Raw genomic sequence first — 66,818 nt, forward strand, 5'->3', positions numbered from 1 at the left:
GGAAAGAGGACGAACTCTGCCTCCTTTCAGGATTCTTTGTTTCTTCATTGGTCCTTCAGTGAAATGTATTACTGCAGACTATAACTATAAACATTAAGCAACATATAATTTCTTGCTATACAAAATGTAGAGCACATTTAAAAAACTAAATGGATATGGTAAAATTGTCCATCTGCCCACAGATGTATGTTCTGAGTGTCCACCATGCTCAAGGCACATTGCGAGATAGTGTTGTGATACAAAGAAGTAAAATAGAAAGTTTTCTGCCATTAAGTCGTTTTAAGACCTTTTAGGGAAACTTGTTGCATATATATATTCCAGGTGATAAATAATATATTTTTGTTCCTCAGTTACTAAATCTTTAAAATAAAAATAATAATAGCATACATCTCATAAGATTATAATAAAGATTAGATCAATTAAATATGTATAAAGTGCATAGAAAAATCTACCCTTCCCCCACTTAGTTGGTACTGTCTATTTTTATCTAACATTAAATGTCAGATACCTAGACAGCATAACTTATAGCATTTAGTGTAAACTAAAGAAGAAATATGCAAAAATTAAGGAGAAATTACTAATTTGAAAAAGTAGGCTTATCTGAAAAATCTTTAACAGGAAAGTATTGAGAAAGGAAGATTCACTTCAGGGACAAAAGTCCAGTTTGAATGTTGACCTTTGTCATTAAAGTCGAAGAGAAATTATTTTTGATAAAAGTTTGCATTTTATTCCATAAGCTTCAAACTCTTACTTGGATCTAGAGGGAAAATAACACTTAGTTTTAATTTTTTATTGACATTTAATTGTCATTTTACATTGTTTAAATTATTCTAAACTAACCTCCCTGCATTTGTTGCAGAGTGGGGATGCAGTACTCTAAAAGCTCATTTTGGGTCTTATTGGTGAGTGATGGGCAGTGCTGCAAACAGATTGCAGGAGATGCTGTCTTAAAAGCTGGATCTGAGATGTTTTTTACCTCCTCTTATACTGTCTGCACAACCTTCAGCAAAGTATTTCAACTTTCAGAGTGTCAGGTTCTACATCTGTATAAAAGGAAAATTGTACTAATTCATAGTAGTATTCTGAGAACAACTTTAAATATTTGAAAATTCTATGCAAATGAAAGCAATATATGCTATTGATGGTGGGAAGATTTCAGATAATTTCAGAAAAAAAATACTTATTAAAGACTTTTGTCTATTTATTTGAGTCTCTAAATCTTCAATTATTCTTTTAAGGTAAATGGTGATAGACTTTTCTTATTCGAGTCTCAGTACAAGAATATACCAATTATATGATATAATGGGATTTACCTACATTCTCCCTAGAGTTCTGGAAAGTTTTTAATCCCCCATGTTTACAGTCTTAACTTTAGTTTGTTACAAATACTGGACCCCTCCCTGGCTCATCCCTGAAAAGAATTTAAATTGTCTTGTTGTGCTAATGGCTGGTCTTTTGGAGGATGTTTCTGGAGCTCCAAATGTAAAGAAACACTTAGATAATGACAAAGGCCCCCAAAATCTATGGGTCATCTAACTTTCTTTTCTGAGACTGAACTAGAAACTCTGGGTCTAGAGTCAGAATATTTTAAATAAACTCATCTAACAGTTTTACCTGAGGAATAAAGTACTGGTAAGTCAAAACTTGAAAATAATTAAAGCTCCCTGCTTGCTATTTAAATCTCATTAATATCCCCTCACTTTATCCTGCAAAGGATTACGTAAAATAGGAGCACTTCATGAAGCTATAGAGAAAAAAGCAGCAGTTAAGAAAGAAGACTTGTCTCAAATCAAGGGAAAAAAATTATTCTTCGGGTTCAGAGGTACATTAATGATATTATATTTCATCTTTTTGTAAATATTGTTTTTTCAAATTATGGGTAAGATATCAATTTTATGTGCTTTAACTGGGTATATCTAATTTTCTCATCTGTCAAGTTTTCATCGTTTAGTGTCAAAGCTTTGTATTACATTTTAGACCACTGCTGGGTCATTTTCTCAACAAGTCTCTTAGGTAGAAATTGGCATCATTTAAATAAGAGAAAAAGGAGGTTCCAAATCTTTGATTTTGAACCTAGCTCTAGGTACTTTAAAATTTTTAGATCTGTTTGCCACACCTGCGTCTTTAAAAACATTCACGGTTGACCTTTGAACAGCACAGGGTTTGTATTCTGCCTCTCCTCCCCTCCCCACAGCAGATAGATAGAATGAGAACATTAGATTCTATTTAACACTCATAGACATCATTGCAAAACAGGTGTGTTATCTCTTATTTTCATCAGCAGCCAAGCAATTTGAACACATGATTGGGCCTATAATCTGCTGAAAAATTTTCTGTCCCATATGTGTGGAACTGCAATGCAATTACTTGACCATCTTCAGCAGTTCTTATGACCATCATATTTTTCATTTTTTAAATTTTATTTTATTAGTTTCAAGTATACAGTACATTGGTTAGACATTTATATAGTTTATAAAACGATCCCCTTAATTTCTCTTTCTCTCCTCTGGCTCTCTACCTAGCCAATACATTAATGCTAGCTTCATTCCCTATGCTGTGCTCCCCATCCCAGTGACCATCTATCAACTACTAATTTGGACGTCTTTAACTGTTCACCCCATTTTCCCAGTCCCCCAACCTCCCTCCCCTCTGTCCATCACCAGATTGTCCTCTATATCTGTGAGTATGTTTTTGGTTAGTTTGTTCTTTTTGTTCCTTAGATTCCTCATATAAGTGAAATCATACAGTATTTATCTTTTCCTGTCTGACTTATTTCACTCAGCATAATAACCTCTAGGTCCATCCGTGTCATTGCGAATGGTAGGATTTCATTTTTTTAATGGCTAATATTCCATTGTATATATAAACCATAACTTTGACCATCATATTTTTAAAAGATTTTAAGATTTTAAAAATAACTAATGTATCATATCACCTGTATAATTATATTCAAAATAATTGTTGAATCCAAAATAATTAAGACAAAAAATATGATTCTATATCTAACTCTGTAAGTGTGAATAAACACAAACCACCTCTTCCATTAACCTGTTCTGGAAGCTTGTTGCACCAGAATCACCGTAACCAGTACATTTTTCTCCTATTGCCCCTGAGTTCCAGAGTGAGTTTGACACTGGAGACTTAAATCTAGAATTTATCTCAGGCCCCTTATTTCTGTCTTCTTTAGATTGCTGCTGACCTGGATTAATCTTGGCTAACAGAAATGTTCCAGAAAGATAATCTGTACATCTATTCCATCTATTCCTACATTGTGCTACATGCTTTAATTTGTAGCAGAAATTTGGCTCAAGTGGATCAAATCGGTTGTTGTCATGTTCTCTGTCATTCTGCTTAGATTCCAAGTTTACTTAATTTAGCTTCTCTCCAATGGTCACTACCAACAGATCTCACTACATAGCAATACTACTGTTGTTTTTAACCAAGGTCCATACCACATTCTGTTCCTTAGCCCCACAGACTAAAAAAAAATGATTTGTTAAACCAAGAAGAGGCTGGATCTCATTCACAGGAGTCAATTCTCACTAGCTCACAAATGCTACCGTGAAGCAGAGCGCCTCGCTTTACAATGAGAAACAGGCCATTGGGGAAGCAGCCACTTAACTCCTTTGCTCAGCCCATTCTTTCTGTGCAAGTGACCTGGATGCCAGCTTCTCATCAGAAGGGGAAAACTGGGTCAAATCAAGGGAGCTGCATATGTGAATAGCATATTTAGTGCAACCAGGCTAATAGGTATGCCTGATTGATTCATGTGTCTCTACATTACCCATAACCTTTCCAATGGGACCATAAGATGAAATCTGTTGGATGAACACTGCCTCTCATTAATACCAGGAACTTCTTTCCATTCTCCAATACTGACCAATCACTTCATGACTGATTTTTTTTTTTAACTAGATTTAAAATTTTTTTTTAAAAAAATGCCTGATCTAACTTTTATCCCATTTTTTAAGTCTCTTAATTTTTTTCTTCCAACCCATTACGTACTGTTATTATGGTGTCGGAAGTCTATTTTCCTTTTTTTTTTTTTTTGACATATATGATAGCTCCTTCTATTAAACTATACTTCTAAACAGACCTCCTTCATTGGCATATGCCTTTTATTGTTCTCTATAATTTTTATTTGTGTTTTCATTTAATCTTAGGCTTTAATGATGCTCTCCTATATTTTATTTTACATTCCTCTACACGTTATTTTCCTCAACCCTTAAAAAGCTACCTATTCTCCCATAGTCACTGATTCCACTAATATTCCCTCTCGAACTCATAATTATGTGTTTGATTTATCCTTAAAAATGTACGTACCCTTCGAAAATTTGTATTTTAAATTTATATATAAATTTTATTGTACTGTAAATCACAATATTGCTTACTTTTCAATTACTTTTTCAGGGATCTATTTATGTTGCTGTATAAACATCTAGTTCATTTGCTTCTCACTTCTGCAAACTGTTTTATAATGTATGCTCACAAGTGGTAGAACCATATTCTGAGGATGGACATCCAGGTTGCCTCCAACCACCTTTTGTCACAAATAATGCAATGATGAACATCCTCATGCTTGTCCCCTTATAGTTCTGGGCAAAGACTTATCTGGGACATATTCCCATGACTGGAATTACTAGGACCTACCCAACTTTAATGTAGTCAGAGAGTCATCATACCAGTGTGTACACCCCTGCCAGAATTCTACCTCCCCACATGCTTGCCAACATTTGGTATCATCTACTTTTCTAATGAAAATGAATGATATCTCATGGCTGTTTTAAGAAGCATTTTGCTGATTTTGAACATTTAATGAGCATTTTTCAGATTTTCTAAGTGTGAGAACCTCTCCATATACTTGTCAGCCATTTAGAAAAAACCCTTCAGTGAATCACTGATTTATCATATCCTTTAACTTTCAATTGGTTTAAAGCTTTTTTTAAAGCACTCACAGAATTTTTTTTACAATTAGAGTTGACATTCAATAATATTTTATATTAGTTTCAGGTGTACAGCATAGTGGTTATACATTTATATAATTTACGAAATGATCTTTCCGATTAGTCTCATACCCACCTGACACTATACATAGTTATTACAATATTATTGACTACATTCCCAAGGATGTACTCTACATCCCCATGACTATTTTGTAATCTGCAACTTGTACTTCTTAATCCCTTCACTAAATCTTTGTTTTAAAATATTTTTTCCTCCGCTATAAGTTTTCAGGTTTTCTATATCGTTTTATTAATTTTCTACTTTTTTACCTGTAAACTGTTAATCTACCTGGTTTCCATCTTTACATATGGTAATCCAGGGATCAAATTTTATCTTTTTTTCACATATAAGAGCATTTTCCTAACATAATCTACTAAGCTATTACTTCCCCATTTCTTTGGGGTGACTGTTTTATGGTATATCGAATTCGCATATAAACATATGTCTATATCTGAGATCTCTTTCCTTTTCCACCAGACTATTTAAATGTCCCTGAACCTTTATCATAATATATTGATCATTGTGGCTTCAAATATGGATGCTTCCCTTATTTTTCTTTTATAAATTTAACTGTGCAAGTTGCGTACTTGTATTCTTCTATATAAACTTTAGAATGAGTGTTCATATTCCTCAAAAACAATCCAGCTAACATTTATAATGTACTTAGAATTAATTGAATACATAGACTAATTTTTGGGAGGAAATGGCAGCCTTATATTTTTATTCCATTTATTAACATGTTGTGCCTTCTCTAGTACTCATAGTCTATTATGCTATTTATTATAATTTTTAAATGATTTCTATAAAGGTCTTGTGCATGCTTTGTTAAGATAAAACCAGATGCTTCATATTTTTTTATTTTTATTATGTTTGCTAATCACTTATTGCTGATATAAAGAGAACTAATGTTTTTGCTATTGATCTTACACCTAGAAGCCTTATTTTTCTCATCAGGTCTTATAATTTTTTTAGTCTCTTTTTATTGCTACTTCTGCCATTTTCTTGCTTTATGATTTTGAAGAGGGCTACCAAGTCTATGTTAAATAGTAGCTGTAAGAGTGGGCACCCATACTTTATTCCATATCTTAATGAGAATGTCTAAACTATATTAACTAATAGTGGATAGTAATTCGCTGCAGGTTTTTGGTATACAGTTTTCTTTCAAAATTAGGAAGTTACCGTCTGTTTGTGAACTTCAAATAGTTTGTATGAAAATTATAAATTAAGCATCAAATTTATTTCCTGCATCTCTCTTAAAATAATTACTTTTTATTTTCTTTAGTCTACTCATATCATAATTTACTGTTGAGGTTTACCAAATGTTTAAGGAAAGTTAATAAGGATAATCTACATGCATAGAATAATAGTTCTTACTTCCTTGGATTATTATAATAAAAGCATGTAGAAATGTATCTGGTATAATTAATACATATATTGCTGTTTTATTTGATAATAAAATTATTTAAAATGCAGATTATTAATATTACTTCCTACTTATTGCAAGGTGGTTTTCAAACTATGCCCTTTGGAATCCTCAATGCAAATTGAAGGGGGAAGAGTGAATAAGGTACTAAAGAATAATGCTTTTTCCTTCCCTGCAAACCAGTATAACTTCAACTAGAAAAACTCGCTTTTTTTGTTTTATATATTATGCTTCTGTATAAATTTTATTTGCTAAAAAATAATGGTTGCATGTCACTGGTTTAATTAAATATATACATTTTTAATAAAAGCACTGTTATTACAGTTGATTCCTAAGTGACAGTTCTTGTATGAGATGAAAATAAACAAGTTAGGTGGATCCTACAATACACAACATTACATGTCTCTATTCATGATAAAACTGACTTTGTACATACTTTTAATTCATTTATATTAAAAACCACATTTATTTGAATACATACTTCCTCATTGAATTGAGGTTGATACTGGAGTGATATAAATATGTGTCCCTTCAGTGAGGCTACTGACCTCAGCGAGGCTTCATGCAGGTATGTAATGACTACTTATACCACCAGCACACCATACTGAGCTCTAAAAAGAGACTCAACCACATAGGACTGAATTATGATTTTGATGGGCTCTTTTGCCTTTATGAGACTTTTCTTCCATGAAATAATATTAAAAGTTATATTTTATATTTGCATTGATATAAAGATAAATATACTAATACTATGTATTAAAGCTTTAAAATTCATAATTTAATTCAGATTTTAGAGGAAATCAAAGCCTTTCCATAGTCTCCTAACATATGGTAGGCCTACTGTGCCCAGGAATAAGTCAGCCTTGCAGCCATGGGTCAAGAATTCAAATACATACACGATTCTGTCAGGTAATATAAATGATTGAGATCAACTGAGAATACCATGTTAATCAGCAACTAATATTCATCTCCAGTACTAGCAGATAAGAGAGAGAGGAGGGTATTCTGGTAGAATGGAGACCATGCTTTGAATCCAATGGGTCAGTTGTAACTGAGCAAGCATGATGATGGAAATGGGTACAATGTTTTCAAATATTATAATTTATTTGAAGGTAAGCTAAAAATACAGATTTTTTTTTTACACCAGATTTTCTGCTTTTACAATATTGACTTCTAATTTAAATTTAAATCACAGTGCAGGAATCTCTGTCAAAGAAAGCACATCTGTCTGCTGCATCCAGGCTATAGGCCACTGATTTGCAGTCTATGTATTGGTGGCAGCATTAGTAGAAATGATAACAAACTGGTTTGGTATCCAAACATCCTACAATCTCTTAACCCTGAGAAAATCAGATTAGGATTCCTGCTCTAGTAGCCTGGGTTTACAATAAGAAATTTGACACAGAGTTATATTGTTTCATCCAAATACAGAACTACAGTAACACTGAATATGATTCTTAAAAGAGGAGCTCCTACAGACACTGTATTAACAAATTTCTGTTCTATCATCCATAGAGTGCTGTTGAAAAAAGGGTATATGTAATATGGAAAGGACCAATGATTCCATACTGACAGACTTTGTCCTGGTTGGACTTTCTGCCCACCCAAAACTCCAGACAGTTTTTTTTGTGCTGGTTTTGTGGATGTACCTGATGATCCTGTTGGGAAATGGAATCCTCATCTTAGTAATCATCTATGATTCTCACTTGCACACCCCTATGTATTTTTTCCTCTGTAATCTTTCTTTCCTGGACATTTGTTATACAAGCTCCTCTGTCCCACTAATTCTTGCCAGTATTCTGACAGTAAGGAAAAGGGTTTCTTTCTCTGGGTGCATGGTGCAAATGTTTCTCTCCTTTGCCATGGCGGCCACAGAGTGTTTGCTTCTAGGCATGATGGCACTTGACCGCTATGTAGCTATCTGCTACCCACTGAGATACCCTGCCATCATGAGCAAAGGTGCCTATGTGCCCATGGCAGCTGGATCCTGGGTCTTTGGCCTTGTGGACTCAATGGTGCAGACATCTCTTGCAATGCAATTACCATTCTGTGCTAACAATGTCATTAACCATTTTGTCTGTGAAATTCTGGCTATACTAAAACTGGCCTGTGCTGATATTTCAATCAATGTGATCAGCATGGCAGGGTCAAATCTGATTGGTCTGGTTATTCCACTGCTAGTAATTTTCATCTCTTATATTTTTATTGCTGCCACTATTCTGAGAATCCCTTTCACTGAAGGAAAACGTAAGGCCTTCTCCACCTGCTCAGCCCACCTGACAGTGGTAATTATATTCTATGGAACCATTTTCTTCATGTATGCAAAGCCCAAATCCAAAAGTTCTGTTGATACAGATAATCAAGAGATCATTGAGGACTTCATCTCCCTCTTCTATGGAGTGATGACCCCCATGCTCAATCCTCTCATCTATAGTCTGCGGAACAAGGATGTAAAGGCTGCAGTGAGGAAAATGCTGGGTAGGAAAAACTTCTCTGATGGAATATGAATATTGACTTATACTATGTGACTCAGTATTCAAAGCTGCTGCAGACACGAAATTCAAACAGAGAAAACTACCATGTGAAAACAAATTCACCATGTCATTCAAAACCATATTATAGAAATATTTTGGTTGCTGTTATTACTATCAGTTTTTGTTCTAACTGCAAAAATAAAACATGCTGTGTTTTTAAAAAATACTATTATGAAAAAAAAATCTAGAGCCATTCGAATTCCTCTAAGTCTGTGACCATATCATAAAGTAAAAAACATTCTGTTGTTCACAGTTCAGCCCATCTGCAGTAAACTTGCCAACATGAGGAGAGGGAGAGCAAATACAAATTTCAGATAATTTCTCTAAAACTTATTAGGGTTTCTACAACAAGCCTGCCCTTCATCTTCAAAGGAACTCATGAGAAATAACCCTGAAGACAAACAAGTGACACATTATGTTGAATCATAACTTTGAATAAAGGAACATTCTACCATTCAAAAACTTATTCCACAGCACCAGTAACTAGTGTATTACACAAGCCTCATCAAAACGGTTGACATGCACAATGACAATGAACAGAACATTACTCTATCTTGATCTTGTTTCACCACCTGTGAGACTCTACAATTAACGCACCCTACTATGATTTACCATTTTGTTGAACTGGAATATAGCATGTAGGTCCACAGGCTTTGTGATACAGATACTTAAGAAGTAAATTGATTCAGAAAAGAGAACAAAACAAAATCTAGAAAATTCGGGACATATTAAAATTAAAATATTTGGCATTCAATAAATAAAGAAATAATAAAAGTAAAAATAACAAAAATACTATTATGGAAATGCAAAATGTTGAAAATTTCTTAGAAAGCCCCCATAAAACATAATCATTCTTAAACCTTTAGAAAGTAATAAAGGTAAAAGGTGTTCTAAAAAGCATTCTATAATCTAAAATAAGTACATTAGTTAATTATTCAAAGTTATTATTAATCAGTACCTGATATATTACATATTCATTTTTAATTTGTTCATTTATTTGCTGTTCGTATCCACCACACACATAAGCTCTCTGAGATTAGGAACTTGTCTGTTTATTACCCAATAACATCCCTAAGACCTAGAATAGAATGTGACATATAATAAATGCTCAGTGAATCTTTTATGAAAAAATAAATGAACCACATCATGTATAAAACTAGAAATGTGTATCTGTCATATCTGAGGTAACAAAGGTTATTCAGAAATAAATTTGATCCAATGTAATATCATCTAAATAAACTGTATTGGCATTTTGTCACATGAACTCCCTTCATAATTAAAGTACTACCTTTTATTTTTATGTGATGTATATTATAATGAAGAAGAGCAGGATTTATTTACCAGCTACCATAATTTTTCTAGATTCGGTTTATAATGTGACTAAGATAGCTAAAAGAGTCCCCTAGTAATGCACCCTGGGTTTTAACCTAATAAAATAGAGGGGACATAGTAGCAGAGAATTCCTCTTGGACTTTGAGGAGAGACCAGGGTGTAATGTAGACTTCTTTCTTACTCTGAATGGAATCACACAGATCCTAAGCAGTAGGAGAACTAGACAGAATTGGCAACTGACAAAAACTGCAATAAGAGGATTAGAAGTGGCAAAAGAGAAAGAGTCCAGTTGTTCAATGACCCACAGAGCTATAGGGTTTTGGGAATCGGGGAATAAGACAAAGATGGCTCACAAGTGAGATGATCCCTATTGTCTGAAGAACAGCCCTATGAGGCAATGCCAACATGAGGAATGGAAACCTGTTGCCATAGAAGGAACTGAGTCTGATCTAGCCCTTTGAGGAGTCTATGATGTTGAAATATAAAGCACAAATCTAAAGTAAAAGATCATAACTACTTCTAAATTGTAAAAGTAAATCCATAATATCTTCCTTTCTTATTAGCAAGTAATTATTGTTTCTTCATAAGATTAAATAAATTAATTCATGCATAGCATTAAAAAGTGCCTAAAACATCCTAAATGTCCAATAAACATTGACTGTTTTATTATCAGCACTGGGTGTACTTTAATAGGTCATTTAAGCTTTGAATAGGCACAAGATTTCCATCCTTACTTTTTTTGGAGTAATTTTGATACTATTAGACTATTGTCTCAACTTCAAATCTGCTTTTCTATGCTCTCTTTGTGAGTTAGGATTGGCACGCTGAAAACCACATTTTTCTTTTGCTAGCTAACCTGTTAAATTCCTCCTAAAAAGTTACTAGAGAGAGAATGGAAGGCTGGATGATGATAAAGCACCTTCCTATTTGCTTCTTGTTCCTGAAAGCATCACCTCAGCTATGATTCTTCACCATGATATCAACAGCTCCTTAGATGCTTCCAGTATTGGTTTCAGTTTTCATTTCTTCTTTTCTGTAACCCAGAACCTGTAGCTACCAGTGCCACCTCCTCAGGGGTTTAAATCTGTCTCTCAGCTTTTATTTTTGGTAAATGAATAGCCCTGTCAAGTTTTTAGTGTGCCTTGAGGATCTTTAAAAGCAATAAAATATGCAATTCTCTGCTTGAGAAATGTAATGAATCAGAGAATAGGCAATAGATTTGGTTAGACTATCACTTTCATACACAACTAAATAGCAGCTTAGTGGGCAGGACATTTATCTTCTGCAGTTGCTTTCTTGTGTCTAAAATGGAGATTATGAAAAGCTCTTTAGTATACTCTAAAATGACATAATAGCAATAATCATATAATCCTATGAAAGGTAAACGCTAAGTAGTTATACCAGAAGGGACAAACTTAGGACCGTGAGAAAAAGAAACAGAACTTTTTTCTCTTACTAGTGCACAGCTAGCACCTACCTGAGTTCTATGCTTGGCATGAAGTATGCTATTTTTATATATTTGCTGAATTAATGCATAAGTAAATAAGTAAATGAAAAAAACTTCAGAAGGGCACGTATAGTTTCCAAAATAACTTATAAGATCATATTATTGGATTCTCATAACTATTCAAGCAGCTAATATTTCCCTAACTTTAGAGAACAGAAAATCTAGTTACAGAAGTATAGAAATATCTGAAGTCACAATCAGGATGTGAGAAGTCTTTGATTGAACAAAGCAATTAACAAATTTAACAATCCAAGTAATATGGAATACATACTCTTCTAAAGTACATATGGAGTATGTATAAAAATTGATATTTTGTTAGGCTGAAAGAAAGAATCAGCAAATTTCAAAGAAATTATATTAAACTGTCCATATTCTTTCAATTAAATTAAAAGTAATTAATTTAAAACTCCATAACATGAGATAATTAAAACACACTTCTAAATGACTAATGAGTAGCTGTGATTATTCAAAATATTTCACAATTTCTATAGCGAGTGTTCCAATAAATCAGAATGAATGCCTGCCATAAACAACTAGTTGGCAATAGTAACATTTGCCAGCTAAATTTCAGGTTTGTTTTATTACAAACAAAAAATTAAAACCTCATAAAACCAGCGCTGAGCTTGCACTCACTGGTACAGCTATACTGTTGATAGTTTGTATTCATTCTGATTGGTTGACAGCTGCGACATACTCTTTGTAAAATATATGTTTAATATCGACTCTGCTAAGAAATAAAATATAATCAAATACTGTATATTAAAATTTACTAGATATAGAAAAAGCAGTTTTTTGAGGAAAATATTCATATTTAGATTCTTATCGGAAACTTAGCTTCATAAAGAAGAGAGAAGGAAAGAAACAAAAGGAAAAGGAAAAGGAGGATAAGGAATTATAGAATTTGAATGCAAAGCCAATACACAAGGCATTGTGCCATATATTCACATCTCATTTCCTCTTAAATCTTCACAGTAATCTTGAAAAGTATATCTCCTTGCTCATGATTTACAGAAGAAGAGACTCGGACTCATGGAGTTTAAGATCATGCGGGTTCTAAGTGGTAAAGCTAGTTTTCAAAACGTAGTCTTGACCGTAAAGATGTATTATTTCCTCTACCGCCTACTAGTCAGAAGGGAAATATTCTGAAGTCCAGTTGCATCTGAATCAGGAAGATTAATTCAAAGATATTAGAGGGCAAGAAAGTTGAGATATCCCAACTGAGATATCCTTTAATCTCGGAATTTCTCCAAAGCTGTTAACTGGATATATAGGTGAATTCAGGGGACTATGATGACCAAGTCCTCAGTGATTATGGCAAAAGCTGTGAATAAGAGTGAATAATGCTTTGACTTTGTCTTGAGCTCTGTATTGCATCATCCTCCTGAGAAACTCATTGATATCCCTGTACTTACAGGTAACAGACAAAATACCAGGAATCAAGTGTTTTAACCAATCAGAAAACTCCTAAATAAACATAGTCATGCGTTTTCAGTGTGATACACATTGAAGATGATGAATTTTTTAGGGTTCAAGACTTTTTAGTTTGTAAGAGAGGTAGAAAACATTACTAGTTAGGAGACTAGATGGGCAGTCATACTGTCTGGACTAGAATCTCACCTCCATATCTATCTTACTAATCTATAGCCTATGCAAGTAATTTAATTTCTCTGAGCTTCAGTTTTCTTATTTATTGCGGAGAATAAACGTACCAGCTCATTCATTCACACTTTATAGTACTTCTCTCACTCTAGAGAAAGGGTCTTAGTTTGAAAAGCCAAGGATCCAGAGTGATAAGGAGACTTCAACTATACCCATGTGATGATAGTGTTTCAGCAGGCCGATAGCTTCTAGCCATGAAATAAAGATGCAAATTGAAACACTAATAATAGACATTCAATTTGATGCTGTAGATGGTGTGATTTTTTTATGCAAATATTATAGTTAATATCTCTGCAGTATCTGAGAAAAGCGGAGCAACCATTACTAACTGCATGTCACATTTTAGGGAAGAGAGTGGAACCACTACAAAAAGAAGTTGCAAGACACAGAAAGAGAGGCATGGCTATGTAGAGTCACTAAAATCACAAAAGGGAGAGCCTCAAGACACCTAAAAAGTGAATATCCTATCTCTAAGAAAGGAAATTGAAGCTATGGACCTTGGTGATATCAGAGATGTTAATGTGGAAAAGAGAGACTGTGGCCCAGTTGGTTCATAAATGGCTCCTGCAGGGCAGGCTGGAGTCACCAGGGTAAGTCCAAAGTTGTCATCGGATCAGTAGGATCCTAAACCAAGATAGAAGAGCAATAATTTTACTGAGCCCAGATAGGAAATTCTGATAACAATCTCTGGGCAACACCCAGGAAATTCCCAGAGAAATGGGAAAAGGAAGGAAAAGCCCTCTTTACCTTCACAGAGTAATTACAAATAAAGCAACCACTTCATTGACTAATGCTTTGTAGCTCAGGAAAAGGAATACATTAAACATCAATTATGTTTCAGATACATTTAATCCTCATAAAACCCTGAAGGTATACACGATTTTATACAATAAGGAATGTGAAGTTATACAAAAATTGCCCTGGATCACACAGCTAGGAAGTGGCACAGTGGGTATTAGAGCAAAATTCATACACTTCCCATCACTCCATCACATATCTCAATTTTTGACTGCTAAAAGACCTTCCTATCCATCTCCTTAGCAAATAGACAAAGGACAATTTTCAGCTCTATATGACCTCTGCTCATGTAAAACACAGTGGTTCCAAAGAGGCCAATCGGCCTAGGAAGACATTTTGTTTCTACTTGTTATCTCATGGCCTGGTAATCTCCTCCCACAGGAATATAAAACACAGTCTGATATTTACATTTAAGCAGAGAACTATATCTCAGAGGACATCATTAAAAGTTGACTGATCTACTTCTCTCTGATGTCAAGGTACAAATGGGTTACTTAGGGATGGGATCCCATGTGCTTGCAACAGTCTAAAGTCTTGCTTGTTAAAGTAAACTTGTAACTTTTTAACAACACTTCCCTCCACAAGTTTCCTGGAGGGAATCTGGAGCTGTTCCTAGGAGATTCAATTCTCCTCTTTAGTTACAACGAAATGCAAAAGAAAAGCGTGTATGAGATCATCATGTGAAAATTTTTTAAAGTGGAATTATTTTATTCGGGGAAGAGAAAGCAGAGAAAGCATTTGCCATCACCAAGTCATTCATAATATGTAATTAGGCAGAGTAATGAAGACATATTCTAATGAAAATATTGAGTAGAAAGATGCGATAAACTAATGGGAAAGGGAATTATATAGCACATGCATATAAACAAAATATATATGCATTTTGTTTAGTCATATAAAATTAAAGAGATTAGCCACAGTCCTCACCCCTCCATATTGCTTCAGACCCAGCTTATTTTACTCAAGTACATTCAGTGCATAGCAGTGAAGATATTTAAGTTCATGACTCCCAGAAGACATGAAATCATGCAGAGTCCATTTTCATCCTGGAAACTAAACTGAGGGCCCATATAAGGAATATTGCGGTTTTTAAAGTCATTACAGTTGTTTAGAAATAGACTGCTCTAACTCTGGAAATGGAGGGTTCTTTTTTCCCCAATATTGACATAAATCCAGGATAATCCTGGATCAGGACATTGTAAAGGAGAATCTTGGGTAAGTTTCCTCCAATCTATAGTAAGATTCAACATGTATTAAGATTTTTTTTTCTAGCACCAAATTTACATAACTATAATGACATTTAAATGTGGTACAAGTTAAGTGTTCCTCTCAGGGCCAGTAAGATGATAAATGGTAAGTAAACGAAGAATGGTAAATAAATAATCATACTAATTAGCATACCTTTGTAACAGGACAGTTCATCACATCAATTCTGAATCACTGTGGAATAATCATGACCCTCAAAGAGCGACCTGTTCTATTAGGGTTCTTTTGGAGGATACAGACAAACAAATAATTTGTTCATTTGCATCTAGATATATGAACATTTACTACAGAAAGTTTAATATGTGGATCCCCAAGGTTTCTAACAGTAGCTATATGATCAGATATCTATGAGATAATTCATTTAGAGTATATTTGTACTGATTATAACACAAATGTGGGCACTAGGGCCGATCAAATCACTATCTTTTGTTGGAGATTTTTTATGATATTCAAATTTGCAATGTCATTTTAGAGGACTCAAATTTGAAAGTCTCAAATAAATTTGTCATTTTTAACATTACCTAGAATTCAACACAAGTAAAAATTTATCAGTATCTATTCCTTTGGTATCTGGTGGCATTGTACAGAAGCATCTGTGGTTAGAAGGGAATTGGGCCATGCTGATTTGCCATCTTCTGCGTTCCTGTCATACCCTGCTCTTCACCCAACCCCAAACCACACAAAACTCTAGGAAAGTAGGATGTGCTACCTATAAATGAAACACCGAAAGATGAGTATGGGAATGATGAATGGCCCTGACTCTTGAAAGTATGAGCTTTGCTTCTTCCAAATATTTTCTACATTGTTGTATAGAAACCTGTGCTGCATATGAAAGTCAGAATGCAGCACCTTCTCTCATCTTGAGACAAATTTCACTGTCCAGAAGATAGTTCTCACAAGATATCAAGTTGTGACCGCTTCCCAGTTTGGTATGAGTACGAAACGGGGCCTAACTTGTTAAATTCAAAAAAATATTTAACAAGGAAGGCATTGGCAATAAAAAATCAGAACAGAGACCCAGTTGGAATGACGTAGTAGACTGTAAGCAGAGTAGTGGTTTGATCTGTACCACGTTTTGAGAAGATCCATCATGCTGCTGTCTGGAGAATATACTGACGGAAAGCAAGAATGAGAGCTGAGAGACTAGCAGGAAGCTGTTGCAGAAATGCCATTTTAAGCATGAGCTCATGACTTGTCAGAGCTGTACATTACTCATCTTTGTGTCTTCTACAGCTTTGTGGTCGGCCAATGTGCCTGCTGAGTTAAATCGGCTTGAATACATTTATCAAGAAAAATGAGCCTCCTCTAATTTAGATGGAATTATCTCGACTTGCCAAGGCTTTGTGTAATCAAATTCAATAAGTTATATAATTTTGTCTTATACAAGGAATCAGTACTTTCCCCAACTGATTAAGAAATAGATTTCATTCTTTGGTGGTAGTGATTCATTTTTATATTCTTTCTTTTGATTTTTATAGCTTCATATTGAAACAGAATGATTATGTCTGTTTTATTTACCGAAACAACTGAAAGTGATGATTTATAGCATCAACAGTAGGCAAACTGTACTCAGATTCACTGATTCATAATCAAATATAATAATCATCATCTCTTATGGAGTGCCTACTAAATACCAAGAACCAAGTTAAGTACTCTTTATCACATAACAATCTTGTCAGCAAAGTGCAAATACTTAAAAAGCTGCCACAGAAAAGGAGTATATACTTAATTTTTTGTTGTTCAAAAGGGAAAGATGAGTTGCATACAAAGATATATGCAGATCAATATAAAGTATGTTCTAATAATGAGAATTGTCCAAAAATAACCCGTGCAACCTCATAATATGCTCTAACCATCACCGGTTTTGGGGGCAGAAATAAGATGAATGTCAACCATACTTAGATGTGTTTTTGTCATCTCATCAGAGTTAGAACTAGATTTAAAGATGATTTCTAGCTCTAAAGTCCAATAATTTAGAATTTGACTATTTTAATGGTCTGATTGCATAAGAGTATGCATTTAATTGTCTTATCTCCACTTGTATAATTCATTATGAAAGTAATTGAGATTATTTTAAAAATAAATAAAATATAAACATACTCTTAAATAATAAATTATAATTATTACTGCTCCATTGTTTATGAGTAAAAAATTAAAGCAAGGTAAATCTCCATTGTTTGAGAAAAGGTTAAACAAATCTTGAAACAAATATAGTAGACTACTATGTAGTGACTAAATATAGCTACTATATAGCTACTATATAGTGACTAATACTCAGGCCCAATTCCCTAAGTATTTGATATGTGAAAAACCACTTATGATATAATGTTAAGCATAAGAGGATGTAACTTACAGAGGAAAATAGAAATTTTATGACCTATAATATAATCCTTCTCGTGGCTATCTTTAAAATGTTTGAACCTATAATTGTGAGCCTATATATTTTTATCAGCTATGTCCAAGTTCATCTCAATATTGTCACAGGGCCTGGCCCATTAAAGGTGCTCAATAAATACTTGATAAGTGAATAAGAGAGGAAAAGATGTGATGTATTCTTTTAATAATTGTTTTATTTTTTCAATTGCAGTTGACACAAAATACTATATTAGTTTCGGGTGTACGACATAGAGATTAGACATTTATATAACTTATGAAGTGTTCACCCTGATAAGTATAGTACTCATCTGACACCATACATAGTTATTACAGTATTATTGACTACATTCCCTATACTGTACTTTACATCCCTGTGACAATTTATATAACTGCCAATTTGTACTTCTTAATCCCTTCCCCTTTTTCACCCATCCTCCCAACTCCCCTCCCATCTGACAACCATCAAAATGTTCTCTGTAACTAAGAATCTGTTTCTGTTTCACTTGTTTATTTTCTTTTTAGATACAACATGTAAGTGAAATAATATAGTATTTGTCTTTTTCTGTCTTATTTCTCTCAGCATAACATCTTCTAGGTCCATCCATGTTACTGCAAATGGCAAGATTTTATTCTTTTTTATGGCTGAATAATATTTCCTTGTATATATGTTCAATTTCTTTATCCAATTGTCTATCAATGAACATTTAGGTTGCTTCCATATCTTGGCTATTGTAAATAAGGCTGCAATGAACTTAGGGGTACATATGTCTTTTCAAATTAGTGATTCAGTTTTCTCTGGATAAATACCCAGAAGTGGAATCACTGGATCATAGGGTAGTTCTATTCTTAAATTTTTGAAGGAACTCCATACTGCTTTTTACAGTGGCTGCGCCAATTTACTACCCTACCAGCGGTGCACTAGGGTTCTCTTTTCTACACATCCTCGCCAACACTCGGTTGTTCATTTATTGCTGATAGCTATTCTGACAAGTGTGAGGTGATATCTCATTGTGGCTTTCATTTGCATTTCCCTGATGATTAATGATGTTGAACATCTTTTCGTATGGCTAACTGGCCATCTGCATGCCCTCTTTGGAGAAATGTCTATTCAGATCCTCTGCCTATATTTTAATCAGATTATTTGTTTGTTTCGTGTTAATATACTGTTAGAGTGTACAGCTGAAACTTATTGGACTTCGTTAACCAAGGAATCAAAAAAATAAAGAAATAAATTTAAAAAAAAGGAATTCTCTCAGTTTACATCCTTTTGTTTTATAGTCCTCTCTCTAGAGATTTACCTTAAGTTACTTCCAGTAGAAAGAAAACAGATTAAATATACTGACACATAGATAGCAATGGTCATTTTATCAAAACCTCAAAAAAATTAGAAACAAATTAAAATACCCAATAATATTAAAACTGTAGGCTAGATTTACAGTAATTCCACTTAACAAAGTATTTTTCAAATATTAAATTGAGAGCCACGTGATTTCATTTATATGTGAAATATAAAACTGAAAGCAACAGACAAATAAGACAAACAAACAGAGACTCATAGACATAGACAACAGTTTCATGGTTAGCAGAGGAAGGTAGATAAGAGTAAAGGGGGTCAAATATATGGTGACAGAAGGAAATTTAACTCTGGGTGGCGAACACACAATGCAATACCCATATGACATAGTATTGAATTGTACATTTAAACCTATATGATTTTATTAACCAATATCATCCCAATATATTTAATAGAAAACAAAAAGGAATATTATAAACACTATGAAAAATTGCACAAAAATTATAGCTATAAAGTGACAAATACTTATTAAAATTTATCTATATAAAATTTATCTGACATAAAGAAAAATTGTATATGTTCTAAAATTGACAAAATTATGAAAGACAAAAAGAATTTAAATAAGCTGGAATGACTTATTTAGGATTCAAAAATTGTGTATGTTCTAAAATTGACAAAATTATGAAAGACAAAAAGATAAGTCATTTCTGGAATGACTTATTTAGGATTCAGGGGGATTGACATAGTATTGTTTGTCGAATAAAAATAAAAACAAATTTCCGGAAAGACATATACTTATGATCTAGATCACTTATATGTGGAATCTACAAAGTTTGACTTTATAGAAACAGAATAGATTGGTGGTTGCCAGGGGCTGCAGAAGGGGAAAATGGGTGATGGTGGTCAGAGGGTGCAAATTTCCAGTTATAAAATGAATAAGTTCCAGAGACCTAATGTACAGTATGGGGACTACAGTTAACAATATGTATTGCATACTAGAAAGTTGCTGAGAGTTAGATTTTAAATGTTCTCAACACCACAATATAGGCAACTATGTGAAATGATGTATGTTAACTCATCTTACTGTGGTAATCATTGTGCAATATGTTTGTACATCAAACCATCATACTGTATACTTTAAACATAAAATGTTATGTCAATTATATATTAAGAAGCTGGGGGAAGGTGGAAGAAAAACAAATTCTTGGAGAAAGTTTAACTCTTCTTAGAACTGTTGGACATATTCTGATTCCGGTCCCAACTTATGTTGAAACCATCAAAGACAGACATATTCACTGAATACTCAAAGAAACATATAAAAGATTTTCTTTAAGTCAAGATAATTAGGTCTTTGAGATGTTCAGAAGTCAGTGACTTTATCTCTAGGGAATCCTAAGTTTCTGACTCACCGCCTTAGGGACTGAAGAAGTTTGTAAAAATAGTGCTAAACTGACTTCCAAAAGAAGCTGAGTCTCTCTTAAGTAAACATCGACCTTAGGGTAAATCATGTAAAACTGGAGTTGCATCCTTGACTTTTATTTATAATGTTTTATTTCCTTGACACTCTCTTAAGAAGATTCATGTAAAGACAAATTGCCTGACAGTATCTATTCTCTCCATTTCTCTCCATTTTTTCTTTTTTAAGAAAGGAAGAGCAATCATCTTTAAAATTGAGTATCTTTTGGTCTCCTCTGAAAAATGCAAATGAAATTCACATTCCTGAGAATTTTTTCTATTACTTAATAGAGTATAATGGTGTGGATGACTTTAAAATCCAGTCAAGAGGTAAGATAATGAGAGAGGTTTTTACTGAAACTATTTCAAAAGAAAAACATCCTATCAATAAACAAAGATTTCTTAGTTGAAATGATACTTGCTGGTGAGATTTTGAAAATATGTGTGCATATACATATATATGTATATGTATATGTGTGTACATATATACATGTGTGTATACACACACATGTATATATGTACATATATATATATACATGTATATATATATGTAAAGGAACAAAATACAAAAACCCAGGCATCATCTCTAAGATCAGAATATTGTTTCAATTTTGTTTAATCCCAAAATAGTCCATGGAAGAGACTATTGAGGAAGAGAAAGTTGCTTGCAATGTAACAGACTCGTAAATAATAAACTAATGACTAACGTATTCAAGTAACCAATTCACTAAAATCTTAAGTAAAAATTATGTGCAAATCATCTGTTGAAAGAATCCATAGTGATTTATATATTATTCGTGCATAAATTATGCTTAATAAGGGTTTGAGGAAACGTGTAATGAAATGTGTTTATGATAAAAATAGGATTAAAAACAAAAAAATATGTAACAGAGGGCAGAAGTAATTATAATCGTTAGTCCGAACCCCAGGTGGCAAAGGCAAAAGAAGAAATTTAAAAATTTTTTGAGTTCTCATTTATATAACAAATCAAATTGCACTATCCTAGACCTTAATGCTCCACACTAGGTTAAAAAAAATCGGGGCCTGTATTTCATTTAAATTCATTATTGTGAATAATGTCTTCATAAGTAGAAGGCAATGAATGTCTTCAATGTTGTAAGAAGAGGGAAATATATTTTATTTGTGTAGTTTTCATGTGGATCCTTTATGAAAGTTAATTGTGTCATATTAAATTATGGTTTTATAAAACAATTATAAATTAGTAAACATGGTATAGTGGTGAAAATGGGGACTTGAGGATCAAAAGTAAGGGTTTAAATCATAGTTCTAGTATTTACCAACTATTAGATATTGAAAATTTTACTTCACCTTTGAAATCTCAAATTAATTCCTCATTGATAAAAATTTCATAATAATATTTGGGTTATTTTGAAGATTAAATGATAAAAATTATATGAAGTGCTTCATACTAGGACCTCTCATGTTGTCAATTACTCTTTATGAGCTAAAATAGCACATCTTTCCTTGAACCATATTAATTGAAAATTAGACTTTATAAAATCTATAAATTGAGAGTTGGCAAATCCATTAATCTTTGCACAGTATCAATGGTTTTAATTGATCTTTATAGAAGAGTTGAAGAGGATAACAAGACTATTTCCTATAATGAGAATTTACAGTGCATATGCTATATGTTCTTCATCAAAAAATCTTAGTACTTTAAACATTAGATCTTTAAGTAACTAAGTCAATAAAACAAAAGAAAAAACATAGAAAGTTAGAGGTCCTTCTATAGCATTAAAGAGTTTGACTTCTGGCTTGGGCAACAAAATCACAAACTTTCCTAGGTCTATTACAACACTAAAACCGTGCCTGAATGAAGTCTCAAAGCATTAAACCAGAGTGGTGATTTCTTATAAAAGAACAGGGGTTGGGTGAGAGGGATTAGAGGATTAAGCTTTTACATTTTCAAAGACAATTCTGTTTTAGGAATCAATGCTCTGCAGTCTCCTTTGATACATATGATTAAGTCAAGAACTCAAGTTCTTTTTCTTGGTATACCTCCTGAAAACTATAAACACTGTTACCTGGATGATTTTAAGGGTAGGGATATAAACGCCCTAGATCCACCAGAAAAAGCAGTTTCCTATCGTTAACTGGACAGGGCACACAAGCACAACGCAGGCTCATTATGTAGTCTCTAGATATCTAAGACGATCAGTGTACTATTTACATTATTTTAACATTTTTTGTGACAATTTTCCTAACAAAATTGGGCACCTGCTTCAGTATTTTTCTCTATTTTATATTTTTTTCTCTATGCATATCTATCTTAGAAATTTGGGTAATTCAGAAAAGTAGAAAAACGGTCTTTAAGATAACCATTGGTGTTTTTGCTATTTCTTTCCAGTCTTCCTATTCTGTCTAGGTTATTCTTAGTTTTTGGTTTTGCAAACAATGCTGTAACTGTTGTTTTGTTTCTGTTAACATGTAATCATTTTAACATAATTGAAACATCATTTTTGTGCTTATACAAATTTGTCACAAATGTCTTATTAATAGGTGCATAATGATCCATCAAATGAGTGTATAATTATTATTTAATATTTCCTCTGTCATTAGCCAAAAAAGAAAAACTGTTCTACAAACAGGAACTATCTCGACTGTTATGCATACCATATTTTCTAAAAGTAATTTGAAATGCACACCATATTTTCTAAAAGTAATTTCAAAATAGCAACCAATCTGTAGGAGATGTTCTAGAAAAAAAAACGACTGTTGATTTGATTCATATCTTGCCTGCAAAAACTTTACCACAGGCTCCAAAGGACTGATGCTTCTTCAAAGCCTCTATAAGAATTTTATTTCCAGATTCAGAGTATGTTGCTATATATGCACCTACAGCCAATCAAATTCCAATCTTAATACCAAATAGAAGTATATCCTGGCCTATCCAACCCTTCCTATACTCTACATAATGTGCAGCCACAAAGTAGAGTGAAGCTTTAATTGAATGAGTCTTCCTTTCCATAGCCAACAGATATATAAGAATTCTATTATCCTGATTAATACGTCACACCATTAAAAACTGGAATTTTCATAGAAAGCAGCATAAGCTGTTAGCAAAAACTACCACAGAGAGAAATGGCAAATCCTATACCAGAAACACTGCCAATGTATGAAAACACTTAGTAGAAACTCATCCATTGGATCAACTTTTTCCCCGCTAAAGATATTTTTAAAGCAAGGTAGAATTCCTTGAGGATAAAAAGCTGTTTTCAAAATTACGTTCTTTATTAAACATAAAGAAGATCACCTACTAATATCTACGCTTTACATTTTTCTCAAATTAAAGTCATTTGCTCCACGTTCCATACATAGTACACAACCGAGATGCTTGAGCTGACCTCAAATTCCTGTTTTGGAAAATACTAACCCTAATTGCAAGTTCAACAAATGGAAGAGGAATGCTTTTTAGACGAGCAGCAATAAAAAGCAGGGGCTCTTCTGCATGCAATTTGATTGCTTATATATCTAAAATCTAAAGAACACAAAATTTATTGCAACGCACTTACCTCCAACTCTTACAAAATGTTCAGTTTTGCATTGTTTACTATTCAGTTACAATCTTACATTCAGTCAAAGCACCAGTGGCACTCTCCAAAGGTACTAGAGAGAGATGGTCTAAAAGTCCTTACTATTCACGTGAGTTCTGTAAAGCAGCAGCATCAACAACTGGGAACATGTTAATAAATGCAGACCTTAGAATTCACTTCAGACACACTGATTAAGAATCTTTTACAAAGATTCTCTATGTGATTCATCTGTATGCTAAAGCTTGGAAGCACTCCACTAGACAGGTGGTTCTCTTCCTGTCTTCCAGGTGGTTGCACATTAGAATCATCTGGAGAGCATTAGATAAAAATATGCCTGATTCTCACTCCTTAGACAACTTACATAATTTGGGGAAGGAAATAAGCATGCAGTTTTAAAAAAGAGGGAGTATAGAGTAAGAAAATGCAGATTGAATACTGTGTTTTTATATACATTCCACTTATAATTATAATGTTTTTACATACATTTTACGTCTATGAATTTCATTCTCCTCAGAGAATTATAGTGATGATAAGTAATATGTGTGAACATATTTGTAAACCAATGGTATTGTTAATGATTGGCATAGTAAAAAATCAAATAAATCCTTTTACCAGATCAAGCATGCTCTTTCCAAAATAATAATATTCGAAATGAAGTCTGTGAGTCCACTGAATCAGAAATAATAGATGTTTGTTAAAAATGCAAATAGTTCCCTATCTCAGAACTTGTGCATCATAATCTCAGGAATAGAATGCAGAAGCTATATTTTTAATAAGCTACCAATGTAATTATTACAAATAATCAATCCCCTGCCTTATGATCTAGAAGAGGAATTCAAAAAGCTAAACTCACAGCTGTTATCATCTTTCCAGCTAGTGTTGACACACTCGTTGCCCCTCCTGCAATGATCTCTTACTCCATTAACATTGTACAGACTCGTTAAATTCACAGGCAGTTTTTTCTCTTCTGGAATACTCCAGGTATAAAATAATGGAATGGAAAGGACCAACTGGACAGAAATCGAGTTCATTCTACAGGGACTTTCCGAGTACCCAAGAGCTGAAAAACTCCTTTTTGTGATGTGCTTGATGATGTACCTAGTGATTCTCCTAGGGAACAGCACCTTGGTCATCCTAACTCTCCTGGATTCCCGCCTCCATACACCCATGTACTTCTTCCTTGGTAACCTTTCCTTCCTAGACATTTGGTACACAACCTCCTTCATCCCCACAATGTTGATACACTTCCTATCAAAGAAAAAAACCATCTCCTTCACTAGATGTATTATTCAGATGTCTGTCTCCTACAGTATGGGCTCCACAGAGTGTGTGCTCCTAGCAGTGATGGCATACGACCGTTATGTGGCCATCTGCAACCCTCTGAGATACTCCATCATCATGAGTAAGGCACTTTGTATTCAGATGTCAGCTCTCTCCTGGGGACTGGGCTTTCTCAATTCATTGGCAGAAACTATTCTTGCAATACGGTTGCCCTTCTGTGGCAAAAATGTAATTAATCATTTTATTTGTGAAATATTGGCCTTTGTCAAGCTGGCTTGCACAGATATTTTCTTGAACGAGATTGCTATAATGTTAGGTAATGTAATATTTTTGTTTTCTCCATTACTGTTGATTTGCATCTCCTACATTTTCATCCTCTCTACTGTACTAAGAATCAATTCAGCAGAAGGAAAAAAAAAGGCCTTTTCCACCTGCTCGGCCCATGTAACAGTGGTGACTGTGTTTTACGGGACAATCCTTTTCATGTATATGAAACCAAAGTCCAAAGATGCTGTTTTTGAAAAACTGATTGCCCTATTCTATGGAGTAGTCACGCCCATGCTCAATCCTATCATCTACAGCCTGAGAAATAAGGAGGTGCATGGAGCTCTGAGAAAATTGATGACTAGACAGTGGTTCTGGAAGGAAGCATGAGAAACTTACATTTTTGAGTTCATTCACAAAATAATCTCATATAATGGAGGCAACAGCTTTTAATGCAAATGTAACAAAATAAAGATTATATGTAGAATCACAAAATTTGGGAGTTAGAAATTTCAAGATGATTAACTATCTTTTTATGAAAATTACATAAATGTGAGGACGACTGGTTGAAAAATCGAGAGTGAACTTTTAAAAACAAAAAAATTGATGTTTAGCTTCTCTAAGAAAATCCAGTACATACGTCTACTTAACAATAAAACATATGTTTTTCATCCCCCTTTTTGAGAGAACTATTTAAGTTCATGTTTTTCTGGGGGGAGTTGTATTTTTTGTTTGTTTGTTTATTATTAGTTTATGTTTTACCTGTGGACTTGATCTGACCCAAGCCTAATTTTTCAGGTACGTATTTCCCCTTCTTATGTCCCTCCCCATGATTCTCACACCCTCTATGTCCCTCCCCATGATTCTCACACCCTCTACGCTGTGCTCCATTCACTATGTAGTTATCCAATTATATCATGTCTTCATGCCTAAGGACAATAGCATATGCCACTTCGTCTCTATCATCACATTTTGTATGGTTACATCCTAGCACACTCATTAAAGACAATGCAAGTGTTATATTTTCTGCAAATCTTTCCAAAATTTACCTAGAGTTAGTTATCTCCTCTTCCACACACGCTGTGCTCCATTCACTATGTAGTTATCCAATTATATCATGTCTTCATGCCTAAGGACAATAGCATATGCCACTTTGTCTCTATCATCACATTTTGTATGGTTACATCCTAGCACACTCATTAAAGACAATGCAAGTGTTATATTTTCTGCAAATCTTTCCAAAATTTACCTAGAGTTAGTTATCTCCTCTTCCATGTTGCCTTGAATTTCATCTGATATAGCAACTTTTTCTTCACACTATAATCATTTGTTAACTTCTGAAATCTCCCCAATGGCAGAATTCACTGTTCTTTTTATGAAGACCAATGTCAAGATTAATTAAAAAGTAGACAGTAATTACCTGTTGAACTAATCAATTAATTAAAACTTTAAAAGGAGAGTAAGATACAGTATAAGTACTTGATATAATAAAGGGAGATAAGAACATTTGAATTTATGTATTATTTCATTTACCAAAAGACAAATCCAAAAGCTAATTTTAAATGTATAGAAAAAATAAGAGCAAATAAAAGATTGAACAAAATATACTGAAGCGATGATTTGGGCTGGATAAGACAAAAATCACATCAGTGTATATTATTCTCTAATAAGCAATTGCTAAGAAAAATATATCAGTTGTATAAATCCTTCTTAAAGAACATTGACAATTTCATTCAAAAGCAGAAGATACTCATTTAAAAATATTTTTTCAAAAAAGTAACCTTGAAATTGCTAGGGAATAATAACATATAATTGTATTTTTCATATAATAACATCTCACAGCACACATTTATATGTTTATAGTTGAACTGCCTGCTATGTTGTCATAGACTGAGGAGAGTACTTATACTCAAAGGCCACTCAGCAAAGTTTTAGTAACTCAACAGTGTTCAGGCAGGGAGGCATCCACAGGCCGATGATTAAGATCTTGGGTGCTCAAATTTGAGAGGGGTGTAGAGGGAATCCCTGAATAGAACTAAATGGTGTGAGAAGGGCATACCTAGGAGGGGGAAATGGTCAAGTGTGTCAGAATCAATCGGTCTGAAATAGGCATTCTTGAAGTGGGACAGCCTTGCCTAAAGTGTTAGATCTAAATCAACTTAAAAAAAGTGTTAGCATGGGAACAGTGGGTAATGTAAAGCAAAATGGGAGATCAGTTACATACAGGGGTTGAAACAAGTAACAAGCAAACATTAGGTACAATAAGAGCCAGGTTTCTCACTATCAGAGATGGAGTTACAAATATGGAAAAGGGGAAAACTAGTATAAACCCTGTGGTGTTGGATTAGAAGTAGAGATGGTGTGAACTGATGGTTTTCAATATGTATAGATATACAGAGTGATACACATATACATATAGAAAAATAGAGAGATGATGGCTAGATATTAGTATATGTATAAAAATTAATATAAATATAAATGTAAATGTTTGTGTATATATACACACACACTGTATATAATGTATATAAAAATACATTTGTTCAATAGATATGCCCACTGAGAGGGCCTGAGAGCAATGAGATGCTAATAGTAATTGTGCATTTAGTACTGCATTTGTTCATTTGTACTATTCAAGGAGAAGTCCTGTCGTTCCTCTAGAGGAACAAAAATCTTTTTTAGAACCATGACCTTTTTTTCTGATTTTAAGCAACTTGATTATGATGTGCCTTGGTATGGTTTTCTTCGTTTCTTATTCTTTTGATTATTGAGCTTCTTACATGTTTCTTGTTTTCATCAAATTTAGAAAATTTCCATCCTTTATTTTTAGTTATTATTCTGCCAACACTTTTTCCTTTCTGGACTCCAGTTACATGCATATCAGACCACTTAAAGTTGTCTAACAGCAATTAATAGTATTTTCACTTTTTTCAGCCTTTTTTCTCTGTTTTATTTTGAAGAGTTACTATTGCTCTGATTATAAATTCACTAATCTTTTCTTCTGCAGTGTCCAATTATTTTAATTCTATCCCAAGTATATTGGGTATAACCTTGTTAGATGTATTCTTCATTTTTAGATCTTAGATTCTGTATTTTTAAAAAATCTATATATCTAAATGTCATCTATATTTCAAATGAAATGCTTGAGTTTTTCTCTATCTTCTTGACTATATAGGATATAGTTAGAATAACGTTTTAACGCCTTGCCTAGCAATTCTGTCATTTATATGTATTTTCTTAAATCTACTTTCTTTTTTTCAGCTTTATTGATGTATGATTAACAAATAAAAAATGTATTTTGGTGTACAATGTGACTTTTTTAAAGGTATACAGTGTGTTGATTTTATTTTCATCCTTGTGTGAGTTCTGAATATCATTCCCTTTAATCCTCTCAAATGATTCTTTCCCAGGCCCCAGTTAGTTTCTTCACTAATACACCTGCACTAATCACTACTCGGTTGAAGACTCAAGGGGTATCCCCTTACATCTCCAGAGCTCTTTTTCTCTGTAACTTTCTTCTCTCTGGTATCTTGTTCTTGAAAACTAGCTGCTTTGTTCTCTCTGGACTCTCAACTCCATCCCCTAAACTCACTCTCCCTACGTATTACCTAGAAACTCACTCAAAAAAGTAAGCTGGAAAAATTATAGGGCCCAATTTATTTGTTTCTCATCTTACAGGAATCATTGTCCTATGTTGCCCAGTGTCCAATATCTTAAAATTAGTGTTTTATGTATTTTTTCTTAATTTTATTGTTATAGGGAGAAAGGTAAATCTGGTCCCTGTTACTCTATCTTGGTCAGAAGTAGAAATCTGAATACTCGCCACTTACCTGTTTTCCCCAAAGGAATTTTTTTCATGCATATTCCAATATGCATGGCTATGGAGTAAAGATGGAAAAGAGAAAGACTAAAAAGAGAGAGACAGACAGATATCTTGGGATATTTTATGATTATATCCCTAAGTACTGCCATAGTAATAGGCCTAGACTTGTAATACACTAATAGATGTTGCTCAATATGCTTAAATCACAGTAAAATTCAAACTAACTGAAGTTAGTCTAGCCAGGACAAAAAAGATTCAAAAATTGATTGTATCAAAGTGATAACCCCATCATCCCTATTTCATAGGAGAGGAAATTAGACTAGGCCATTTAATAAATTGCCTAAGAACCCTCAGCTTGCTTAGAAGAACCAAATTTGAATTCTTTACTCCAGATCCCAAGTATATTGGTTTTTCTCCTCTACTATAGTTCTGACCAGTTACAGAAAAATATAGCTAACCATTTTATAAACATTTGTCCTAAACTTCTCCCTAGAGAACATCATCCACATCTAAGGCTCAATTTTCATCTCTGTTTAAAGGACTTCCCAATATATAGCTTTAGTCCTGATTTCTCTTCTGGACTTCACAATCTTTTCACCTGGAAGTCTGACCATCAACATAGTCAACCAGTCGACCAACTTACATCCTTATCTTTATGAAGTCATCACACTAAGCTTCTCCTCTCACCCAATCAATGGCTGCATCAGAGTTCTTTACTTTAGACCAATGGAATCATCTTTGATGATTGTTTGTCCATATATAAAATATCCTCAAATCTAATCCTACAACCCTGTAATTCCCATATTCATCCTATCTTCTTCATTCCGTTGCTATCATTGTTTAAGTCTTCACTGCCTCAATGGGCACTGCTGCGATGGTCCTCTAACACATTTATCCCATTCTTAATCAGTCCTCCACAAAACCAGTCTTTCTAACCTAAGAGATTAATCTGATCACATCACGAATGAGAAAAAAGTCTTCATTGATTTTACATTTTCTACAGAAAAAAAAAAAAGACCGATATAAAAGGTTCCTGACAATCTGGCCTCATCAAACCATTTCACCTTCATCTCTTAAATTAATGCTAATCAATAGTCCTGAAAGGGTCTTTCCCTTCCTTTGCCTTTGATAATAAATATTAGTAGCAATTGGCTGCTTATTTTGAATTTATTTTCTCATTTAATTATCACAACCTCGTGATATAAGCATTGCTGTATCCATCTTCCAAATGAAGCAACCAAAGCATAGAGAGGTCAAATTAAGTTTTCCAAGGTCACACAGCTAAAAAGTGGAAAAACAGGAATTCAATCCTGAGTTCTTTGGTTGTAAAGGCTCTGATTTTCCATAATACCACATCACCACTCCTGTAAATTGACATTGACAAGCATTGACATTGTAAATGAGAAAGAGATTACTTTTTTCCACAAATTTTTATTTCTTCAAATAGAATAATATACTTTGTGATTTTAATGGAGAATCGGGTTATCATATATCTTATTTAATTGTGCTAATGAGGATTCAGTATTAGCTGTTCCTTACATATACTGTTACTCTCCTTTCTATTACCTCTACTCCCTCACCCTGCTATTACTCTTTGAGAGGTCATGGATCATTGCCTTCAAGGATTATCACTGGATAATGATTAGCCAATCCTTTGACCCTAATCTACCTACCTGTCTCAATGAAGTTGTCATCTTTTAGACAGACTAGATAAATCTTTGGTATAATTTTCTCACATGCCCTAAAGTTAATTCCAATACATCTTCTGTCTCTTTTTTCTACACCAATGGGCAACCCTCGACCTGGGTCTAAACCACCACAATTCTACTGACTCTGGTGACAACTGCATGATAAAGAGCAAATAAATTTTGCACAGTAACCTCACATTTAGTCATCTGGTCCAGAGGAGATGCAAAAATACTGTACAAGTTGTTGAGTATACATTTTTAAATCTCTTTTATGTTGTGATTTATGTGATAATATATATTTTGACATTTTATACAAATATTTCAATATTTTATATATTTCAATATTTTATACAAATTTAGTGGGTTTGGGGTATTGTAAATTCTGTAATATAGATACCATGTCTTTTATAAGTGCTAATTGGTACATTAAAAGTCATTGATTATTTGTTATATGGAACATACCATTAAGAAACCAGATATCATGGAAAAGCATAATTTAAAAAAGCATAATTCACTGAGATACCCTGTAATTTCTTTGAATTTTCAAAATAATGTCAGTACCCTAAAACAAACAACATACCACTAAACTCTCTGATAATTTTTTTCCTGAAGTATTTACCCTACTTCATTCCAGGTATATTTGTGCAGACCTTTTATATTTGTATATAGACATTCAAATCACACACATCTATCTGCATACACAAACATATCTATACATGAAAAACACAGCTACAGATATATAAAATATGAAATTATCTCCATTAAATTTAGTTATGCTGAAAAAGAGGTTGTATTATTTGCTAACTGCCATAACAAAATACCACAGATTGGGGGGCTTAAACGACAGAAATTTATTTGCTCAAAGTTCCTGAGGTTGGAAGTCCAAGATTAAGGTGTTGACAAGTTTGATTTCTTCTGAGGCCTCTCCTTGGTTTGCAGGTACCCAACTTCTCATTATGCCCTTTCCTGTGTGTGAGCACCCCTGGTATATCTATGTGTGTGAAAATTTCCTCTTCTTGTAATGACACAACTCAGATTGTATGAAGACCCACACTAATAGACTCATTTTAACTTAATCACATCTTTAAAGGCCATATCTCCAAATACAGATACATTATGAGGTACCGAAGGGTTAAAGCTTCAACATAAGAGTTTTGGAAGGAAACAATTTAGCCAAAAACAATCATGATTTAGGTTTAAAAAAATCTACTAGAGTTATATTTACATATTACAAGTATACCTATCATATGTATATGTTACTTCATTTCTAGAGTCTCAGCGCTTGCTTGGTCAAGGAAGAGACTTAGGAAATCACACATCTCATTTAAAATGAGTTATCTTCTCCCATTATCCCAACGTTGTAGTGTATACCGACCATTAACTATCCCTTAATGTTTAGCAATATTATTTGCTACTATGGATTAAAAGAACACACAGAGGATTCCTAATCAGCAATTTTTTCACAGCAGCTTTCACCTCTTTGTTTCGTAGACTATAAATGATAGGATTCAACATGGGGGTTAATCCAGCATATACCAGAGCCATAAATTTATCTATTTCCTGTGAATCTACAGCCGAGGGCTTCAGGTACATGGAGAGAGCTGTACCATAGAACAAAACCACCACAGTTAGGTGAGCTGCACATGTTGAAATGGCTTTGCTTCGACCATCCACTGAGGTGATTCTTAGGATATTGGAAAGGATGAACACATATGAGATACAAATGAGAAGCATCGGCATAGGAAGAAGAAATACACTGATTATCAGCATGATTAATTGCACCTTGGAAGTGTCTACACAAACCAGTTTCAAAATAGCCAGAATCTCACAAGTGAAATGATCGATGATGCTATTTCCACAAAGAGACTGATGCAGCACAGCCATTGTTTCCACCAGGGCGGTGAGGCAGCCCGTCACCCAGGAGCCAGCTGCAATCTGCACACAAACTCTCTTGTTCATGATGATGGGGTATCTCAAGGGGTTGCAGATGGCTACATATCGGTCATATGCCATCATAGATAGGAGCACACACTCAGTGGAGCCCATGGCAAGAGAGAAGTACATTTGAGTGGCACATCCTGAGAAGGAGATAGTGTTTTTCCCTGAAACAAAGTTTGCCAGCATTGGAGTGAGAGCAGAAGAAGTGTACCAGATGTCCAGGAGGGATAGGTTGCTGAGGAAGAAGTACATGGGTGTGTGTAGGCGGGAATCCAGCATGGTGACGGAGATCAGAATAATATTTCCCAGCAAGGTGACCAGGTACATCAGCAAGCACAGCATAAATATGGTGGTTTCAACTTTGGGGTAGCGAGTAAATCCCAGAAAAATGAAATTTGAAATGACTGTCAAGTTGGTCTTGACCATTTTATTCCTTATCGTTCATCTGTCATAGTGAATAAAAGTATACATTGTATATATTTAAAAATTTAAACTCTACTAACTTTCAAGAGGGTTTTGTTAGGAGTATTTTAAAGAATAATCCTAGCAATACTATATTAATTATTCATTCATTCATTCGAAATTTACAAAATACACTATAAATCACTGAAGATCTAGAGCTGAATTATATAACAGCTGCTCTCAGGCAACTCATAATAAAATATAAGACACAGTCAAGTAAGTAAATAATTACAATAAAGTGATATAGGTATGCCCCATGATACTAAACAAACATAGAGTAAGAATCTTAACTCTATATTGGGGGCACTGCACAGTGAGACATTTTGAAAATTAGTTTAATCAAAAAATGCACTGGACCTATTCAAATTAAGGCCCAGGGGAGGTTTTCTGGCAAAGAAAAATTTTTTATTAAAGCTACTACAAGAAAAGATTTTGTTGTGCTTCATAAAGCTGCAAATTATGTAATATAACAGATGGATATGTGTCACACTAGGGAATATAAATAGAAGATACTCAAGAGTCCAATCACTATACTACTACCTGACTTCTGTCTTTAAGTAGGCATTTTGAATATGAAATAATCTCAAACCTATACTTTCTTAGAAAGAAAATTATTTTCAAAGGTATGCATTTTATAATGTAAATCAAATTACTTGCTATATATCTCACAATTGATCATATGTAGAAAGACTCTTAAAAGCTATTGCACTACAAGACAGAGTTCAAATGAAATCAATTACAAATACACAAGCCTCACATTCTCATCTTTCTCTACTTCTCCAGCTTCATCTCCCAACACTGTACCTCCACATGCTGGTCTGAAACAACCAGCTTGTGGTTTCTCATACTTACCATGCCATTTATATTTTTATGGCTTTAACCTAGAGTGTCCTTCCTTCCCAACTCTAATCTTATCTTCCTTGAACATTTTATCCAGTCATTAAAACTGTACACCATTGTTTCGAGGACACTTCATTCTTTGTACATATTTATGTTATTCCAGTGTACCACAGTGAACTATAGTCACGAGAGCTTGCTCCCCATGATAACTATCAAAGTAATAACTCACATTTAAGATTTTTAATAAGACATTGCTGCCTTAAACATGGTAAGTTTTTGGTACATGTTAAAATAAGTACATTTTTACTATAGTTCTCTGTTAACCTAAAAGCCTGAAGACTTCTCAATTTGTCATTTACACCCGCAATCTTATCTGAAACATTAAAGAAATTAGTTAAGAAACAAAGACATGAGCTCTTATCTTTAAATATTTGATATAACAGTGACAGGGAGAAAAGACAATAGCCACTTATACTCTTAGAAGAGGTGGAAATTCTTCCCAAACGATCATTCTCTGGAAAGAATTGAACTGTCCTCAGATTGTGAGCTTGGGGCTCTAAATTCAACCATGCTACCTACTGGTGTGCAAAATTAGGCAAATCACTTGACTTCAGGGTGATCATCCCTGATTTGTGCCGATATCAGAGATCTAGATAACTTCTTTTAAATTCTCCCTCCACCACCCCAATTTCATGGCTTCTCTAAAATTTCTGACAATAACGAAGGGTTTAAGATTTCCTGGTCTCTCTGCTTTCCAGAACCATAATCACCTGCATGCTGCTCCAGTGCTGGCCCACACTGACTGGGATTAAAAAACGAAACACACACACACACACACAACAACAACAACAACAAAACAGCACCTTCTTCATAACCTTTTAAAGTTTCAACCTCCAGCCCCTGGCAAACTATGAAGCACTTTACTGATTATTTCCAAAAAGGTGAATGTTAGACATCTCTGGTCCGTGTTGGTCACACACCACCACCTGCACTGAGGGTTCCTCTACTAGCCTTTCCCCAGCCAGACCTGGTTTTCTGGCTCTGGCTCTGGCTCCCGTCTTGCCCTCTCCTTTCTCCTGTCTTTGCCACTCTCTTGATCTCCTTCTCAGAAACAAAACAATGAAGTCTTCTTTTCCTGTGTTTATTGAGCCTCCACTCATTCTCTTACTGTTATCTCACATATTTATCAGAGTCTCAGCTATCCCAAGTCATTTTATTTAGATATTTTTTCTTTCTCTAAAATGATTTCTGATGACAGAGCTAAAATAATTTAATGTTTTCCTTCTAACTCCCCTCTTTATTTATAAATGTCAGGGCTAGAATAGACTCAGAGAACTTCTAATCCAACCCTCTACATTTTAAAGTTGACAGATCCTTGAAAGAGTTTAATGAATTGTCTGAGGTAAATGAGAAAATGTAGGGTATAGTAACACTAACAGTTCTGGACTATATTCAGGAGTCATTTCTTTAACTCGATATTTTCATGTCGATTAGTATTACTTTTTAAAGTAAATATCTCTATTCTGGTTTCCTGACCAAGCTGAGACCTGTTAGTAAATTTTGTAACTCTGCGAATACAAAAAGAGATTGATAATGTCTCCTCCCGTTTACCTCAGTACCTATGATGAACATCTTCCTTTTATGTTCATGTATGCTTCAATATTTAGAGTTAAAGTTATCTTCAGCATGATCTTTCTTCTGAATCTGGTGCAGTGATTAAAAGAGTAAAAGATTCTTAGTTTTGTAATTATAATAATATTTTATAAAAACTATATTAAATATAGTTGTATAAAGGTATTTTTATTCAGAAGATTGTAGTGAAAAAGGATATGGATGTTCTTGGTTTGCAAAAAATCAACCCAAATCTTGCCTGATTCACAAAGTTTCAATATACATAGCTTCTATTAAATAAAAATTTAAAAAACAACTTAAGAGAAATCATGACATGAAGATTTGTTCTGCCCACATCACCACCTATGATCAGCTCCAAAAAACTTCCAAAGGGTTGTCCCTGGAATCAAGACTATGAAAGTCTCTTGTTGCTATTAGGGACTTTCCAACTCCCTTAACAATTTAATGTTGTGATTCTCAAACATACAGAAGTTAAGAAACTTTCCAGTTCTCAAGGGTGTGATTCTCCAATTTATGTTAACTAATTCAGGACCAAAAATAAATTAGGCAAATATTTTTTAAATTATTTTAAGTCATTTGGCCCAGTAAAAGACCTGATCCTTAATAAGCAGCATTTGTGCAAGCAGAACTGGAGGAGATTATTTGCCAATCCTTCTTTAGATTGCCCTTGAATTATACAGCAAACATTGCAATTAATAGAACTGTAGAAACTCCTTCCCATATGGCCTCTGAGCTCATAAAGTAATCCTTTTTTTTTTTCCAGAAATTTCTCCAAATATCTGTTATTTGAGTAATAGATGATGAAAAACATCCTCACCAAGTTTTTGCATGGCCACAAAGCGAAGAAAGAGCATTGACCAATCTGGTAATTTATTAATATCAAATACTCTTTGAATGGACTAAATTCCTAGTACAATGTTTGTGATTTTATAAAGATATATAGTAATCCCCAATGATGTAGTGCATTAGAATGAGTACTAGACTTAAAAGAGTTATAGACCAAAACTCGGCTCAACTACTGATTAGCTAAGTGATCTTATACAGAGGTGTATTAATTGCATTAATGAACCCCCAGTTCTTCACTCCCTCCTAGGCCCACCTAGTCTGATTTTGGCATTAGGTATGTCACTGAGGCACTAGCAAATATAATGCAAACAGAGACTTGTAAAACATTTACACAATTAGGTTAGCCCTTTCTCTTCCATCTCTGCTCTTGTAGTGAGAATATGTCCAAGTTAGCCAACTGGAAGATGAAATGCACATTAAGCACAACTGAGTTGCCACAGCTGAGACCATCCTAAGTGAGACAGCTATATCAGTCAGTCCTCAACAAATGAATGAGCCCCCAGACAAGCCAACTCACAACTGATTTAAGATGCAAAGATAATCTGGTTAAGATCATCTGACTTCATCCCGATATACTGTGTCTTGTAGAATTTAATAAATGTTTATTTTGGTATGACACTGAGATTTTATAATTGTTTATTATGCTGCAACATTGTAGCAATGTAAGACTGATGTAACAATAGATGCTTTGATTACCTATCCAACATTGACTCACCTGAGACAACATTGACTTTGTCCTTAAAAGAATCACAATTTTGTTCATTTTTCAATCCCATTTTTATCCATAGAATATTCTACTTAGTTTAAGCCTCCTATCTTACTTTTTAGAAGCCTTCTATTTTACTTTTCATATTGAGATATACAATCTGTCTGGAATTAATTTTGTGTATGATATGAGGCAAAGGTCAAGATTTATTTTTTACTATGTGAATACTATTTGACTTAGCATGATTTATTGAAAAGATCTCTTCCCCCACTGTACTGCAGTGTCACTTTTGACATAAACTAATTGACTACTTTTCTTTGGATCTGTTCTGGACCCCTTGTTTTGTTCTGTTGGTCTATTTTTCTGTCTTTGCACCAAGACTACATTGAATTAATGTAGCTCTCTAATAAGTCTTGATTTCTGGTCCTCTAAATTTTTCTTCTTTATATATGGTTTAGCTGATGTTGGCATTCATGTATTTTAGCATATCTTTATCAATTTTCACAATATAGCTGCTGGAATTTTGATTGGGATTGACTTGAACTTACATGTGAATTTAGAGAGAATTAACATCTTTAAATTATTAAATCTAATTCATTAGGAAGATTTATTTTCCCATTTATAGATCTTTTTAAATTTTTTTCAATAATGTTGTATCGGTTTTTCTTGTATAAGTGTCTTGCACACATTATATTAGATTTATTCATATATTTTTTATGTTTTTGATGCTATTATAAATCGTGCTTTAAATTCTATTTTCTACTTTTTTGTTGTTAGTATGTAATGATTTTTCTATGCTAAACTTGCATTACTCATTCTTGCTATATTCACTTAATTCCAATAGTTTGTAGACCATTTGGGTATTCTATGTTCACAGAGCATCATTTGTAAATAATGACATTTTTTTCTTTCTCTCATTTATATTGTTTGTCATTACTTATAGTACTAATTATGAATTCCAGTATAATACTGAAATAAGTAATGATGGTGTGCATTTGTGTCATCTTTTACTTCATTTTTTATTAGTAATAATGATATATATGAACTTTAATACTTTATTATTCATTTTCTATTAGTTCCAAATGTTCTATTTTATTTTCTGTCCCTCTTTTCTTGCTTACTCAGAGCAATTTGTCATTCTCCCTTCATTTTTTTAAACTTCTTTGGAGGAATGCTAACTATATATATATATCCCTGACTTATACAGTTATAATACATGTAATATCATATATTGCTTATATATCTATTATCGCTTCCTAGAAAATGCTAAACTTTTAACTCCACTTAACCACTCCTAGTTTTTTGTGTTATTACTGAGTTTTAATTATATGCATAACTTAGAAGCTAAAAACATTATGATTGTTATTTGTTACATTTGCTATTCATTAGTCTCTGGGCTTGTTATTCTTTCCTATTTGTTTCTGAAATTATTTTCTTTCCACCTGAAGAGTTATCTTTTAGGAATTTCTTTCAAGGTAAGTTGTCTAGAGATGAATGTGTGTGTGTGTGTGTGTGTGTGTGTGTGTGCGCGTGTATTTAGGAGGAGGGGTCTGGAAATGTTTTCATTTTGTTTTTAATTTTGAAGGATATTTTTACTGGGTAAATAATTATTCGTTGGCAATTACTTTCTTTCAACACTTTTAAAATGTTGTTCATTACATTCTAGTATCCATCGTTTCTGTTGAGAAGTCACCTCTAAGCTTTGTTTCTGTTTTTTGTTTGTTTGTTTTGAAGAAAAGTCTTTGTTTTTCCTTTGGCTGCTTTTTATATTGATCTTTACTGCTGGTTTCTGAAATTTTACCATGACGTTCTTAAATGTGGCTTTCTCTTTAGACATTGTAGATCTTCATGAGTTTGTGGCTTGATATTTTTCATAAGTTTGAGAAAAACATACAGTATTAGTCATTTTCTCTTCTACTCCATTTCTTCTTTTTTTCCTTCCTGTGAGTGTTCCGTTATACATGATAGACTTTCCCAACATGTCCCATATAGCTCTTACAGTCCTTGTTGTATTTTCCTTCCTTTTTTCCCTCCATGCATCAGTTTGGATATTTTCTTCTGATCTATATTCCAGTTTGCTAAGCCTTTTTTCAACCTATTTAATCTGTGGTTAAATCCATCTACTTAGGTCTTAATTCCAGTTGTATTTTTCAGCTCCATAATTTCTACTTGATTTCTATCATAATTTCTAATTCTTCAGAGAATTCCTCATCTTGTTGAGGGACATGTTAAAATCAGGTATTTTGAAATTTATGTCTGATAACTTCTACAGTTGGCTTCCCTGAAGGTCTTCAATTTGTCTGTTTTTGTCCCTTGATTCTGTATCTTAGTATGCCTGGTAATTTTTAAATTAAATGCCAGATTCTGTATACCAAAAAAATGCAGAATCTCTGGCTTATGTTTTATTTATACAAAGAGAATTCACTTTATCCTCTTGTAGAAACCCAGAGTAGGGGCTATTGCCTTATATCAAAGAGAGGTTAAGATAATTTAGGAACAAATTTCAGATTTTGTAAGGCTTAGCCAAAATCTGGTTCAACTCCTTTTTAAGATTTAGCCCTCTGGGGTCCGAATTGAGACCCTGAAGTTTATATAAGGGAATTTTCTCTTTCATGAGTTCTAGACTTCAGTGTTGATCCTTCTCCTTCATATAGTTTCAGAAAGGACACCATTCCATAAAGTCAATTGGGTCCTTTTATAGGGCACGGGGGACATTCTCAGGAAATAATTATTAATAAAACTAAAAGACGGATTCAAGGAGACAGAGATAGAAGTGGAATGACAAAGATATAAAGGATCCATTCAACTTCTCTCTTTGTAGTGTGTTCTACATAAAGCTCCCTCCTGCATCATTTCTGAACTTTCAGGGGGAAAATGGATGTCTACTTTAAGTTAAAAGTAAATACAAGATTTAAAAAAAAAATTTAAGGCTAAAATAGAAAACCAAGAATATTTAAAAATCTAAATAAAAACTAACAATTAAATAATGTGGGATTTTAATTAGCATTAAAAAGCTAAAGCAAGGAAACAGAAATAATAAAAAGTAACAACACCTTATAGTTTTCTAAAGTTCTAAAAGAATGTAAAATAAATGACATAAAATTTAAAATAAATTTTGAGAGCAGGTAAAGAAAAAAGATGTAATATTAAAATAAACATTAAAATCTAACAAAAATTTCAAGTATGAAATTCAGACAAGAAGAAATAAAATGATAAAGGTATAAACTTTTTTAAAAGCTGATGGTTACTATAACTGAGGAAAGAAGTATAAATTCCATGTAAAAAAATCAAATGTTTTATTTATACAAAGAGAATTCACTTTATCCTCTTGTAGAAACCCAGAGTAGGGGCTAAAAATACCTAAAAGGCAGCTCTAATAGTAAGGTAACTAATAATAATAAGGTAAGTTAACAAAAAATTCTTCTTGGATCAGCAACATACTTCAAGAATGGAGAGCCAACGGGACAGAGGAAAAGATGTAGTTCTATCTTTATTTGACAAAGTGAATATTTGACAAAGAAGTTATTTACATTTAATTTTCAAACAGCTTTAAAAATCAGTTATTTGGTTTAAAGTTCAAAAAGCAGTTAGATCCCACATACCAGAACATCTTTGTAAAGAAGACTACCACAAATGTTAAAAGCAGAAAAAAAAAAATTTAATGCCTCCTAGAGATAAACAAAAAAGTAATTAAAATAATAGTATTCTAGAACCAAAAGTTTTAATAGTATACAGCTACCTAGACAGAAGACAATCACCATCACATATTTGAATAAACTCCAAATACATTAAATTATTTTAGGAATTATAGTATTAAAAATAAATAATTTTAACTGAGTTTTAAAAATCTAAAACCAAGTTTAATTCTGTCTTATAAGGAAAATAAGGAAGTGTGAACTTGGTTTTAGAAATAATTTTATCAAAAAACTTTGAAGGTTTTAAGACTAGTATAACTTTTTCTTGTCTGGAAATTTCTCTCCCTATTACATTATCCCTTCATTTGCCCTCACAATCAAGCTCATCATCAACAACCAACTACAATCATTAACTCCTAAAACACTGAAGTTTATTTACTTATTTTCAAAGTGCACTGCACCTAAAAAGAATGTTTTAGAGCTTGAAAGGTTTGAGAGATAAATTTAACACAGCAGCAGGTACCATCTATTTGACTCTGGTTTATCTAGCTGATGATCTCCTCACTGAGACTATAAAAATTACCTGTCCCTTTCCCATTTACTTGTTAAGAACTTTTCTAAGTAAGTGTTTTACTGCCTACTTTACATCCTTTTTCCGAAACTGTATATTAAAAGATTAATTCATCATAGGAGTTGTCACCCTGTAAAACATAGATGTGTTTTTTAGCAGCATCCAAGTCATTGAAATTAAGTATCTCTTTAGACTTGGGCTTCATGTACATGAAGAGAATGGTTCCATAGAATACAATCACCACTGTCGGGTGAGCAGAGCAGGTAGAGAACACTTAGTTTCTCCCCTCAGAAGAATGAATTTTGAGGATGCTGACCATGATTGATGTGTAAGAGATAATGATTAATTACAGTGGTGTTAATGTTGTAGCCACAAGCATGATGAACTCATTGCCTCATATATCAGCACAAGCCAATTTCATGATGGCCGGAATTTCACAGGAAAAATGACTGATGACATTATTCCTACAGAAAGGTAATTGTATTACAAACATGGTTTGTATGGCAGAGTTGACAACTCCTATGGTCCAGGACCCAGCTGCCATGAGCACATAGGAATCCTTGCTCATGATGACAGGATATCTCAGAGGGTTGCAGATAGCCACATACCGGTCAAAAAGGCCATCATACTTAGGAGCACATACTCTTTTGTCCCCATAGCCAAGCCAAGGAACATCTGTACTGCACATTTAGAGAAGGAGACGGTATTTCTTTCTGAGAGGAAGCTCACCAGTGTGGAGGGAATGGAGGTGGAGGTGTAGCAGATGTCCAAGAAGGAGAGGTTCCCCAGGAAGAAGTACACAGGAGTGTGAAGGTGGGAGTCCAAGATGCTGATTAAAATGAGGGTGCCATTGCCCAGAAGAATGACCACATACATTATTAAGATTAGCACAAAAAAAGAGTAGCTCAAGCCTTGGGTAACCAGAAAGCCCCTTTAAAAAGAATTCCACCAGAATGGTTTGGTTTGCCCATTCCATTTCACTGTTTCTCTTTTATCTGTAAGATATTAGAATTTGTTAAGACAAAATATGTATCTTACTGTGATTACTTTGAAATGTGTACCAGTGCACAAGTATCACACTCCCAGAGAAAAAATGAATAAAAAGGAAAAAACTAAACAAAAAAGAGAGAAACCAAGAAAAGTGCACTACAGAGAGAAAAGGTATTAATGGAGAGAGGAAAGTCACATGTCTCAAGCTGCACACAATATGCCATGTAATTCATTTAATCTTATCACAGTTCTAGGAGAAAGGTATTAATATCTATATTTTTATAGACAAATAAAGCAAAATATTAAGTAAAGTTGACTAAAGGTAAATACATAGCAGAATTAAGACTCAAACCTGTCTTCCTTGTTGAAGCCTGAGCTTTGTGTCATATTTGTCATCACACATGTAAACTAGGGTATAATAAAAATGAGCATTGTATTATGTATGTGTAACTGTACAATAAACCATTTTTATTGGCTATAAACCACCACACAATAGATCGATGATCCTGTCACTAATTGAAATTATACTGTGTTACATTTAGTATCTGTCTTGCCCAGTAGCATGCAAACTTTATAAGTGTAGGTACTCTTTCTTGTTTACTTTCACAATCCCAGTACCAATAATAGAGTGAACATATAGATGTTAAAAAATATTTTTAAATAAATAAATAAAATCAAAGACAAAATAGTGACTAACATTTCTTACTATGTCAATCCTCTATTACTGTTTTCTTTGTTTGTTACCTAATTTAGCCTGAATAGTGACCCATTAGGCAATTATTATTATTATCACTATTCTTCATCATCCTCATTCTACAGAGGAAGAAAATAAGGCACAGGAAAGTTAAATAATTTATTTAAGGTCAAGATTATATAGCTAAAAAAAAAAAAAAAAAAAAGGTAGAACCAGGATTTTAACCTAAGCCATGTGGCTGCAGAGTACAAGCTCTTAATTGTTCAATTTGAAGAGAACTTGGCTTACAGGCTAGAATACCTTGTAATCTGATTGGCAATACTAACATTTCAAAAGAAATATCAGACTGAAAAACATGATTGATCAGAAAGAAGCAAGATTCCAACATGGTGATTTTAAAGCAGTTGATTTTTGATGCTTTATGTTACGCTAGGAAATTATTCATATCTATGACAATAAATGTGTTGTCATATCATATTTAATCCTTATAATTCTGTATTCTCTTTTCTATGAGAAGTTCTATCTCTTTTTTCATTACTATCATTAACTGATTTTATTTCTTTATAATCTCACAAAAAATTTTCCTGTACTATGTCTACTCCAAAAAAAAAAAAAAGCTTTGATTTATCCTTTCCACTTTTTACTGTCTCATTAACTTAAGTTTTTGTCTTTATAAATTTCTTTAATCTTATTTGGAATTTTCTAATTTCATGAAATAAAAATGAAATTCTTTAACATTTCATCTTTGTCCACTATTTCTAGCTCTAATTAAGGCAATTAAAATACTTTCTGTTTTACTGTAGACAGATTTTGATATGAAATGCTCTTTTCATTGGTTTCAATAATTTTTTTCCTTTTCATTTCTCTTTGAACCTAGAAAATTTGGTGCTAGGTATATGTTTCTTGCATACCATATGATTAGATATTTTTGTTCCATTTTTGTTATTTATTTCCAATTTTAATTTATTATAATAAGAGTACGTGACCTGTAATTACTAGCTATGGACTTTTTTGGGAGCCAATTACTTGATCCATATTGTAAATGTTAACAAAAATATGAATTCTCTTTAAGAGGGATATATGGTTTTATATATATACATAATACACATATATATATAATCAAATTTATTTGAATGTATTATTCAAATCTTTGAAATAATTACTTTCTATCATTTATATTGAATCAATTCTATATAATTATTTGTCATCAAGCTCTATTTGTACATCTAGAATTTTTTTAATATGCTTAACCTTTGTGTTGTTTAGTGTATACCTGTTTGTGGCTGATAATCCTCATAAATTGTGAATGTTATGATTAATTGACTTATCTTGATCCTGTTTTGTACTTTAAAGTTAAATTCTACTTTTAGGATATTTATATTACACTTTTTTTCTTTTAGTTTGCTTTGCCTGCTATCTCTTTGTACATCCTATTATTTTCAACTTTTCTTTTTCACTTTTATACTATACTACTTATATCTAGGTTTAGGTTTTAATCTCTTTTTACACTGTCTGTCTTTTCTGAGAGAATTCAGTTCATTAGCTTTAAATGTAATTATTAATATACTTCATTTTTTCTTTCCATAGACTTTATTTTTATTATTTATTTTGCATTACTGTATTCTCTTTTTCCCTTCTTCTTTACTTTTGCTGGTTGATTAAGTTATCATTCACTATGTGTTTTCATTAACTTGAATACTCTACTCATTTTTTCCATTCCAGATGTGGTTACTTTCTCTTGCTCTACTCTCATAATTTGACTTAGAATTATCCCTCAAACACTAAGTATAGAACTACAAGAATATTTTTATTCCTCCATTTTATCCACACCCACATGTTACTGAGATAATTTAGAAATGTTTATAATTTCTTTATAATATGTCTTTTTGAGAGTTCTTCTTCAGCCCTTACATTATACAAACTTGGATAGTCAGTCTTTTTTTAATTTATCAATATATGTATCTCTGTACATCTACACATTGCTCATCATTGGTTCCTCTTCCTTTCGTTTCTCTTTTATTCTCTTGAGGACTGTATTTTAGTTTATATTTTGGTTTGTTGAGAGTATATTTGCAGAATTTTCCTCATATGGAAATGTGAGTTATTAATATATTATCTGAATGCTTAAATATCATCAAATATCTTTTTTTATTGTGAGTAAAAGTGTATAACTTTTGATCTATAAATTGTACATCTAAGAACATATTTAGGAAATATATATATAAATTATTTATAATGTACAATGTATCATTATATATTATATACAACAAATACATTTATAACTTACATAAGTCTATAAGTCAAAAATGTATACTAGTAATATGCGAACATATGTATATATAAATTGTGACTATTATTGTTAATTTACATCTTTATAATATTCAGTACTTTAAAGTATATATAAATAAAGGGTGTTAAAGACACTCAATGATCAATTTCTGTTTTGGAATTTCCAAACAGAAATTTCCTAACATCTCGCACTATGACCCATTCTTTATGTAGCTATGCACTGATACTTCATAGGCACAAGGTATGATTCATGTCTAATAACATTGCCTCCTAGAGATAGACACTCCTGTAGAGTCTCAGTGGACACACAAATTGGTACATGCTCTATGGAGGATAATTTGGTATTATTTATCAAAATCACAAATGCATACATATAACTTTTGACTACAGATTTACTTCTTGCTAATTGTCACCACTATGTTTGCACAAGTATAAAGTGATTTACATATGAATTTATTCATTAAAGTATTGTTTATATTAGCAGATGCGGAAAAAAATTTAAATTTCCATGAGAAGGGGACATAGAAATAATGGAATATCATTCTGCTGTCAAAAAGAATAAGGGACTATTTTTGTGCATTGATATCAAAAGATATTCAATAAATATTAAGTGGTAAAGGAATATGCAGATGAATTATATGGTAAACTAACATTTGTGTAAAATGATTACATATGTATACATACATTTTTACATGCACATAGAGTATCTTTAGAAAAATAAACAAGAATAGTTTGTTATCTCCAGGAAAGGAAATGGACAGTTTCCAGGAATAGAAGGCAGGCTGTTTATTGTAAACCTGTTAGTACCTTTAAAACTTTTGAACTTTGTGAATATGTTACCTACTCATAAAATAAATAACAATCAAGCTAAAGAGTTCTTGCCTTTGAGATTCATAACCTTTTTCCTTCCACTTTTCTAATGTTACACTATATCAAACCATCCATTGCCATAGGACACGACTACATAGGTTTGAAAATTGTTCTAACTTGTTCAGTATCACACATCACATGGGAACTGCTAAGGACTAACAGGTATTTAAATACAGGCACATTCTCAATACTCAAGACACTTTGTATAGTATCATTAAGATTTCCAGGCCCATATTAATCTCCTGTCCCATCATTGAGCTATAAGCTATTCTTTTACCAGGGTAAGGGTCTGTCCTTCTACCTCATGTCATTTCCTTTCCATTAAATGTGTTACTGCTTTTATGAGCTAGTAAAATTCCTAGAACAGAATTACAGCCAATAAATGTTAGCTATCATTCTTATACATTCTCAAGGTCAAAGAGCCTTCCCTCTTCAGAATCCTTTGTCAATCTCACTTTAAGAGATACTTTGCTCTGAATCTCAGGTCTTCTCAAATTTCAGGACATAATCAGTCTCCTCAGGATGATCTCAAACCCAATCTGATATCGCTATTCTAAATTTCTCCTAACCCCAGCTTTTAACATTCTGTAGATTTTATAAAATTTCCATTTATATATTTTTCAGATTTTCTGGGTTATGGTGTAAACCATTTGAGACTCTACATGTACATGTGGAGGTAATACATACACCTGTAAAAATCATCTCTGCAAAAGCCATTGTTCCATGAGCTTCCTCTATGCTACACAATATTCTATCAAGCACATACCATAATATTATCAAGAGTATAGGCCTTGGAGAAAGGCTTAGCTGAAATGCCATCTCTGCCCCTTATTAACTAGGTGGCCTGGACATGTTTCTGACCATCACTTTCCCCTGCATAGAATGAAGATGAAGATAGGACCTATACCATACATTTGTTGATGATATTACATAGAAGGGTGTATATCATTCAATTAGCACAATGATGGTTCCCGTTGGTAGTGGTATCCTTTATATCTCTCTTTTATGGTTCTTCCTTCTGTTACAGTCTTTTCACACTCTGAACTAGTCACCACTGTTGTTCCATAAGGTCAGGTGTAAGTAGTATAAAAGCTTAAGTGTTCACACACACAGTATTCTTGGATGCCAGCAAATTAGCAAAAAGGAAAAAAATCACCCAAAAGATTCAATTTAATCTATAAAAAAATAGGGTTTTAGAAAGGTGTCAGAGTATTCTATGTTTTAAAACACATAGCTAACTGATTTTGACTAAGATTATTTTAATGTTTTTAGCAGCCCTCTTAACATAAAAAAGAAAAGGAAAAGTCACTCGCTTTTATAATTATAACTTAATAATAGAAAAACAAATATCCAAAATACAGTTGACCCTTGGACAAAATAGGCTTGAACTATGTAGGTCCACTTACATGCAGATTTTTTTTCAATAGATATATACAGTACTATAAGTGTATTTTCTTTATAACTTTCTTAATAACATTTTTTTCTCTAGCTTAATTTATTGTAAGAGTATATATAATAAATAAGAATATATAATAAATATAACATACAAAATGTTTTAATCAACTGTGTTATCGGTAAGGCTTACAATGAACAGTAGGCTATTAGCTGTTAAGTTTTTGGGGAGTCAAAAGTTAGACTCGGATTTCTGCCTGTGCAGAGGTTTGATGCCCTAACACCCACATTGTTCAAGGATCAAGTGTAGTCAAAAACTTTGCATGCAACCACACTACTACAATGCCCAAGTGAATCTCTTTCTAAAGGCTATTCATTGCTTCGATAACTTATCTTTTTCAGATCTCAGAAAATAATTATGTTCAGTTTTTTTTATTTTAATCCAAATTGGTCATAGTATATTCCTCACAGTTTAGCTCTGTAGCACGAGTCCCTATAACAATACCTGGTACCATAGTTCACCTGGTTCTCAGCTGACTAAATCAAATAGAACTGAGTTGTTGCTAGAAGACTTACAAAAACTTGTTTATTATGAACTTTATACTATAGAACATATAGCCTCCTACCTACTGTGTAGTGAGCCTCAATTAGCTAAAGTAGAGAACACAGTGTACAAATATTTTGCAATGCAAGAAAAAGCTACACAATAACAAAAAGTAATTCATACCTGCTGGGCAAATTCCTTTCAGCTTGTTGCACAATTACCTTTGCATACAAAACTGCTCTTTTGGTCTCATAGCTCTTTTTTTTCCTGCTATGTCTCAGTGAATAGTCCCCAAAATTCCATTTTATAATACTTGTCTCTCCTCAGTGATAAAAACATCCATTTTCAAATTTGACACCTTTAACCTATTAGTCCAACTCTTGCTTATAATTGATAAAATTTGTTTCTTTTCTTGGTAATAACTTACCTCCAAACCAAAGGTTTCAGCTCTTTCTAGGTTTCAGTAACAACAAAGTTACAGGTATTTTTATCTTGCTTTTCTACTTACAGCCAATCTTCATGACTCCTCATTAAGTAGTTGAACCTCCACAGAGGCAGCTACCAGTGAGCAGTAGTCATTTTGTCATAAAAATTCATCGATTCATTGACATTTATAGAAACATGATTGTTACAGGTGTGATTACAAGGATAAATTCCTCTAGTTCAGATAAAGTATCATTATATTTTTCTAGTTCAAAGTAGGAAGACAATACTTAACAATAAATTTTAGGAGTAGGACAATTTGCCCCTGAAGCCCAGGTGGAAACTGCTCCATTGTGAAGAACCCCCAAATACCTAAAGAATCTGTTTCAGTCTTTAGGACACAATTTAAATTGTCTTAAGGACCTCGTGAACCTCTATACACAACTTTAAATTGTTTCAGAGGTAAAATATGTATAAAACTTATGAAACTTCATAAATAAAGCCCTGAAGACCTAACTCCAGGAGGCCTATTACTCTTTCATACACAAAATCAGAAGGGGGCTTGTGTATTGTCATCAGTTTCCCCAGCTGAATTCTCCTTTGGTCCCTCAATTTCTCTCCCTCTCTCTCCCTCCCTCTCCCTCCCTCTTACACACACACACACACACACACACACACACACACACACACACAATGAGAGTGGTAACAACCTCACACAAATGTTTAAAGGAAACAACAAAGTCACAGGAACCATAATTGATTATTTACTGTACAAATTTCCTGTTCACTTTATAAATTTTGCTTAAAAGTAAAAGCTGACTTTTTGAATAAACATATTATATTGCAAATATTCTAAATGTAATACATACTCATTGTAACAGAAAACTATTTTAAGGAAGGACGGAAGGAAAGGAGGGAGGAAGGGAGGGAGGAAGAGAGGGTGGGAGGGAGGGAGAAAGAAGGGAAAAGAAGTGAAAGCAAAGCACAAAAAGATATCCTCAGGCAATACATAGAGGGTAAAGAACAAAGCCGAACATAAATTATAAACAACTTAATGATAACCATAGCTTGAAAAGGATCCTGAACTTCATTATAAAAAAGTATAATAACTCAGCATAAAATCATTTGCCTCTCTCTCCTGAGGCACCTTAAGGCTAGACACTTTGGAATAATTTTTTTCTTTTTCTTCTTTTTTCTTTATTTTCTTTATTTTTTAAATTTACATTTAACTAAATAAGTTCAAATAATTTTGTTAGGATAGAATTCTAGAAGTGAAATGAGTAGTTCAAAATAAATGAAGATTTTTATAAATCCAAAGGATAATACTAATTATATTCCCACCAGTGTTATGGTGTTGCTAATTTCTCTTGCTCTTATTATTAAAATAGTTTAGAGTTTTTTCTAATGTAAAGGGCTTAAAGTGATATATCATTATTGCTTTAAGTGGCAATCTTAATTACTAGAGATATTTAACTTTTTTGTCTTAAATAGCTATATCTTCTTTTATATGTATTTTGTACACATGTCCACTACCTATATTTCTATTTGGCATTTTATATATTCTAATCACCTCTGTTTACATGAAATTTATTGCCTACTCAATGAAATTCATAGTAAGAATCTCTATGAATATAAAAATGCCCAAGACACATTCTCTACTTTTAAGAATTCTGTAGGTAGTGAGAAAAATACCCATACAATCAGATGATTTCAATAAAAGGTGGTAATTGCTGCCATAAAAATGATGGTTTAGTGTGCTATGAAAGTATAATTGACAAGTAACACAAAAATCAAGACATAATTTCTAGAAACATTGATACCTGAAATGATTCTTAATTTGTGAGTGAGAATTTGAGAGGCAAAGTAATATAGAGAAGAACATTCCAGGAAGAAGAAACAATAACTTTTATGGTATAAGAGAAAAATAGCATGATGAAGGCAGGAAAATAAAAATAACTCAGCATCAGGGGAACACAAACAGAGAGGTAGATGAGGGTTAGGGGAAGATGAAAGTGAACAAGACCAAAGCAAAGAGAGCCCCATATGCCATGTATAAATCAAGGCTTAGTTACAAATGACAGAATACATTCTGATTTAATGAGAAAGGAATTGTTTCATTTACCATTATTATTAAATAATAATATGGGACTGTTTTCTTGCAATAATTCCTTCCCGGTGTTCTCAGAAAATTGATATTTTCCAAATCACAACTCCTAAGAAAAGTTAACTGAGAAATTGAAAAAATATAAAAGCTTAAAAAATAAATTTCTGAATGGAAAACCCTAGCAGCAGTCCCCACCTTTTTTGGCACTAGGGACCGGAGCTCCTATGAGGATCTAAATGCCTGAAGATCTGAGGGAGAGAGCTGAGGCGGAAATGCTAGCACTGAGGAGCGGCTGCAAATACAGATGAAGCTTCCCTTGCTCGCCCACCGCTCACCTCCTGCTGTGCAGCCCAGTTCCTAACAGGTCATAGTACTGGTCCGTGGCCCAGGGATTGAGGACTCCTGTTCTAGATGCTCAAATATTAAATAAAGCATCAGTGTTATAATGACAGTACAGTAGGTGACTTGCCTTTCTTTACTTCAGACCTTGATTCTACAAATCCTGTCGGGGAAAACCCTCCTTGTCTCCTCCTATGAGGAGAAATATGCACATTAAAAATCTATCTGTTTTAATTAATTTTCTATCAAAAGTTTATAAATCTGATATAAGACTAGGATCTAGATCAGTCATCTCAGAGAGTTTATGGAAGCAGATGGACTTAAGTTGTGAGAAAAAAAAAAAAAATATCCAACATGGCCTGTGGGTTAAACATAATATGCCAGACTCCAGGGTTTTTCTATCTATTTGGAATGCTGGCGTCGGGGGAGGGAATTCTATGAGCTTGTGTAGCACAACTAATAGGCTTTCTTATAGCCCATTTTGTCAGGGTGCAAATCTGATACATCAATGGTCTCAGCCTTTGCTATTAGATTTAATCTGTGAATAATTATGATGAAACTAGAGTAATTAAATATACTTCACAACTGTTTAATACTCCTGCTATGAAAATTGAAAAGTGAACTTGGAAAAACTAAATTAACATACCCCAAATCCCACAAACATTTAACTTTTATTCATGTGCGTAATATATGTTTATCTCCAGCGTGCTCTGAATCCACTGATCCATCTGTATAAAATGGATTCAGCCAAATGGATTTCCCAGATATGTGGGATTCAGCCAAATGGATTTCCCAAATATGTGGCTCACGCCAAAACATATTTCCTCATTCATCTTGGGCTGTTAATTAGAAATGTTCTTCAAATAGAGTAAAAAGTTGATGAAAAAGCCAAGGAAAATCAAAATAATGTCACTTCCTACCTAAAATCTCCCAGGCAACTACTTCCTCGAATCACTAAGGTCACAAAGCTAGTTACTAACAGAGAGAAGGTGTCGAAGCAGGTCTACATGGAAAATCAAGAGCTTGGATATTTTTCTTCTAAGATCTGGAAAAGTATTGGAATTTCCTCGAGATAGCAAAGAAATCTGGCTTCTAAATGGACACTGATATGACACCCTCACCCCCATCCAACCTGATACTCGTCCACATTATTATCTGGACCAGTGGGAGGTTTTCAAACTCAGTTTTAATTTTGCAAGATTTTCTTTTTTTATGTTAAAGCTAACATGTAAGCTGAAACAAAGAAAGGAAATAAAATAAGGATATCCTGATTGATTGCATAGGCTCCGCCTTCAAGCCCCACTTACCCATTCCCTAAGTAGTCCCAAATACTCATCATCCTTGGAGTTCTATAGGAAAAGTATTCTAAGTATTGAACAAAAATACTTTTTAATGGCTTAGGAAGATTTGGAGATTAATGTGAAACTACAGGATAAGGCTCTCCACTGGAAAATGTGGATGTGATGTTTCTGGGTTTCTCTGTTTTACATTTTTCACAACAGAGAGTTTTATTTATTTTGATGAAATAAATTATTTAATGAAGTGTTGCCTATGAAATAGTGTTATATAAAAAAAGCAAATATAAAAAGGTACATAGCAACCAAATCCAATACTGCAGTAAATATATAATATGAAAGACATCGTTCAAAGTGTTTGAAAGTGGCCATCTCTTAGTGTTAGAATAATAAGTGAAGTTTCACTTTTCCTCATCCTACTGGCCTGTATCTTGCAAGTCTCTATAATGAGCATGCGATGATATTGAAGTGCAAAGTCATTATAAAAATTTTTAAATAATATGTGAAAGTGCAATAAAGTAAAAGTAACCAAAATCCCAACATAATTTTAAAGTTTCAATAATATATAATGTGTTCACAATCCAATACTTTTTCCATTCACTTGCTAAAGAAGCTTCTGTTAAATAGATGTTTTACTGCCTCCTTCACATCCTTATTTCTGAGACTGTAGATTAAAGGATTCATCATGGGAGTCATCACCCCATAAAACATGGATATAAGTTTGTCAGTGGCATCCAAGTCATCTAAATTGTGTGTCTCTTTAGACTTGGGTTTCATGTACATGAAGAGAATAGTTCCATAGAATATTATGACCACAGTCAGGTGGGCTGAACAAGTGGAGAAGGCTTTGCTTCTCCCCTCAGAAGTGCGGATCTTGAGGATGCTGGAAATGATAAATGAGTAAGAGATGACAATCAGGAACAGGGGCATCAATGTGAACAATGTCGTGGCCACAAGCATGATGAACTCATTGCCTGAGATGTCAGCACAAGCCAATTTCATGACAGCCAGAATTTCACAGGAGAAATGATTGATGACATTATTCCTGCAAAAGGTCAATTGTACCACAAATGCAGTTTGTACTGCAGAGTTGATAATCCCTGCCAACCAGGACCCAGCTGCCATGGGCACATAGGAATCCTTGCTCATGATGACAGGATATCTCAGAGGGTTGCAGATAGCCACATACCGGTCAAAGGCCATCATACCAAGGAGCACACACTCTGTTGTCCCCATGGCCAAGCCGAGGAACATCTGTACTGCACAGCCAGAGAAGGAGATGGTCTTTCTTTCTGAGAGGAAGCTCACCAGTGTGGAGGGAATGGAGGTGGAGGTGTAGCAGATGTCCAAGAAGGAGAGGTTCCCCAGGAAGAAGTACACAGGAGTGTGAAGGTGGGAGTCCAAGATGCTGATTAAAATGAGGGTACCATTGCCCAGAAGAATGACTACATACATTATTAAGATTAGCACAAAAAAGAGTAACTCAAGCCTTGGGTAACCAGAAAGCCCCTTTAAAAAGAATTCCACCAAAATGGTTTGGTTTGTCCATTCCATACTTTCTCTCTTTCATCTGTAAATAAATATTCAAATAATTTAAAAATAATAATAATAATTTCTTTACTATGGTAAGTCTAAGTTCAGCAATACACAATGTTTGCCATACATCCAATGAGATGACGGATGAAAGAAAACAGGGAAGGGAAAGAAGAGAGAAAAGATAAGGGAGTGAAGAAACAAACAATACAGGAAGAGAAGTACGAAGGACAAGCTCTTTCTGGACCAGCAACTTTGTGAGGTTTTATTCATCTATTACCTCATTTAAACCACACAATTATTATCATTTTTACAATAAAGAATTTAAGTTAAACTACAAGAGTTTGGCCTAAAGTCATATAATTAATAATTAACATATAATTAATATGTAGCAAAGCCTAAGCTAAAACTCAAGCCTGCTTGTCTTCCACAACTATGTTTTTTATGAACTGTAAAAGCAATACTGAATGCATTATATCAGAGATTGGGTTAGTTAACTCAGAAAAAGCAACCTAGTTCCTAGGTCAGGGAAACTCAACAGTAACCCACTGCATATTAAAACACCGAAAAAAGTGTGTCAATCTGATGGGAGAATGGTCAGCAAAAAATCTAACCAATGTTTATGGACTGCCTGATTGCCCCAATACCGAGTGCAATTCATGTAAAGTCCAATAATCTGATGTCTTTTTGTTACAATGTAAATGGCCTTTTTCTTGGTGAGACAGAGAGCAATTTTTAAATTTTTACTTTTTAAATTATCATACAGTATAATTGATTTTGTCTCTTTTAGCATACAGTTCTAAGAATTTTGAAATATGTGTAGATTCATGTAACTATCACTACAATCAGGACACAGAACTCTCCTATCACCCTAAAACTCACTTGTGCTATATACCTTTATAGCCATCCCTTTCATCCACTCATACATCCTAGCAAAGACTAATATTTTTTATCCCTCCAGTTTTACCTTTTTCAGAATGGCATATAAATGGGAATATATGCGCCATTGGTGTCTGGCTTCTTTCACTGAGTATAAAGCCTCTGAGATTAATCCAAGTTGTTATTGCTGAGTAGTACTCCATTGTATGGATGTGCTACAGTTTATTCAATACCTGTTTTGAATTTATAGCTGCTGTAAATATTTATGCTCAGATTTTTGTGTGAACCAGGTTTTCATTTTTCTAGAGTAAATATTCAAGAGTGGTATACTGGATGATATGAGATATGCATATTTAAGTTTATAGGAAACTGCCAAACAGTTTTCCAGAGATGCTATATCATTTTTGCATTCCAACCAGAAACGTATGAGTTCTAGGTGCTTCCCATCCTCATCAACACTTGGTAATGTTAGCATATATTTTTTTACACATTCTAATAGGTATGCAGTGATATCTCATCACAATTTTAATTTCCCTAATGACTGATGTTGGGGGGGGGTTGCCATCCTTATATTCTTTTTAGAAAAATATTATTCACGTCTTTTGCCCATTTTCAATTGGATTGTTTGTTTTCCTATTGTTGAGTTTTGAGATGCTATATATATTCTGGCTATGAATTATTTATTAGATATATGACACATATATTGTCTATAAGTCTGTGACTTGTCTTCTCATTCTCCTAATGCAAACACCTTTAGTTGCCATTTTAATTGGCTGCTGCTTAAGCCCAACTGAAAGAAAGACTATGACCAAACAGACACCTTCTAAAAGTTCTTTGATCTCTCTCACCTTGGGTGATTCCTCAGGGAAATAATCTATTACCACCATGCAGGGATCAGAAAGGGTAGGTTTTGCAAAGATCTTGACTCATAAATTCTCAAGCCATTCCTTTTTATTTTTCCTCAGAAATAGTGCCTCTCCACCTGCCCTCCACACACACACAAATTTCAAGTAATATCTTTGTTTAAGGACACAGAATTCATTGAAAGTGCCCTGATTCATTCACAAAACAAATAGGCACTTAACATATAGACCATTTCTCCTTATTCAGGAAACTCAGTGAAAATTTTAGGTCTGAATTGAATCCTTTGGACATATTTCACCTAGCTTCTAATTAATAGGGTGCTTCTCTTTCATCCTATTTTGTCCTTATTTCAATCAATTCCACATTTATACTTTGGAATTTTTTTACGCACTAAAGATTCATGCTTCTTTTACTGAGTCCCAGACTCACCTTCTTAATACTAACCACCCAAATCCCAATTTCCTGGTAAGTGAAAACTGAGAAGCAATTTCACTCTGCAAGCTTACTTTGTCTGTTGAAGAGAACATGCATTTTTAAATAAAACTGAGATTTTTACTGACATGTAGATGTGCTTCAGAGCTATGGATATACCCCAAAATTCTATGAACAATAGAAAACATCTAAGCATGAAGACACAGGATGTTAAAAATATTACAATACAATAAATACAACTATACCCTCTACAGCCCCAACCACAGAGGATAGGCAGCTATCCAGTTTGGAGGGAAACATGCTCTGACATGGCTTTCAGAGTTCACAGGAGGAAGCTCAAAGCACTACCAAACAAGAAGGCTTGGGGCAAGTCCGTGCTGCAGAAACAACTACAAGGGACTCGATCTCCTGTTTCCCTAGCTTTGCTTCTTCCCAACCCTACCCTGCCTTGGGGCCTGCACCAGCTAAAAGCTATAGCTTCAGTCCACACTGCTCCACTTAGTTCTCACCAAAAATCTTTCGTTAGTGGATGGGATCAATGAAAGCCTCTGGCTTTGTGCAGAACACATGGACACTCTATATGGTTTCCATATGGCCAGCAATGACCTCAGCACCAGGGTCCCACATCCATGCCCCCTGTGCTTACAGGGTCAGTAACTAGCCAGATGACCTTGGGCAATATAAATAACTTTGTTTCTCAGCATCCTTACCTATAACAGGGGATTTTAATAGCTTCATTTTAGTGTTCTTGGGAGAATAAACAATGCTGTAAAGCACCAAGCAAAAGGTAAGTACTATTTTTGGTGTCCTTCATCTTTCATTGATTTGTTCTTTTTTCAGGTTCTTTTACATTTCTGTCTTGTTCCATGTTCCTACAAAAGTATCTTTAACTTTTTACAGTCAGACTTGTTCAGGTATCTGGTCTCTTCTTACCCAACCAACCTACTAATTTTCATCACATCTACCGTATGTCTCATGGATGCCCATTATATTAAACTCTAATCACTCTGAAATGAAGAATATTATACTACTATAGCAAAAGCCAATGCCATTTAAAACAAGGAACTCTCAAGTTGACACTATTTTAAAGAAAGGCTATTTCAATTCATTCATCTAAAAGTTAAATGAGAGTATGTGCATGTGCGTGTCTGTGTCTCACAAATATTATGTCTGAAGTTATCATAGGAATACATTACCAATAACAATAAAAAAAATAAAATGCTCAAAACAATTCCCGAAATACTCATGGAAACATAACTATGAGAGTTAAAATTCTTTCCTGTTAGCTAAAAACTCATTGCTCCTCTTCATTCCTTTTTTACACAGATCAACAGATGTATTCAAGAATAAGGAATAGTGTTTTCCAAATAATGCTCTTATTGAGAGGCTCCAGGACAGGGACTATCTGCTCACAATAAGCACTGGCCAAACATTTGCTAAACTGAAACCAAAGATAACTGAATTGGTGCTATGAGGTAAACTGCTACAGAATAAAAACTTTAGTGACAGCAGCCTACTTTACATTCTGGATCAAGGGTGCAAATCTGCCTATTATACATCAACCTCATTGGACTGGTGAGAAATTAAATCATTAGACATGTAGACACTTGTACTGAACCAAAGAACAGGAAACTATAGTCTAACTAAATGAATCTTTATTCCCAGTAAAATAAATTTAATACCTAAATATCCATCTGTTTTTGTATATTTGAATTACATTGGATTTCAAATTACTCTTTTGGTCATATTTTTCAATTTTTCTTCATTTTCTCACTATAGCCAAATAAATCCTCTTAGACTTTTTCTTCCTATTCTCTGTAGACTCTCTATGGTAAGAAATATTCTATCCTTAAAACATATGGCCTATTTCAACTCAGTTCATTGGACTAGCATGCCCTTGAATTTGTGTTATTAGTATGTTTTCAGCAATTACCTCTAAATAGAAGGTCGACTCACCTCTTAGATTGTAAAACAGGTTGTTTTGCATTGATCTTCTTTTTGCAGCCTTTTGTACAAAATTTTCCATGAGGTTAATGAATTTCTGAAGGTGTTACCATGGAGGAGCCACAGTGTCACAGGACTTCATACCTGAAAAACATTGATGGCAAAGAGACTATTTCAAAATTGTTTTAAAGCCTTATATACATTATAACCAAATATGATTGATTAAAAAGGACTTCATTTTGGATCTGCTAGTTTAAAAGCAAGAAGAAAATGAATGTTTGAGAATATGGAAGATTTCATTTGCCCTTCAAGGCCAGTTGGAAATACTGCCCCATTGTGAAGATCTAGGAAATCCTCTAAAGAATCTTCTCAGGCTCAGGAACGCCATTTAAATATTTCTTGCTCTCAGGGACTCATGCAATTTTCTCAGCTATAACTTTAAGTTGCTTCAGGGGAAAGATGTTCAAACTTTGAAAACTACAAGGATAATCCCCTAAAGACTTAATTATATTAGATCCATTACTGTATTTCAAATAATGAATCAGAAGTCTTAAGGATGTATCTTATTTCATTCTCAGTCTATTACCATACATTGCTGGAATCCTCAATCCAAACATATTCTAATGGCTTTGTCCAGACCTTTGTTCTTATGATAGTAGAGTAGAAAGAACTCAATTAGCTACATTAATTCTCAGCTATTAATAATAAGAATAAAAACTTATAAAGTTCTAGGCATGGTTATAAAATTTCTATACATATTGTTATTTAATTCATATTTGTTAAATTAGTGAGCAAAAAAGGGTTTATTGTACAAAATAATCTAAAAATTATTGCATTTTACTCTGAAACTCAAAACATATGTGTCATGTGAACATGAGTAGAATTTTGAAATTCACAACAAATTCAGAAACTTTGAAACCATACAATGAAAATGTAAAAGCCATCAAGCTATTCAGTTTTCTTATTATAACTCTACAATTTGATTTGTAACTCAATCCCACTCCATATTTTAGGCATCTCTAAAAAATTCACCTAAACAGATATACCTATCACTAAGATTAACTGGCATAAAATTACCATCTAACTAACTTAAACTAATTAGGAGATAAAGAGGAGATTATATATATATAAAAAATCTCAGGTGCTCTCAGCCATATTCCGCTGCTATAGGGAGGGCTCTGTTTTTATTAAACTACTTCACCCAAATAATGAATGCAATGTATTCATCCCAAAACCATTTACCCAGGTAAAAGAGACTTTGACTAATGGTCTAAAGATAATGGGTTAAAAATCAGCACTGAACAGGAAACAAGTTAAAACTGGATGTTCAACATCATTGTTTCTGAAGTTTAGTGACTTGATCACAAGAAATTAATTCCCAAATATCTTAGATGCTGGTCTGTCACTGTATCTAAACTTCCTTCTCAAGAACGGAGCATTTTACCTGTTTTTTCCTTTCTTCTCTCCGAATTACAAGAGATCCTCAAAATCCTATATCCAACATTATTTAAGTGAAGTACCCAAGTAAATCACATCAGAACAATGTTTCCAGAAAATGAAATTATTCTTTTACTTTTTTGGCAGAGAAGTTTTAGTTACTATTTTTTCTGACCTATCTAGGACATGGGACATAATTTTATGAAGGTAAATAAAGCTGCCCACCAAAAAAAAAAAAAAATTAAGCCATAGTTATCTGATCTGTCATCACCTAGGATGTAGAAAATATTCCAATGGGCATGCAATGCAACTCAGCTTCAATGTGTACTCTCCAGACCTAAAGCAATTGCTTTAAGGGTTTAAATTGAGATTTTACATTTTTTTTACTATGAGTTAAAGTTTCCAACATAATTAGACACCTGCCTCATTTTTTTCTCTTTTTTAAATTATATTTTTTTCTGTTATCCATATGTATTCATATTTATTTTAGAAACTTGGACATTTCAGGAAAAAATCATGGTTAATTTATTAGATATATCTTTCCAACCTCTATTATGCATAAGCTTTCTTGGTATAAGCTTTGATTTTGCAAATGCTGAATACTAGTTTTTGTTCTTTCACTCAACCATGTTAATGTTAAGTATTTTTGTATTAATACAAATTCTTCAAAAATATTATTTAATAGTTGTAAAATAGTCTATTAAATGATGTACTGTGACTTCATAATTCCCCATCATCAAAATAGACAAGTATGAAAAACTAGTTCAAAAGATAGCAGGCAGTGATGGCAAAATTATCTAAAACTCTAAGTCTTATGGAAAATAGAAATTTGTTAGATAATATCCACAGTCTTAATTGTTTTCATTCCTTTACCCAAATAGATTATGGGACTCCATTTTATACAAGTAAACAAAAATGATGCAGGAAATATTTCAAATACAAAGGTATTCAATATAGTAATTTTTTTAAGGATGAAACACTTGGAATCTATCGATTGCTTCTTAAAGGAGTTACTCTAGCATTGCAAAAGAAATACAGATAATGACCTCTACTCATTTAATTCAATTTTTAAGTATCAAAAGAGATGAGTGCAATATAAAGATGATATATTATTAAACTGTATACTTGAAACCTATATAATTTTATTAACTGACATCACTGATGAATTTAATTTTTAAAAAATTTTAAAAAGAGAGAAAGATGGGTGCTTTCCTATAGGGATGTTTGCAAGTAAAATCTTGTGACAGCAATCATTTTGGGGCTATTAGAGTACCAAATATACTACCTTAAACTCAGCATAAAGTAATTATTTTCTGAAAATAATTTCCAAATAGAAATAAACATTTTAGAAAAGTTTAAAAAGAAGAAAAGCATTTGATCTGATTTGTACCCTCCCTCTCTACAGCTTCAGTAGAGATTCCAGACTACTGATACTTGTTCAAAGCCTCTATCAGAGTTTTATTGTCAGACTAAGAGGTTGACTATGCTTTTACAGTAAATCAAATTCCAGTCTTAAACGGTACTGAACAGGAGCGTATCTAGGCCTATCTATCCTTTCCCCTCTCTTAGTATGCCTGCATAGTTGGGCACAGCTTGCATTGAATAAGAGTCCTCCTTTCTATAGCCAACAGAATTATAAACTGCCTTCTATGCTGACTAAATGGTCTGAGCATTGTTTTCTTAAGAAGCAGCATAACTTGTTGGCAAATGGCTATCACAAGGCAAATCCTGTATCATCTCCACAGGCTTTGTTTGAAAATGTTAAATAGTAACCCATTCATTAGATCAATTAATTTATTTATCTAGCGATATATTTTATGGCTGTGGTAGAACATCATAAGAATGCAGAGCTGTTTTTAAAAGGATTCTGTGATTCATTTACTATAAAGAGGAAGATCATTTGCTAATATTTATTCTGAAAATTTTTTTTCAAATTAAAGATGTTGTTACATGCTCTTTGGTACACAACCCAGGTGCTTTAGCTGACCCCAAATTCCTTCTTTAAAAAAATATTGGCCCTAACTGCAAATTCAACAAGCTGGATGACTTTCATATAAACAGCGATGTGCAATTTGGTTACTTACACATCAAAAATCTAAAGAACATGAAATTGTTTGTAATACACTACACAAAAGTCTCACCTCCAAGTCTCAGCAGAAAGTTCAGCTTCACATTGTGTACTATCTAATTACTATTCTACACAGTTGAAGCACCAATGGTGCTCTCTAAGGTATTGGAGAGAGACCATCTAAAAGGCCTTGTTATTCATGTGTGCTCTGCAGAAAAACATCCATCAGCATCACTCAGTAACATGTTCATAAATGCAGATCTCAGAGCCCACCTTAGCCTCACTCCATCAGAATCCATATTTTTCAAAGATTCCCCCAGATTCATCACATATATACTAAAGTCTGAGAGACTCTCCACTAGATCGATGGTTTTTATCCTTGGTTGCACGTTGAAATCATCCGGAGAGCATTATTATTAAAAAAAAAAAAAAAGATGTCTGATTTCTACACTTTAACCAACTTATATAAATTTTGGATGACAATAAAGTGTAGTCAAAAACACATGAGATTTAAAATCAGAAAAACCAAATTTGAATAACTTACTATGATTTTATATAAATTTATTCTCTCTGGATTTCATTTTCCTCAGAGAATTATAGTGATAATAAAATAAGTAATGTGCATAAACACATTTGTAAATGATAAAACTTGAAACAAATGATATTGTTAGTGTTTGTCATAAATATAAAATCAAATAAATAATTCTTCATTGAAAAAAATACAGCATGCTCTCTCCGAAATATTGATTTTAAAGTGGGCTCTGCAGATCAGCTGCATCACAAATAACAGATGTTGTAAAAAATGCAAATCATTCTTCTCTGTCTCAGATCTTGTACATCACAATCTCAGGAAACAGAATATAGAATATTTAAAAACTTGCATTTGTAATAAGTCACAGTTGCTCTTTTAGCTAGAAGAGGAATCTTACCAGCTAATCTCTGTTACCACTATTCCAGCTAGCACCCATATAGTTGTTTGATTTCCTGTCCCAATTACCTTACTTTCTATAATATGGGACCACTCATTTAACTTATATGCTGTTTCTTTTCCTGTATTGTTCCAGGTATGAAAAAAAGGAAATGGAAAGGGCCAATTGGGCAACTGGAATTGAGTTCATTCCGAAAGATCTTTCAGAGTACCAAGACATTAAAAAACTTTCTTTTTGTCATGTGCTTAGTGATGTATCCGGTGATCCTCCTGGGGAACAGCACTTTTATCATCTTAACGCTCCCAGAATCCCGCCTCCACAGATCCATATACTCCTCCTTTGGCAGCTTCTCCAACTTGGATACACATCTCTTTTGTCCCCTCTATGCTGACAAACTTCCTATCATAAAAAAGTTCTCATTCACAGTTCGTATTATATAAATGTCTATCTCTTTATGTAATGGGGTCCACAGAGTGTGTGTTCCTGTCAGTGATGGCTGATGGCATCTAGAAGGCCATCAGCAAATATCTGAGCTAGCCCATCATTATAAACGAGGGACTTTGTGTGTTTAGATGGGCAGCTATCTCCTAAAGATTAAGCTTTCTCAAAGTACTGGCACAAAATATACTCACGTTACCAGTGTTCTTTTATTGAAGAAATAGCATTAATAGTTTTTTTATGAAACATTTAGCTGGCCTACACAGATTTTTTTTTGAATGAGAGTGCCATAATGTTGAGTGCAATGTAATAGTTTCATTTGGTCCATGACTGCTAATTGCTGTTTCCCATGTTTTCATATTCTATGCTATACTAAGAATCAATTCAGTCAAAGGAAGAAAAAAGGCCTTTTCACCTGTTCAGTCCACAATAAAAGTGATAATTATGTCTTATGGGACAATCCTTTTTTTGTACATGAAGCTGAAGCCCAAAGACATGACTTCAGACAAACTGATCAATTTATTCAATGGGATAGTCATCCTAATGGTCAATACTATCATCTATAGCCTGAGTAACAAGAAGGTACAGGCCTGAAGCTATAAGACACTCGTTCTAGAGAAAATGATGTGAAACTCATATCTCTGAGTTCAGCTGCACAAAAGAAACTCATGTATTTTGAGGCAAGGATTTTAAATACAAACAGAAAAAAAAGGTCAAATGTTGAATCACAGAATTTCAGAGTTAAAAAGAAATTTCAAAAGCAATAGTCCAATTATATCACTTTCTGAAAATGACTGTGATCTCATAAAAATGTAGGGCTACATAGTCTATGAAATGCAAGTAAACTTACGGGAGCAAGACCAAAAAAAATTAAATTAGGCCTTTCCCCATGCCCTGAAAAAAATACTACCACAAATAGCTACCTAACAAATAATACATATATTTTCAGTATTCTTTATTTTGAATACTTTTGATATATTTGTTTGTTTATGCTTGGTTTTGTTTTTTCATTTTACCCAGAGACCTCATCTGGCCCCAACCTACATTTCCAACTACATCTTTTACCTTCATGTTGTTCCCTGCCCATGTTGCAATATTGTGCGCCACTCACTGCATAGTTACCCTATTATTTCATATTCTTTCGCACCTAAGGAATAGCACATGCGATTTCCCCTGCTTTGTTACATTTCTCTTTCTTCTCTAGTGAAATCTAACAATAATGAAAGAAATAGGTCAAGTGTTACATCCTCTGTAAAGTTTCCCAATACTCCCTTGAGTTAGTTATTCCCTCCTCCATGCTGCCCTGACCCTTACCTCCTACAGTAATTTTTCTTTTATGCTATAACCATTTTTTAGATTCTGAAACCTAACCAATGGCAGAACCATGGCTCACTATTTCCTGTATGAAGTACAACGCCAAGTTAATTAAAAAATAGTAGGCAATCATTAACTGTTTAATTAATTTAAATTGAAAATGAATAATAAAAATACAAATATCTGAAATGCCACACAACAAGATAAATGGACATTATATAGTATTTCATCCTCCAAACTACAATTCCGAATATTTTTGGAAAATAGTAGCTAATCTTTAAATGTAAAGAAAAAAAAGATAAAGGACTGAATAAAATATACCAAAGAACTCATAAAAATTTCCCCTTTCAGTGATTATTGAGTTATAAGGTACAGTGGTGTTTTTTTTTTTTTAATTAAATTCATTGCAGTGACACTGATTAATAAAATTATATGTTTCAAGTATACAATTCAATAATACAACATATATATATTGCATTATGTGTTTACCACCCAAAGTCAAATATCTTTCTGTCACCATATATTTGACCCCTTTTACCCTTATCTATCCCCACCCTGCTTTCCTTCTGGTAACCAGTAAACTGTTCTCTGTGTCTATGTGTCTCTGTCTGTCTTGTTCGTTTGTTGCTTTCAGTTTCATATCCCACATATGAGTGAAGTCATATGTTTCTTCACTTTTCTGGCTTATTTTGCTTAGCATGATAATCTTAAGACCCATCCCTGTTGTCACAAAAGGCAGTATTTCATCTTTTCTTATGGTATATATGTACTATATCTTCTTTATCTAATCACCTACTGGAAACTCAATTGTTTCCATGTCTTGGCCACCGTGAATAATGCTGCAATGAACATCGGGGTGCATATATCTTTATGGGTAAATGTTTTTGAATTTTGGGGGTAGATACCCAAAAGAGGGGTTGCTGAGTCATGTGGTAGTTCGATTCTTAATTTTTTGAGGAATCTCCATACTGTTTTCCATAGTGCCTGCACCAATGTACATTCCTACTACCAGGTGTATGAGCGTTCCTTTTTCACCACAACTTCTCCTATACTTGTTATTGCATGTCTTATTGATAATAGCCATTCCTACAGGTATTATGTAGTATCTCACTGTGGTTTTAATTTGCATTTCCCTAATGACTAGTGAAGTTGAGCATCTTTTCATATGTCTGTTGGCCATTTGCATGTCTTCTTGAGAGAAGTGTCTGTTCAAGTCCTCTGCCCATTTTTTAAGTGGATTGTTTGTTTTTAAGTTGTTTAAGTGAATTGTTGTTGAGTCGTGTGAGTTCTTTATATATTTTAGATATTATACCCTTATTGGAGGTGATGTTTATGAATATCTTCTCCCATTCAGTTGGTTGCCTTTTTGTTTTGTTGATGGTTTCTTTGCTATTCAGAAGCTTTCTATTTTGACATAGTCTCATTCATTTATTTTTGCTTTTACTCCCTTACCTTTGAGGTCAAATTCATAAAATCCTTTCTAAAACCAAGCTCTATGAGTTTAGTATTATATTTTCTTCTATGCAATTTATTGTTTCAGGTCTTATATTTAGGTCTTGGATCCATTTTGAGTTAATTTTGGTGAATAGTGACAGTTAGCAGTCTAGTTTCATTCTTTTGCATGTGGTTGTCCAATTTTCCCAGCACCACTTATTGAAGAGGCTTTCTTTTTTCCATTGTATGTTTCTGGCTCCTATGTTGAATATTATTTGTCCCTGTATACTGGGGTTTATTTCTGGGCTCTCAATTCTGTTCCCTTCTGTTCTGTGTGTCTGTTTTTCTGCCAGTATCATGCTCTTTTGATTATTGTCACTTTGTAGTATTTCTTAAGATATCATTACCCCTCTGATTTTATATTTCTGCTCCAATTCTGTACTATAAACTCAGATTTTATTTTTAAGAAAATTTTAAAATTAATCCCACATATATGGTGGTGATTTCTAAAGAATATTGTCAAAATACCTTACAAGAGAAAGATTTTTTTATTGTTGTTTTGTTTTTGCCACAAAGGAAATTCAGTTTGCAGCACAAATAGAAAGACTCTGGTTCAAAATCAAAAATGAGAATCAAAATTGTAATTCCCCTTCAGAGAAATGTCATATCATTAAGAGGTAACATTTTTATCACTTTTTAAAAATTTCTCATCTCTTCT

General features: G+C 33.5%; 4 protein-coding genes and 1 pseudogene across 4 annotated transcripts; 2 read left to right on the top strand and 3 right to left on the bottom strand.

Moving 5' to 3' along the window:
• Window positions 1–7,971: 7,971 nt before the first annotated feature.
• Window positions 7,972–8,934, top strand: LOC102884292 (olfactory receptor 13C8). The gene has a single exon (XM_006906062.1). It carries the CDS (start codon window positions 7,972–7,974, stop codon window positions 8,932–8,934), a length of 963 nt encoding a protein of 320 aa, XP_006906124.1.
• Window positions 8,935–18,514: 9,580 nt separating this feature from the next.
• Window positions 18,515–26,140, top strand: LOC102896841 (olfactory receptor 2S2). The gene is made up of 2 exons (XM_006906117.2): window positions 18,515–18,559; window positions 25,196–26,140. The coding sequence occupies exons 1-2, from the start codon at window positions 18,515–18,517 to the stop codon at window positions 26,138–26,140; spliced, it is 990 nt and encodes a 329-aa protein (XP_006906179.2).
• Window positions 26,141–32,662: 6,522 nt separating this feature from the next.
• On the bottom strand, window positions 32,663–33,622 carry LOC102897081 (olfactory receptor 13F1). Its single transcript, XM_006906118.1, has one exon. The coding sequence runs from the start codon at window positions 33,620–33,622 to the stop codon at window positions 32,663–32,665; it is 960 nt and encodes a 319-aa protein (XP_006906180.1).
• An 8,371-nt stretch (window positions 33,623–41,993) lies between these two features.
• Window positions 41,994–42,864, bottom strand: LOC102897329 (annotated as a pseudogene).
• A 10,539-nt stretch (window positions 42,865–53,403) lies between these two features.
• Window positions 53,404–54,389, bottom strand: LOC102884555 (olfactory receptor 13C9). Its single transcript, XM_006906063.1, has one exon. The coding sequence runs from the start codon at window positions 54,380–54,382 to the stop codon at window positions 53,426–53,428; it is 957 nt and encodes a 318-aa protein (XP_006906125.1). The 5' UTR covers window positions 54,383–54,389; the 3' UTR covers window positions 53,404–53,425.
• Window positions 54,390–66,818: the final 12,429 nt, after the last annotated feature.

The sequence above is a fragment of the Pteropus alecto genome, unplaced genomic scaffold, assembly GCF_000325575.1.
Source record: "Pteropus alecto unplaced genomic scaffold, ASM32557v1 scaffold111, whole genome shotgun sequence".
NCBI lineage: Eukaryota > Metazoa > Chordata > Mammalia > Chiroptera > Pteropodidae > Pteropus > Pteropus alecto.

Coding starts and splice junctions, on each gene's coding strand:
- LOC102884292 (XM_006906062.1), top strand. CDS start 7,972: ATGGAAAGGACCAATGATTCCATACTGACAGACTTTGTCCTGGTTGGA.
- LOC102896841 (XM_006906117.2), top strand. CDS start 18,515: ATGGCAAGATTTTATTCTTTTTTATGGCTGAATAATATTTCCTTG. Junction 18,560..25,195: donor GGCTGAATAATATTTCCTTG/TATATATGTTCA, acceptor CAGGTATAAAAT/AATGGAATGGAAAGGACCAA.
- LOC102897081 (XM_006906118.1), bottom strand. CDS start 33,622: ATGGTCAAGACCAACTTGACAGTCATTTCAAATTTCATTTTTCTGGGA.
- LOC102884555 (XM_006906063.1), bottom strand. CDS start 54,382: ATGGAATGGACAAACCAAACCATTTTGGTGGAATTCTTTTTAAAGGGG.